Source organism: Callospermophilus lateralis, chromosome 3 (assembly GCF_048772815.1).
Source record: "Callospermophilus lateralis isolate mCalLat2 chromosome 3, mCalLat2.hap1, whole genome shotgun sequence".
Classification (NCBI taxonomy): Eukaryota; Metazoa; Chordata; class Mammalia; order Rodentia; family Sciuridae; genus Callospermophilus; species Callospermophilus lateralis.
In genome coordinates this window covers 28,851,511-28,922,601 of record NC_135307.1, presented here as the reverse complement: position 1 = coordinate 28,922,601, position 71,091 = coordinate 28,851,511, and the positions used below count along the sequence as shown (strand labels likewise).

General features: G+C 43.7%; 2 protein-coding genes across 5 annotated transcripts; one reads left to right on the top strand and one right to left on the bottom strand.

Annotated features, from left to right (window-relative positions):
• The first annotated feature begins 17,100 nt into the window (after positions 1 to 17,100).
• On the top strand, positions 17,101 to 38,694 carry Dlst (dihydrolipoamide S-succinyltransferase). The gene is made up of 15 exons (XM_076849852.2): positions 17,101 to 17,213; positions 17,759 to 17,792; positions 20,824 to 20,872; positions 24,136 to 24,191; positions 24,301 to 24,375; positions 24,760 to 24,815; positions 25,338 to 25,449; positions 27,837 to 27,989; positions 28,353 to 28,429; positions 29,473 to 29,570; positions 33,284 to 33,414; positions 35,154 to 35,227; positions 35,437 to 35,520; positions 35,876 to 36,043; positions 37,137 to 38,694. The coding sequence occupies exons 1-15, from the start codon at positions 17,151 to 17,153 to the stop codon at positions 37,269 to 37,271; spliced, it is 1,365 nt and encodes a 454-aa protein (XP_076705967.2). The 5' UTR covers positions 17,101 to 17,150; the 3' UTR covers positions 37,272 to 38,694.
• Positions 38,695 to 41,596: 2,902 nt separating this feature from the next.
• On the bottom strand, positions 41,597 to 54,551 carry Rps6kl1 (ribosomal protein S6 kinase like 1). Of its 4 annotated transcripts, none has more exons than XM_076848085.2 (10): positions 54,287 to 54,551; positions 52,753 to 52,877; positions 51,805 to 51,897; positions 46,054 to 46,101; positions 45,500 to 45,632; positions 44,130 to 44,738; positions 43,677 to 43,766; positions 43,434 to 43,516; positions 42,017 to 42,112; positions 41,597 to 41,707 (listed from the first exon to the last, which is right to left on the bottom strand). In XM_076848085.2, exons 1-10 carry the CDS (start codon positions 54,549 to 54,551, stop codon positions 41,597 to 41,599), a joined length of 1,653 nt encoding a protein of 550 aa, XP_076704200.2. The 4 variants fall into 4 exon arrangements, with proteins under 4 accessions (XP_076704200.2, XP_076704202.2, XP_076704201.2 ...); XM_076848087.2 differs by having other exon boundaries at positions 54,317 to 54,551; XM_076848086.2 differs by lacking the exon at positions 46,054 to 46,101.
• Positions 54,552 to 71,091: the final 16,540 nt, after the last annotated feature.

Below are 71,091 nucleotides of genomic sequence, written 5' to 3'. Positions count from 1 at the left end.
TTTAACAACTGTTCAATGAACACCTTCTATATGTCAGGCCACATTCTGGGAAGTTGGAGGGACAGAGTGATCAAAACAGCAGAGTCTGCTGTCAGGAAACGGGCAGTCTAGTAGGGGAGGCAGTATATTTTCAGGGCATGATACTTGCCATGAAGAAAAAGCAGAGCAAAAGGTTGAAAACTGGGGTGAAGGGCTGAAGAGGAGGGAGCTACTTTAGGAAAGGCTGCCTGAAACTGTTTGATTCCCACAAAGTCTGGAAGTATACTGTGCCCCACCCAGGAGGCTTCTGACAAAATCCATCACACTTTGATTCAAGTGGGTTATGAACTCCCATTTTTACTCCGTTTACAAATTGCAGAATCACATCAGTTACACTTCCATTGATTTATATATTGCCATACTAGGGTCTGTTGTATTCTGCTGCCTTTCCTATCCGTTACTACCCCCCTCCCCTCCCCTCCCCTCCCCTCTTCTCTCTCTACCCACTCTACTGCAGTTCATATCTCCCCCTTGTATTATTTTTCCCTTTCCCCTCGTTACCTCTTGTATGTAATTTTGTATAACCCTGAGGGTCTCCTATGTAATGTTTTGAACAACCAACAATAAAAAAAAAAAAAACAAAAAAACAGAATACTTCAATGATACAAACACATCAAGGTTTATAGCAGCTGAATTCACAAGAGCTAAATTGTGGAACCAACCTAGATGCCCTTCAATAGATGAATGGATAAAGAAACTGTGGTATATATACACAATGAAATATTACTCAGCATTAAAAGAGAATAAAATTGTGGCATTTGCAGGTAAATGGATGCAGTTAGAGAATATGATGCTAAGTGAAGTAAGCCAATCCCAAAAAACCTAAGGCCAAATGTTTTCTCTGATAAGTGAATGCTGATTCATACTGGAGTTGGAGCATGGGAGGAATATAAGAATTTTGGATAGGGCAAATGGAAGAGAGAAGATGGGAGGAGGCATAGGGGAAGGAAAGATGTAGAATGAGGTGGACATCATTATCCTAGGTAAATGTATCAAGACACGAATGATGTGACCCCACTTTATGTACAACCAGAGAAATCATAGTCCATTTGTACTATGAATCAAAATGCATTCTTCTGTCCTGTATAACTAGTTATGACAAATAAATAAATAATAAAAATAAGGAATAAATATTTTTAATTTCTAAGTGATGAGAGTGAAGAATAAAAATGTGAATTGTTTGCATGAAATAATGCAAAGTGTTTAAACGTAGAAATCATAGTCAAAGTGTTTAAACGTAGAAATCATAGTCACTGTGAGAAATATGACTAATGTTGATAAAATAAATATGACTAAAACTGATTTCACTAAAATAGATAGCAATTTCAATCAAATTTTAATAAATGTGTTTACTTAAAAAAAAAAAAATCCATCACAGCTGGGAGTTTACAGAGTGTCCTTACACATTCACTATGCTGCCTCTCACAGCGACCTTTACAGTTGCATCATATTCCCACTTTACAGATGAATAAACGGAGGCTCCATGAAACCAAGAATGGTTCCCAGTTTCCTGATTCCAAACCTTCTAATTCCAACCATGCCTCAGCCGAATCCCTGAAGATGCAGGGCCTGTGTGAGAGCTTGACTTCTCCGTCCATTAAACAGATTCATCCTTTCCTGGAGGAGGTCAATGAATTTTTTTCCCTTTGTAGATTTCCACTCTCCTTTGCTTTTTTTTTTTTTTTTTTTTGTAGGTGGTGGGGTGGAAGGAGGGAGGTTTACTGGAAATTGAACCCAGAGGTGCTGTACCACTGAGCTATATCCCCAATCCTTTTTTTTTTTTTTTTAAGACACAATTTCACTAAATTGCTTAGGGCCTTGTTGAATTGTTGAGTCTGGCCTTGAATTTTCGATCCTCTTGCCTCAGCTTTTAGAGCGGGTGGGATTACATGCATGTGCCATGGCACCCAGCTCCTTTGCTTCTTTTACACAAGGTTGGCTAAAGAAAACTGGCTTTCTTCTGCCCACCTTTACTTTTATCCTGAAACTCCTTTGGAATCCTCCTGGGCCTTCTGCAACCGGTGGGGTGGAGGCCTGCTGCCAGCACCAGCACACTTGGCCTCAAGCCTCCCCTGGGGCTATCAAGTGACAGGCACCAACACAAAGTCCTGGTTGTCTGCCTAAGGATGGAGCCTGGGAGAGTATGGCAGCTGCATGTCATCGTGAGAAAAATGCCACAGAAAGAAAGCTAGAGTCTTGGGTCAGAATAATTAGAAGGGTCTTACTTTGAGTAAGATCTTTGCAAATTATTAAAATAAAAATGGATGACTTGTCAAACTAATGTAAATTTAAAAATGTGTTACTGTCATGTTTATACCAACAGTTTAGGTGGTTTACTAAGTTTACTACCTATTGGAGAGAGGAACATTTCTTGACTTCCTGTGATAATTTGAATATATAATATTTGTATAATATAAAAAATTATTTTAAAAGCAGATCTTTATCATATGATGAGCTTGGCTGGATCATTAAACATATGTGATCGGGGCTGGGACTCAGTGATAGAGTGCCTGGCTGGTACGTGTGAGGCACTGGATTTGATCCTCAGCACCACATAAAAAAATAAAATAAAGGCATTCTGTCTACCTACAACTACAAAAATTCTTTAAAAAATTAACCAGGAGAAATGGAACAATAATGATATAGTCTATATAATTTATTTTTAGTTAGGTAGCTTCCATAAAGAAGGATATGGAAAATGACAACCTCCCAAGACTGTGTGACCTGGGAGGAGGAAGAGAGGAAGAAGGCAAAACATTGATCCTTCCCCAATAAATCCTTTCCCACTGACAAGACAGTCCCTGGGAAGGAGGTGAACATCAATCCTAAAATGGCAGTTCTTGGGAAAATATTGATCCTTTCCCAGTGTCAGTGAAGCCACACATTAATCCTGTCCCAGTGACAATACAATGACCCCCAGAGGAAAAAGATAACAGAATGCTGAGCTCTGGACCCTCCATCCTTTCCCAGTAAAAAGTTTCAAATTTTTACAGTCTTTTCCCTGAATGCCCAAACTGACACATTCTGTTGAAGTGATTAAGTCATCTCTCAGTGTTACCTATAAAATCCAGACCTCTGGCTGAGTGTGGTGGGGCATGCCTGTAATCCCAGCAGCTCGGGAGGCTAAGGCAGGAGGATCACAAGTTCAAAGCCAGCCTCAGCAACTTAGTGAGGCCCTAAGCAACTCATCAAGACCCTGTCTCTAAGGCTGGGGATATGGCTCAAGCGGTAGCGCGCTCGCCTGGCATGCACCACATACCAACAAAGATGTTGTGTCCGCCGAAAACTAAAATAAATACTAAAAGCCCTGTTTCTAAATAAAATATAAAATAGGGCTGGAGTTGTAGCTCAGTGGTTAAGGACCTCTGGGTTCAATTCCCAGTACTAAAAAAAAAAAAAAAAGAAAAGAAAAGAAAAAAACAAACCCGGACCCCTTCTATAACTAGTGGCCATTTTCTACCCAGGAAGTAAGCTCCTCCAATGCCTGACTCTGTTGCTGAATAAAAGGCATTGCTGTGGGGCTGGGGTTGTGGCTCAGTGGTAGAGCGCTTGCCTAGCACATGTGAGACACTGGGTTTGATCCTCAGCACCACATAAAAATAAAATAAAGCTATTGTGTCCACCTACAACAAAAATATATATTAAAAAAACAACAAAAACATTGCTGATCCATGAAGTCCTGGTTATTTATGTTTTCATTATGTGCCAAAACCATTTTGGTTATTTTTGCTTACACCAACTACTCACTGAACAGTTTGTGCTCATACTCAAAATCTTCAAACCCAAACTCTATAGCTGCCCCTTCATCTTGCTTCACCTTGTACCAGTCTCTTGCTCTACAAGTCAGAAGCCAGGGGTGGCTAACTCCTCATCATTAGCATTGATTGGCTGATAGGTTTATGGTAAAATGGCTCTAAACTCCATCCCACCATACCTTTCCCATCATTACCATCTGATTCAGGATCTCGCCATTTTTCACCAAGATAATTCCAGTACCTAATGACTGCTTCCATTCCTCTAGCCTCTCCTCTCTCTGGCCTTTCTTCATTATTCATTCAACAAATATGGATTGAGTGCTGCCAACAGACAAAATCCTCTGCCTGTATACAGCTAACATTCATGCAGAGGCAACAGAGGAAATAACATGAGAAATAAAAAATGGAGGATCATTGTGTAAGGTCTTGTTGGCCATTGTAAAAAGTTGGTCTTTACTCTGAGATAAATAAGGATCCAGTAGAGGGTTATAAGTGAAATGCTCTTTTGTTTAATTGATGCATTATAATTATACATAATAGTGGGAGTGGGATTCATTATTTTATATTATGGGATTTACTAACAGCTTGAATGGATGCAAGAAAATTAAACAGCACTGACACCACCAAGGTGTTTGTCCTGAGCAAGAAAGGATGGAGTTGCCATGAACTGAGATGGGAGAACTGCAGAACGGCAGGCTTTGTTTGGAGGAATTCTGGGGGCTCTGTTAAGGGCATGTTGCATTTGAGATAATAGATAGCTTGATGAAGATGAAAATGTCAAGAAAGCAATTGATGCGCTGGGGCTGGGGCTCAGTGGTAGCGCACTTACCTGGCATGTATGAGGCACCGGGTTCTCAGCACAACATATAAATAAATAAATAAAAATTAAAGGGGCTAGGGTTGTGGCTCAGTGGTAGAGCGCTCACCTAGCATGTACAAGGTCCTGGGTTTGATCCTCAGCACCACGTAAAAATAAGTAAATAAAATAAAGGTATAAAAAAACCCACATCAATCTTTACTAAAATTTTTAAAAATTAAAAAAAAAAAAGAAGCAGTTGGACAAATGAACCTGGGGTTCAGTGGGAGTGATCTGGGCTAGAAATATAAAGTTGGGGGTTGCCAGTATGTAACTGGATGAGCCCAAGGCGGTGAAGGTAGATAGAAGAGGGTAAAGTCATGGTGATGTGAGGAGGCTGGGGGCAGGAGGAAGAACCAACCAAGGCAACTGCGAAGGAGCAGGCAGTGAGGTAGGAAGAAATCCAGGTCCCTGTGAGTCCTGGGAGCCAAGTGAAGAAGTTGATTGTAGAAGGGAGAGGTGAAGTCCCATAGGGTCTGTGACTATTCAAGTTAGTGATGTAGTTATTAAGGGTCTTGATCAGTGGTTTTGGTGGCACAGAGGGAAGAAAATGTCTGATTGGAGTGGACTGAAGGGAGAAGACAGGAAGGGGGAATTGGTGACACTGAATATGACAACTTTCAAGGGGGTTTGTATAGAGGAGAGGAATGGGACAGTGAGACTGGAAGGGAAAGTAGTGTCAACAGATGGTTTTCAATATAGGAGAAATAACAACAGCTTTCCTGAAGACTGTTAGAAGATAAAATATGTTAATGTAGGCAAGAGTGAGAAAATCCTGTGTCCTTGGGCCCGAAGGAGTGGGTGAGGTCTATGCATACCTGAAGGGACTGGCTTCAGGTTCATCCACGGGGCAGGAGAGAGGGCAGTGTCTGCACACAGGCAGGCAGGCTGGTAAATGTAGCCATGGCAGTTGGTGGAAGCTCCCTTTTGGTTATTTCAGTTTTCTCAGTGACATTGACAGTGGCATCGATTTTCTAAAATGTGATCTACTTATGGCCCTCTGTGGAATCAAAATCTTTCCTGGATTCCCAGCAACTGTGACGTTCTCATGTCTCAGCTTTTCATAAACATGGTCTTATTCTAACTCTGGAGCTGCTGTCCTTAGCACTTGGGAGAGTGAGCTGTCTTTGTGGTCCTGAATGGACCACATTTCTTAAGCCTCCATGTCTTGACACTTATCATTCCCTTGGTTTAGACAGCCCTTCTCCTGCTTCCTCAGGGCCTAGCCCCTACTCATTCAAAATCCAACTGAAATATTACTTTCTCCTCTCTGAAGCCTTCCTCTTTAGACTGTGAGCTCTCTCTTTATCTGGTCTCCTAATAGTGGTTGACTGCCAATTGCTCACTCACTCAGTTGAACAAATTGTTCTATAAACAAGTCATTTATACTAATTTTTGTCTCCTCAATTGTGGTATGATTGGCCATCCATATATGCAATTTCTGCATCCACAGAGTCAACTAACCAGGTTGAAAATATTAAAAGAAAATTCCATAAATATGTCCAGACTTTTCCCCTTGTCATTCTTCTTTAAAAGATACAGTGTAACAGCGATTTATATAACATTTACATTGTACTAAGAATTATAAGCAATCCTGGGGCTTGGGGCTCAGAGATAGAGTGCTCACCTAGCATGTGTGAGGCACTGGGTTTGATCCTCAGCACCACATAAAAATAAAATATTGTGTCTACCTATAACTAAAAAATAAATATTTTTAAAAAAAGAATTATAAGCAATCTAGAGATTTAAAGCTTACAGTGTGGTATGTATAATATGCTATATGATACGAGGAAATGGAGTGTCTGAGGTTTCTGGTATCGGTGGAGGTCCTGGAACCAAGGACATTCCTACCAACATCAAGGGATGACTGTACTAAATTTCAGATCCCTCAAGCACCTAACATACAGCCCTGTGCATTGGAACAAAATCAATACACACAGACAGGTTTGTAGGTGTGTAGACAGAGAGCACAGAACCACTGCTTTCCCGAAAGCTCTTTGCAGGTTAAGCATTGCATTTCCCATGAATAGGGAGACTCAGAAAGATATCAGTTATCCCTAAGCAAATTTATAATTTTAACACATCTTAATAAATATGCTAATATTTATTTCTGAAACTGAACAAGGTTATAGGTACATAGAAAAGTTTATTAAAGTTATTGTTTCTAAGGTTCCACGTGGTCTGTGTGCTCCAGAAGGCAGAACTACCAGAGTAAGAGACAAAGCTAGCATGTTTAATGAAGTAAGAACCAACAGAAATATCTTGAGGCCAGAAATTGGAACTCCAGCCAGCTTCCACTGTGGCCAGGTGTCCAGAGATGTTTACGGCCATCTCTGCAAGACAATCATGGAAACTGCATCTGGGCTGCAGAGGAACAGGAAACCTCTGTGTTGAGACCAGTATGCTACCCAGATCCCCTATCTGGGGGCGAACCTGCACCCAGCAGAGAGGTTTCTGTTTGAAAATTAAATAGCAGAAATTTCATATGCATTGATAGAAGCAGCAATGGTGACAACGCTTTAAAAATAGTATTATTGTTTTTCTTAGAGTCTGAAAATAATGCAGGATTATTTTACTTCCCAACTATAGAAAGGTATTAAGAAGAAAAAAGATTTTTCTCCCAGAGAAAAATCACAGTTATCATTTTGGTGTGCATAATTTTTTTCAAACATTTTTGTCTTTATGAAATTTTCATAATTTCGTATAATTGTAAATTTAAGAGAACAAAAATGGAATTATAGATATATAGTTCTATACTCTCCTTTTCTCTCTCATATCAATGCATATAAATCTACAGTCCATTGTACAGACATATTGTAATTTATTAGTAAGTTCTCTTTGGATTGACAAGTTCCTACCTTTAATTTTCACTGTAAAAATAAACAATATCATATAGAAGTGAAAGCATGAACCCCCAAGCCACTTCACTAGCTTTGTGACCTCTCTGTAGTTCACTTTTCTCAGCAGTAAGTTGGAATAACCACAATACCTAGTGTTATTTTTTTTTTTAAGAATTTTTAATCTTTATTTTTCAGTTTTCGGCGGACACAACATCTTTGTATGTGGTGCTGAGGATCGAACCCAGGCCGCACACATGCCAGGCAAGCACACTACCGCTTGAGCCACAGCCCCAGCCCCAATACCTGGTGTTATTGAGGACTGTTTTAAGGATCTTATGAGTTAATAAATGTTATGTTTTTAAAATAGTTCTTGGTACATAATAACTGTTCATAAGTGTTAACTATTGTTGCTGTGAATAATCTTTTTTTATTTTTAATATTTATTTATTTAGTTAGTTTTTTAGCAGACACAACATCTTTATTTGTATGTGGTGCTGAGGATCGAACCCAGGCCGCATACATGCCAGGTGAGCGCGCAACCACTTGAGCCACATCCCCAGCCCACTGTGAATAATCTTAACACTCCTTCATCTACATGTGGGGACTTAACCTATTTGCTTCTTTGGATACTTTTCTAGAAGCAGAAACACTGGGTCAGACTAAACATATGTTAAACTTTTATGCTTCTTTCCTAACTGCTTTCCAGAAATGTATCAACTAAGGGTGGAGATGAGAAATGGAAGGAAAACCTTCAGTTTTCACTGCTTATATTTCTATAGATGAATTTTATAAGAATATGCATATATATACTTTTTATTTCAATATTTTTTTCATGGTGCTGGGGATTAAATTCAGAGCCTTGTACATGCTAGGCAAGTGCTGTACCACTGAACTACATCCCCAGCACTATATATATATTTTAAATAGCTAATTTGCTCTCCTGTTAATATATCTATTAAAGAGCACATATCCTGGGGCTGGGGTTGTGGCTCAGCGGTAGAGCACTTTCCTCACACGTGCGAGACTGTGGGTTTGATCCTCAGCACCATATAAAAAATAAAAAAATAAATAAGTGAAATAAAGGTGTTGTGTCCAACTACAACTAAAATTTTTTTTTAAAAAAAGAGCACATATCCTTTTATCTTTAACAACACTCTTTGATTTTTGCTAATATTATGGATGAAAATATCATCTCATTATTTGCATTTCTTTGATTCTCAGTGCCTGCTCATTCTTCACATATTTTTAAGAGCATATTTATACAGTATATATGAAGAAACTTAAAAATGTTTATACAATTTGAGTCAATGATGCAATGTCTATGAAATTAAACCAAAAAAATCATGGTTATACTCATGAATTTATGTCAAAAATCATCATCCCCATATTATATGAGTAGAAACTGATTAAATAAATTATAAAGCATGATCCCATCTCCATGATGCTATCCTATGTAACCATTCAAAAAATTATATTAAGCAGAGTTTGTGTAACATTATTTTATAGTAATGGGGGGTTAAGAGAAAGTTAGATATAAAAATACAAAGAAAAAGCATGAGAAAGAAATATATTAAAATATTAGTAATCATTATTATGAATGATGGAGCCATGAGTAATCTTTTTCTCTATTTCTTATTTTTACTTTCCTACATTTTCATATTTTCTATATATATTTATTTATATATATATGTGTGTGTGTGAGTTCCCCATATATATATATATATATATATATATATATATATATATATATATATATAGTGTATAAAAATATATATATATATAATACCAGGGATTTAATTCAGGGGTGCTTAATCACTGAGTCACAACCCCAGCCCTTATTTATTTATTTATTTTTATTTTAAAATATTTTTAGTTGTAGATGGACACAATAGCTTTATATTATTTATTTATCTTTATGTGGTGCTGAAGATCGATCCCAGCCTCATAAGTGCCAGACAAGCACTCTACCACTGAGCTACAACCCCAGCCCGCTCCCCCTTTTTTTTTATTTTGAAACAGGGTCTCACTAAGTTGCTTAGGGCCTTTCTAAATTTCTGAGGCTGGATTTGAACCGATAATCCTCCTGCTTCAGCCTCCAGAGGGACTGGGATGACAGGACCGTTACCATGCCTAGTTTATATTTCATTTTTATAATTAAAAATGACAAATTTTGCCTTTATTAATTAATTTTTTTTACATTTATTACAGAGGCTATGCATTTGGCAGGCAAGGGATGAATGGATAACCTCTGTACTTTGAATTTTACTGTGAGCATAAAACTGCTTTAAGTAAAACAACAAGCCGGGGGCTGGGGTTGTGGCTCAGTGGTAGATGGCTCGCCTTTCGTGTGCGAGACCTGGGTTTGATCCTCAGCACCACAAAAAAATGAATTAGTGAAATAAAGGTATTGGGTCCAACTACAACTAAAAAATAAATTAAAAAATATAAAACAACAACCTGCATTTTCTCTCATCGCCTCCTTCCTAGATATACATTCCTGGGTACCAGACCAAAAAAAAAAAAAACCACCGGAAGAACAAATTTAGCTACAAACCCAAGTGCAGAACACAGATCTCCTGAGATAATGGCAAAGTTAGAATTTTATAGCTACAGAGTGTAAAATGAGAGTGAGGTTAATTTCAAGTAACTGAAAGAGGAAAGAGAGAAGCTGTGCATTATCTCCTTTCAGCTGAAGGGTTGGAACCCAGGGGCAGGCGCTGAAAAGGGACAGCCAGAGTCTGTGACTTTGTCGATTGCACCAGTCTCCTCTGAACATGGCAGCCCTTCTCCTTGCCAGTCTATGCCCTTCTGTGAGCTTTCCCTGGAGATCTCCCAAAGCTCTGTCCAAATGGGACAAAGGGGTAGGGATGTCCCTGGGGCCACCGGCAGCTCACAGGCTGCATCTCCTAGCATGCTCCAGCTAGGGAGCAAGGAGCTGGCTAATAGAGCAAGGTGGATTATGGGGAGGCGGGTGTCCTTAGACAAAAGTCACCTACCCTGTTCTCATCACTGCCACTGAAGCTCAAGACTTTTTCAAGAAAATATATTGTCATTTCCTTGATAAAGTTCTAGTCAAGATTTTGTTGGGAAAACTTCAGGTTTTTCTTTGCAATATTTGCTTATTCATTTCTTAGATTCAGTTACATTCTAAATTGGACCAGCCTAGTGCCTCAGTAGATGCCTCCTACATATGGTTGGAGAAATACAGAAGAAAATGCCTCATCTCATGCAGATGTCACAGGATCTAAGGGACCTTCACCAGCAATTCATAAATGATCACTCAATCACATTTCTAAATGTATAATTTTTTTCCTTTTTCTTCTTCTTCTCCTTCTCCTTCTTCTCTTCTTCTCTAATCACTGACCCACATCCCCAGCCCTTATTGAGACGGGATATCTAAGTTACTGAGGCTGGCTTTGAACTCATGCTTCTCCTTCCTCAGCCTCCCAAATTGCTGGACAGGCGTGTGCCACCACTCCTGGTTAAAAGTATACATTTTTGTATCATCTATATTCTTCTTCTTTTTTTTTTTTTTAGTATTTTTCGATTGTAGTTGGACACAATACCTTTATTTTATTCCTTTATTTTTATGCGGTGCTGAGGATCAAACCCAGGGGCTCTCACGTGCTAGTTGAGCGCTCTACCACTGAGCCACAATCCCAGCCCTCATCTATATTCTTCTTAACAGGGCTCCCATCTACTTACCAGACCCAGATAATTTTTAGTTGCTGATATAAGACTTGTAAAGAATAGCACATCCCAAAGTCCTATAGCAGGTTTATGCTCAGCTAAGGTGTTTTCAAACCCAACCTCATCTGTATTCATTTTCTAAGATCAGAGGCTCTCTACTTTGTCCCCACTGTGCCACCAATCAAAGGCCACCTCATCCTTTTGTAGTCTAGCCCCAAGCAGCACTCTGTTGTACTGGCAGAAACGGGAAGAAATGGAGGTCAGATGGACAGGCTCAGGTCAGACAGCCTTGTCCACAGACAAATGCAGATTCAACTGAACCAGAGCCCGGGTGGTCTGTGGCACTGTCAGCTATGAATTGAGGAATGATCTACCCGTTACTGGATTTTCAGCTGAATGGCTAGCTCTTAAGTGACCCTATGCAAGTTAACTGTCTCTCTTCCCCCTCAGTTTCACTGTGAATCACTTGTGTTAGGATCCCTTGTGGTAACACAAGCCAAGGTTCCTGCATTTTCGAGCATGAATGATAAGTACTCCTCCAAATGCAGCTTCCTCTCCTCCTAGGGCAGTTTGTGTGGCCCCACAACCATAGAACACTAGTGCTAGCCGTGGCTTAGAAAGCATGGGACAGTGGGTGATCTCCAGATTTACAGGCTTCAGCCATTAATAAAATGAAACGGAAAAAAAAAATTGTATCACCTGGAAAGTTGTGACATCTTATTTTGTAGGTAAGAGCATGAAAAAATAAAGATTCAAAAGATTACAATCTTCTAATATTTATATTTGATAAAAGAAAAGAATCTTAACATCCTGTTTTTTTAAAATAAGAAGGAAAGGCACAACATGCAGATAAATTTAGCTTTTGAAAAACTCTTTTCTCATGTTTATGAAAACAGCAAAGACCAGTATCAGGTATCCTCGGCTCTTCATGGCCTGCCCTCACTTTATGGATGAGGAAACAGAAGCCTGGACAGGTACAGTGACTGCCTAGGGCCATACAGTGGCTGTAGTACCTAGGAAACCATTCCCGGACATCAGAAATGCTCACATGTGGCTGTCCAGGTACCTGGATTGGGAGTTAGGGGGTCTGGGTCCTACTCCCAGATATTAGCCCTGGAATTGCACTGTGTTCCTCATTCCACTTTTCTAAGATGGGGGTGGTGATCCCCCTGCCCCATCCCCAGTTTCAAGAGGCCTCCAGAAATGCATCCAGGGTATTAACAGAATAAGGTATTAGGGAGCGAAAATCTCCATGTCTGGGATTTACCTGAAAGTATTTCAGCCAAAAAAATAGATGAAGCAAATATGGCAGGCAACATATTAACAATTTGTTAATACTTGAAAACTTTCATAGTAAACACTCTATAATAATAACAATAATACAGAGCAAGGCAAATGGAAGGGATGGCTTAACTCACAGAGAGGGAGTCCTCAGGAGGTCCAGCCCTAGGAGTGGAGCATGGAGTGGCCCAGTCTTCACCAGTCTTGGGCAGAAAGCCAGGTTCAGGAAGTGATTTTGGTTTCCCTGCTTCCTCCCCAGGCAGGCTTGGTGCTGTGGCTGGCTGAGGGGAGCCTTTGGCCCTTTCTCTGTACAAGACACCATCTGACAGACCCAGCCCTGCTGGGGGACACTGGGGGCTGCTTAGTGCAGCCAACCAGCATGGGGGCTTATGAATATGTAAATAGGGGCCAGAGCTGGTTGGCTGATCTCTGTCATTTCCTCCTGCCCCCCACCCCACCCCTAAAGAAAGCCATCTTAGAGAAGACCTTCCTGAAATGCCATCTCTTCTGTCCTTGCCTAAGGACTCACAGAGCCCTTTGAACATTAGGAGACTGCATTACCCAGCTTCTCCCAATCCTTCAGCCTTCACTGGAAAGCTCCTGGACACTGTTTCCAAATCCCCCCAAGGAAGCTCCAGAGTGATCATCTTTCTCTGTGTCCCTAGAGCATCCTGAGTAAACTGAATTCTGTCCTACACCAAAGCATAGCATTTCAAATGTGCAGGAAGAAGAGAGGCTGTGCATGTGGCCTGTTCCTGCAGCAGAGGTTGGAACACTGTTGGGAAGGCTGGGTGCGAGGCCCCAAAATGCCCATCTCTGACACTACCCCAATCCAACCCCTCAATGTCACTCAAATTTTGTTATCTTCTCCTTCAGCTTGGAAAATGGAGTTGATGTTATAATACTCAGTCAATGATATTGATTGAGCTACAGCTCAACTCTTCAACATGGATAAATCTTCAAAACATAATGTTGAGTGAAAGAAGTCACAGAATGATGCAGAAATTTGATTTAATTCCATTTCAAAACCAGGCAACACCCCCAAAATGTCTTGATTTTCATTGTGTACTCCTCTATCCATTATTTTTAATTACAACTGAATAGAGATAGATAGATGGAATCTAGGTAATACAGAGTGACTACAGGGCATAGTCCTGATTTTATGGAGCCTAGAGATGGAGAGGCAGGGTATAGCCCCACCTACCATCTGATCAGTAATGTTCATAAATACATAAGCAAGCACGTGAGTACATAGGTCAGACCACATATACAAATACTGGGGAATTTGAAGTAAGTAAAATGAATGCTGAGTGTTTTATTCAAGTTGAACTGACCCCTTGATATGTTCTATGAACAGAGCCACTTAATCCTTTCTTTCTTTTTAAAATATTTTTTTAGTTGTAGATGAACACAATAGCTTTATTTATTTAAAGTGGTGCTGAGCATCGAACCCAGTGCCTTACACGTGTGAGGCAAGTGCTCTACCACTGAACCCAACCCCATCCCTTAATCCTTTCTTAAAACACAAAATTATTCTTTATTGTAATTTTAAATAAATAAATAAAATATATATTTTTCTTCTTTTAGCAATTTAAAAAATAGATGAAAACCAGTCAGGGAAAATGGTGCATGCTATAGTCCCAGCTACTCAGGAAGCTGAGGCAGGAGGATCATAAGCTCAATGCCAGCCTCAGCAACTTAGCGAGACTCTCAGCAATTTAGTGAGACCCTGTCTCAAAATTTAAAAAAATAAGAGACTGAGATTGTAGCTCAGTGGTAGAGCATTTGCCTAGCACATGTGAGGCACTGAGTTTGATCCTCAGTACCATGAAAAAATAAATAAAAGTATCGTGTTCATTTACAACTAAAAATATTTAATAAAAAAAAAAGGCTGGGTATGTTGTTCAGTGGTAGAGCACTCCTGCATTCAATCCCCTGTACCACTAAATAGATAAATTAAAATAGGCAAAATACTATGCACATGCATATTGAAGCTATAATGAAAATAAAGGAATGGTTGATATGTAATTCAATATAATCATTGTTATCTGGGGATGATGATCCAGGAGGGTCACACAGGATTTTTCCATTCCTTAAGCTGGGAAGTATGGATATTTCTTCTTCTATTATTATTATTGTTGTTGTTGTTGTTACTATTATTAATAGTAGTAGTAATGGGGATTGAACCCAGGGGTGCTCAACCCACTGAGCCACATTGTCAGCTCTTTTTATTTTGAGACAGGATCTTGATAAGTTTCTTAGGGCCTCACTAAATTGCTGTCTGGCTTTGAGCTTGCAATCCTCCTGCCTCAGTTTCCCAAGTTGGGGTTATAGGCATGTGCTACCACGTCCAGCTCTTTTATTATTTTTCTATAAAGCATACAAATAGACTTTTATCCCCCGTTGAAAATATATATATATATATATATATATATATATTAATGAAAATATTTTTAAAAATATTCTCTTTTGAACCACACTATAACATATTCATGAACTCCTGTCCCAGTAGGGAATGTTGTGCTCTGGGAGGCTCCCAATGCAGAAGAGGGTGCTAGCTTATGGGATGCACCTTGGATCTTGGAAGGTCTTAGAAGAACCTTGGAAGGTCTTAGAAGAACTCAAGGAAATCAATTTCAACCTTTTTTTTTTTATCTGAAAGAAATTTTGCATAGTATTATGCACAGGTGTGTTTGTATATATTTGTGTGAAAGTTGTCTAAGACTATGAAACTAGGGTGATCACTAAAACCAGGAGAAATTTTTGCCACATTGTAACCAGGTATGAACTTCTAAACTTTAGAGAAGAACCTTAAAAATTAATCATTAAAAAGCAAGAAAGAATTAAGCAGTTATTGGTGGGGGGCAACTGGAAAGGTAGCACAGTGGTAGACCATGTACTTAACATGGGTGAGGCCTTGGGTTTAATCACAGCTGAAAAATAAATAATAATTAAGCAGCTATCTAAGAAATAGCAACAGCAACCCCAGCAAGAGACTGCCATAGCTCCTGGTTATTCTTAGACTCTTCAGCTGTGTCCAGCAGTGTTGTGAGCACAAAAGTATTTAGTCATTTCACAAATACTTATTGAGTACCCACAGAGTACCAGGCACCGTGTTGTGTACAACACAACATTCAGGAAAATGACAGATAATAAAAAGGACATTACCATATAATGCAAGGCAAAGATACACACTACTTTGGAAGCATAGAGAAAGTATCTGTCAACTCTGCCAGAAAAGGATTAGGAAGGGATTTGGAAAGAGACTTAAAGGATGATTAGAAGTCCCTAGGCAAATAGGAGGGAAAAGCCCACACAAAGGTGAGAAGGAGTGAAATAGCAGATTGGGGTGACAACAAACAGTGTGGTATGATTAAAGCTCAGGGTCAGTGAGAACGGGAAGTAGAAGCCAGATTATCAGGTGCCTGAACAAGTTGGGGAGTTTGGACTTTATTCTATAGATAGGGAGAAGCAACTAAAAGAATTTAAGCAGAGGAGTTACAGGATTAGGTTTGTATTTCAGAAGGATCTTGGATAGAGGTGTGAAGGATGGGCTAGAGAAAGTGAGAGTGGAGGCTCAGGACTGTTTAGGAAACTTTGAAAATATTTCAGATGAAGGATGCTGAAATCGACTGTGGGCAGCAGCTGGCATGGATGTTTTTTCTATTTCTAGTTAGGGATTCTACTCACTACTCCAGAATTCCAGTGGCAGTGCTTGTAGGGTCTGAGTCAGAGAAGGCTCTGTGAAGGTCTTGAGGATTAGGCAAAATAACTCAAGTAAAAGAACCAACACCAACAAGCACCAGGCGATTGATTGATTCACCCATTCATATGTTCATTCATTATTCATTCAACCAGACGTTTTTGAAACATCTTTTCTTTTAGGAAGATGGGCTACTACTCAGCGTCCTGAGGACTTGACAGAGTTAAAAAAAAAAAAAAAAAAAAAAAAAAAAAGGAAGGAGGGGGGATGCCATGAGCTTTCATTTTAAGGCAGCTGGAAGAAATTCAGCTCACATAACCTAGTCAATCTCTGTCTCAGGTGCAGGGGATACAGCAGTAAACAAGACACAATGTGAATCTCATGAGATTAGGGGTTTATATTCTAGGAGTAGGAAGACAAACCAACAAATTCCAAAAATACACAGGAAACATGGGGAACAATTAGTTTCCCTGGAGAGTTGGTCTACAGACTGGCAAAGATCCGATGATGCAGAAGTAAGATTAGTTGGTGAGGTTCATAAAAGGGCAATGAAAGCCACACAAGCTTAAGATCAGTCAGGCTTGACTGCCAAGTCCAAAACCTGCGCCCTCCTTTTCGTTCTCTTCCCGTGATGCAGAGGCGAAATGGCTTGGTGCCCTAGGTTCCCAGAAAAGAAAGGCGCCAAACTCAAGCCTGTGGGGAAGGCCTGACCTGGGGGCGATGAGGTGGCTGGGTAGTGTAGACACCTTCAGGAGGACCAGCCCTGGGTGTCTGGCAGCGCAGCGAGCTCCTAGTGCGCCCTCCCGCTACCGGCTCCCGAAAGCCAAACCGCGAAGCACTAGGTTGCACTGCTCATACCACCCCCTGCCAATGGTTCGCTCCGAACACCCCTCCCCGCCTGGTGGGTGCAGCGGTCCGCCCCACTTCCGGTTATTGCCGGGCCCTATATCCGGTGTCCGCCCGCCCTCGGCTCCTCCGCTGGCGCGATGCTCTCCCGGTCCCGTTGCGTGTCCCGGGCGTTCAGCCGCTCTCTCGCTGCCTTCCAAAAGGTACGGTCTGCCTGGGCCGGAGCTCCGGCAGGTGGGTAACCTGCTGGCGGGTGGACGGGCTGCCTGAAGGGCAGGAGCGCAGCTCGGTGGCCAGGCCGGACACCAAGGGCACCGGGACGCGGAGGCCGCGGGCTGGGCGGCTAGGGGCCCGGCCGATGTCCTCGGGACGGTCATGCCGGACCTTTGGAGCCCGGCGGCCCCTTTCCTTCCCGAGGCAGCTGGCGCCGACCGTTTCCTGCTGTACCCCACCCTTCACCCGGCTTGGGGAGCCGCGCCCGTCCCAACGTTAGACTGACTCAGTTCGGGAGGAGGCGCGGTGCGGCCCCCCAAGCTGGAGCCGGAGTCCGTCTCCTCCTTTCTTAAAATCAATGGGTGCCATTCCACTGGGAATTTGAGATAGTTTAGCAGACCCAGTGTGTTGCATTTATATTACCTTTGGAGTTGTGAGATCCACCTGTCATCAGCATTGGAAGTGTGCACCTAAAAAGCTGTTTCTTCCCTCTTTTCATCTTGGGTGACGTCGATAATGTCTTCTTTCTCAACAGGGGAACTGCCCTCTAGGGAGACGTTCCCTGCCTGGTAAGTTCTGCCCTTGCCGTCACCTAAAATGCTCTTCTCCTGGGCAGAGCAGCGTGTGAGGAAATCTGGGTGATGTTTCTTCTTAATTTTCAAAGACTGTTCAGTTCATAGGAGTGAAGCAATATGCTACTTAATCATAATAACTCTCATTTAATCATTCAGCCCTTGTTATTGAGGTTTTACTGTGTGTCAGGCACTGTGCAGCTAGACACTCATTAGGGATGTGGCTATTAACAGTTCTTGTCCTCGTGCCCTTCTGGAGCTTACAGGCTGGTGGGGGGGACATGGTGTGACTTGCTAAACAAGTGAACAGTCACAAATTTTAGTAAGTGCTGAGAAGGAAATATGAAAATGGACTGAAGAGATTTATTTAAATTGGTGACATTAAGGCTGAGATCTGGAGGATGGGACAGAGCAAGTATAGAAACAAGCAGAAGAAGGGGAGGAATAACATCTACAAGGTCCCTGAGGAGGGAAAAAGGTTGATGGTATTTTGGAGCTGGAAAAGTGTGATTTGGCTGGACCACTTTTGTTAAGGGAGACATTGTCATGAGATAGAGATGGTGTGGAGACCTTGGAAGGAGTTTAAATTTTATCCGAATAGTGGTTTGTATTTTTTAAGGTGGGCTTATTAATAATGTATCTTACATAGCTTATTATTTTTATATGCCTGGTATAGATATATGTTAAATGAATCAGTCTTATTGTAGGGTTCTTTGTGTCAAGTGTTGTCCTGAGTGCTTTCTGTGCTTTTTAGTTAATCATCATCAAGTAGCAAGAGATGTAGGATCTCTTTTAAAAATGCATAATCCAAAAAAGAGGAGTTAAGTGTCATGGCAAGGTCACTCAGCCAACTATTGGTCAAACCAGGTCCACCTGACTCCTTCCTCAGTCCAAATCTTAACCCACTGTGTTCTCATTTGCTCACAAACTCAACAGATCATTTATTAAGTACTTACTCCAGTGTGTAGCCACTGTGCTAGGTAATGGGATACAGATGGTCTCTACCCTCAGAGATCTTATGGGCTAGCTGGATAGAGAGAGCAAACACGTGTTTATGCACACTTAAGTACATATTTATATGTGGTTACTAGGAAAGATCAGGACATGCTGTGATGAGCATGATGTAGTCCAGCTTGTTGGTAAAGACTTTCTAAAAGTGGTGACATTTAAGCTGAGACTTGAAGAGTACATAGGAATTAGTCAGGAAAATGATATTCCAGGCAAAGGGAATTACTTTTGCAAAGGTTTCCACGCAAGAAGGAATTTGACCAGTTATAAAAATGGAAAGGAAGCCTGTATGGTTGGAAAGAGAAAGAACTGGATGGTTCATGACAGTGTAAAGTGCTTGGACTTTATCCTAAGAGTCAGGAGAACATATGACATCCAGCACAGTGTGCATTGGACTCTCAATAATAGACCTTTTTTTTTTTTTTGGCAGTACTGGTGATTGAACCCAGAGCCTCATGCATGTTAGACAAGCACTCTACTAATGAGCTGTACTCCCAGTCCTGATAATAAATAAACTTTCTTTTCAACTGGAATTCTGAAAGATGTCAAAACATTTCTCCACTTTCTAGATTGACAGGACCAAAAAATAAATAAATAAAAGAGCCTTGCACTTGGGGAGTTTGCATCTTGGCTCAGGGATTTACTTTATTTATTTATTTAAAGAGAGAGAGAATATTTTAATATATATATATTTTTTTAGTTTTCGGTGGACATAACATCTTTATTTTATTTTATTTTTTTTTTTTATGTTGTGCTGAGGATCAAACCCAGCACCCCGCGCATGCCAGGCGAGTGCACTACCTCTTGAGCTACATCCCCAGCCCCAGGGATTTACTTTAGAGTAGTCACTACTTGTAGATGAAATAGGAATGGCAGAAACCCTACTTGTAGATGAAATAGGAATAATGGCAGATGGTCCTTTTGCTTCAGAGAATTGCTGGGAAATTTGAAAATAAAAATGAGGTCATTATGTGAAAACTTTTTATAACCCAAAAGCACTGTACAAATGAAACCTGCTATAGGCTGAGCTCTGAATTGGACTTGGGGTTCCAATAATTGGTATATACTATTGTGTTCTACTTCAAAGACATGCTGCACTCAAAAGAGTTCGCACTGCATAGTCACTGGCTGCTAGGCTAGAGGCATCTTACTTGAGAATTAAAACTTGGGAATGTTTATGAGGAGGTAGGCATAAGCAGGAGCTATCTCATTTGGTGTCTTCTGAGCCTAGGATTTTGGAAAAGTTGTTAATAGATCTGAGAGAGGAAAGACCACAAGACACAGAATATATTCAGGGGAGGTGTCTGTAGTTATTAAACATCAGTTAGGGAGATGCAATTAAAATTTATGATAAAGACAGTTGGTGAGCAGAAAAGGGCTCCCACCTTTTTGAGAGTGACCAAGGTGAAGGGCTTCAGAAAGAGCACAAGAAGACAATAAACTGAAAGGTAGGGAAATGATTTGCTCAATCTTAGGACAATCTGGAGACCTTGGGTCTAAAGTAGCTCAGTCTTTGCTGCTAGGGTTCAGTGAGTAAGGTTTCCAGCCCAATCCAGTCAAACCCAGATCCACTACCCTGAGTCTCCAGTTAGGTTATGTAAAGTCACTAGATCAGCCATCACATTTTTGTTGTTGTTGTTGTTGTTTGTTTGTTTTCCCCAATCTTCAATTGTCTTTGAATACTTGGGAAGTAGAGACCTTTTATTATGAGAACATAGGAATAATGAAAGTTTGTAAACTTTTAAGGCAAATAAGATTGTAAAACTCTTTTGGGCTGTGCCATCAGATATCTCCCCTTTCCCTTCCCAAACACCTATTCTTCATTGCTCTCTGCCATTAAGGCTACTTTGGTGGAAAAGTTTGAGAAGCAGGACTCTTGTGTGATAAAGATTATGTCATTAACTGCAGTTGGTCCTGCTCTGTCTTGGGGTTAGGGGGTGAGCAGATCTCTTTTCCCTTTCCATCTTGTATCCTGTGTAAGATAAGAGTTGTTGGTTAAGAGTTGTTTTGTTTCTTGCAGGGGTCTCCTTATGTCAGGGACCAAGTTACCCTGACAGCAGGAAGATTGTGTAAGTATCACTGGGGAGTACAGATATGTGGCCATGGGGTATTCAGAATCCAATTCTAAATTGACTATCTGATTTCTTCACTGGCCTTGAGACCTAGAAATCAAGGTGGTATCTTGAGTCCTTAGATCTAACTTTGATGATCATTTTTTTATTTATGATGTACCTTGGGCTTCAGCTACATGTCAGGTTTGAACCAAGAGTGTACCTGTCATCAGGTGGTTGGTTATTAACTAAAGTTAACTTGGAACCCACTTTTTATGGGAATAGGTATAGAAGAATGCTCCTAAATATTCTAGTTGGATATAAGCACAGCTGAAGGACTGGAGGGGACATGTATTGTGGAGATTGAGAGCATCCTCTTGGCAGCATAGTTACTCATTTTAGAAACAGAAAAAACAGACTAGTTGAGCTCTGGGACTTTGATTAGATTGGAGGAATATTATTATTGCATAATGTTGCATTTGGAGAAGGGCCACCTCTGTATTTCAGATTAACTTCTTATGAATGTTGCTCTGTATGCCAATTATTTTCATGGTGGTAGTTAAAGGATGCTCTCTAACAACTTGTTCAAGGACTATGAGCTGCTTTCTCTACAAGGAGAATCTTTAAAGTGAAGAGTCAGCAGATTAGCTTTCTTACTGTGCATCACAGTTAAGATTTTTTTTTCTCAATTTAGATAATGTTGCACTCAACAAGAAATATTAATTCCTATGATATTTTTGGAGGGCAATTTGGCAGTTTTAAGTCTTTTAATTGCATGTACCTTTTGATCTAGCAATTTCACCTCTAGGAATCTACACTGAAAAACTGGTGTACCCAGATTTCCCTCAAAATGACAGTAGGGGATTAATTACGCTATAGCATGTTAACACATTTACACTATGATAAGTAGAAAAAAGCATTTTGCAAAGTAATTCCATTTTCTATTGTTTGGTACAATTCCATTATAAACATTCTTTTTGCCATTCCTAATATTCTTCAGTGAATATTTTTCTTTTTCTTTTGTGGTACTGGGGATTGAACCCAGGGGCACTGTTCCACTGAGCTACATCCCCAGCCCTTTTTATTTTGAGACAGGATCTTGCTGAGTTGCCCAGGATGGCCTCAACCTTGCAGTCCTCCTGTCTCAGCCTTCAGAATAGTGGGAATTATAGGTATGCACCACTATGTAAGGCTTATGCAGTGAACATCTAATGCTTTTGTAATTTTAAAAGTTATTTAAATGCCAGGTGCTGTGGTACCTACCTATAATCCCAGTGATTTGGGAGTCTGAGGCAGGAGGCCAGCTTTGGTAACTTAGTGAGATCCTCTCTCAGAAAACAAAAGAATGGATGAGGCTTAGTGATATAGTGCCACTGGGTTCAGTCCCCAATATTGCACACCCCAACTCTCGAAACACCCCTCTGCCTCTGCAAAAAATTTAGACATTCAAAATATATCACCTGTAATTTAAATGAAAATGGGACAGTTATTAATCTCTACATAATAAATACAACAAGTAAGTATTTGAAAGTAATTTATGTCAAGAACTATGTAATGTTTTGAACAACCAACAATAAAAATTAAAAAAAAAAAAGAAACTAAAAAAAAAAATGAAAGTGATTTATGGAAAAAAAAATCTAATCTTTGGGTTGGATAACCCTAATTGGGTCACCTTAATCTAATACCCATTTTTTTGTTATGTGAATGAGTGAATGAGTTATCCACTTTGTTTTATTTTGGTTTTAGTTTTGTCTTTTGAGGTGTTGGCAATCAAACCTAGGACCTCACACAGGCTAAGTAAGCACCACTGAACTACATCCTGAGCTCTCTCTCTTTTTTTTTTTTAATCTTTTATTATGAAACTATTTTCTAAGCTACATATGGTGGTACATGCCTATAATCCCAGCAACTTGGGAGGCTGATCCAGGAAGATCACAGAATTAAAGCCCTTTCTTGCCCACTTAGCGTGACCCTGTCTCAAAATAAAAAAGGCTGGGGACGTAGCTCAATGGTTCAACCCCTAATACCACAAACACACTAAAAGAATTTTTAAAAATTTTTATGTTTTTATTTAATAAATAATTACATGGCTCAGAATTCAAAAGGCAAAAAAGGGGTATTAGTGAGAAGACTTCTTTATTCTTGTCTTCTAGCCCTGTTGAATGCCTTTTCTCAGTAGCAGCTGTTGCTTCAGGTTCCTGGGTAGTATCTGGCAGAGCACTCTCCGTTGCATTTGCATGTTACCTGTTAGTTCTTATCTATGGGCATGTGTTTTCACATGGTTGCAAACTTTACACATACATTTTGTATTCTGTATTTTAAAAAATAACTTTATTTTTCTCTTTGATTTTTAGATAGACCTTAAAAAGTTATTGTGGCATATAAACATCTTAAAAGACAATTTTAAATCTGTTTTGCTTTTCTGTTATAAAGATGTTTATTGTAGAATATCCAGACAGTCCTGAAATGTAAAAGATGAAAATTCCTATCAGTCCAAATCATTTTTTCAAACTGTATAAAGTTACCCTATGTAGCTACATCTCCCTGTCCCCAGAGGTAACTATTCTTGGTTTTGTGCATAAAAGATGATATTGTTCTCAAGTTTATTCTATTTAATGTAAATGCTATATGAGAAAATACCTTTGTCTTTGAGTGAGGTTCTTTGGAAGGAGTCCAGGATGGATCTGTACACTGCCTCTTAGCAAAGAGAACAAAATACAAGATATGTGGGTTTGTGGGTTTTGTTTTGTTTTGTTTTTTTTGGCAGAGTACTTTGTTTTACTTGCAAGTAACTATATTACTTTGCTGCCTTATCTGATCTAAATTTGTAATCTCAAGGACAGAAATACCATTATATCTGACACATCACCATGTATCCCTGAGGGCATCTTACATGGATTTGGTTAGTTAAGAAAGAAACCTATCTGGAAGCTAAGTCATTTTCGTGTGTCTGCAAAGGAAGGACGAAAATGTTAATTTTTTTCTTCTAGAGAACCAAATATAAGTCTCTTGTCTTTTTTGAGAACTGACATTTCATTGCAGCACAGGGCACTTTTTAAGACAGCCAGGTCATCAGGCACTGGGACTCTACCTGATGAGTCAGAATCTCTCTGGTTTTGGCCCAAACATGTGTACTTTGACAAAGTTCCCCTGGATGACATGGATGGGCACTCTGATCAAGAATCACTGATTTAAAGGAAAGGTGACTTATGGTACCTAAACTAGATTAAATGTGAGTAGTTCGCCTGCTAAAGGAGTTAACTTTTATGTTTCTTTTGTAGCATTAACAACAGTAGTGTCTTCAGTGTTCGCTTCTTCAGAACTACAGCTGTGTGCAGTAAGTACCTGCCCTGTGAATGGAGTTTTAATGGAAAGAACAAACTGAGTTTAATTAAAAAGAAAAAAAAATGAACTACTTATGATTTTCCTTTTTGCTTTTTTCCTAGAGGATGATGTGATTACAGTCAACACACCAGCTTTTGCAGAATCTGTCACAGAGGGAGATGTCAGGTGGGAGAAAGGTAGGATTTAGTTTCCTCTCAAGTTGAATCCTGGTTGAACCCAGGGGCATTTTACCACTGAGCCACGTTCCCCCAGCCCTTTTTATGGACTTTCCCAGTCATTTAGGGCTTTGCTAAGTTGCTGAGGCTGGCCTCAAACTGGCAATTGTACTTCAGTCTCCTGAATCATAGGGATTACAGGCATGTGCCACTATGCTAAGCATCAACTTCTTAAGTTTTAATAAAGTTTCCACTTCCCCTATGTTAGTCAGTGGAACCTTTCCCACATATATACCTATTTCCCTTGTCCTTATAGGAGAGGAGTCTTATAACACATTTGCCGAAAGGGGTTTTGTGGCTTCTGGAGGTCCCCCTCTAATAAATAGCTTTTGCTTGTGTTTTCAGCTGTTGGAGACACAGTTGCAGAAGATGAAGTGGTTTGTGAGATTGAAACTGACAAGGTGGGTTTGTCTTTTATTAGTGACAAATTTTCATGATCAACCCTTGGTTTCTCACTCTAAGAAGCAGGATTTAAAGCAGCAGTGTTTTTTAAAGATAATTTTTAACTACCTCTAACCTTAGTTGTAAACGTATTTGAGTAACTCATTAAAAAGAAGCAGTTTATTAAAGTTTTAATTTTAGATTGTTCTGTAGGTATGAACTATGTAGCTTTCTAACTTTTAACCTGGTAGCTTTTTCTTTTTTTCCTTTGTGGTACATGAGCTGTTTCTACTTGTTTGTCCACATGTCTCTTGGAAACACATTAACTGAATTTTACTTTAATGTTTCCAAGAACTGGTGAATCTTCTCTGTAGCAATGACTTGTCTTTGCTCTCACTCTGAAAGTGTGACTTCAGGTGTTTTGCAGGGCCTTGTTTAACCATGTTGCAACTCTTGTAACTCATATTGGAGATTCTGTGTAATTAATTGGCTAATAGTGTGTAAAAATGTCAGCCCTTTCTCCATCTTTCTTCTTTTTCCAGACATCTGTGCAGGTTCCATCACCAGCAAATGGCGTAATTGAAGCTCTTTTGGTACCTGATGGGGGAAAAGTTGAAGGAGGCACTCCTCTTTTCACACTCAGGAAAACTGGTGGTAAAGAAGTTCTCCTGGTGGTCAAGGTCTCCAGTGTTCCCCCTTGGGATTGGGGCTGAGCATACTATACTAATAATTCCCCGAAACCTCAAAGACTCTTGCATCCCAGTTGCCCTTAGTTGAGGGAAAAGAAAGAACAATATTTTTATTTATATAGAGGGAATTTTAAATGTTAGGTTTAAAAGAAAAGGGTAGTTTAGGGCTGGGGTTGTAGCTCAGCGGTAGAGCACTTGCCTAGCATGTATGATGCACTGGGTTCAGATCCTCAGCACCACATAAAAGTAAATAAACAAAATAAAGGTGGTATGTCCATCTACAACTAAAAAGAAATAAAAGAAAAGGGTAGTTTAAAAGGGGGGGTAGATAATTTTTTTTAAAAAGAATAAATAAACCTCATAGTTCTCTGTTCTTTCCATGAATGTTTGTTTATTTTTATTTATTTATTTATTTATTTATTTATTTATTTTGGTGGTGCTAAGGATTGAACCCAGGGCCTTGTGCATGCGAGGCAAGCACTCTACCAACTGAGCTGTATCCCCAGCCCTCCATGGGTGTTTTTTTATACTGGACCTTTTCTTAAAGATATAATAGAAAATGAAGAGGATATCTAAAGATAGTGATTCCCCTTTCTAACCCTGACATCAGAATCACATGCATCAGATGATCTGATAAATCACAATCTATCATAGGTAGATTCTTTATTTTTCCTGTGCTGGGGATTGAACCCTTTCCCATGCTAGGCAAGCACTCTACCACTGAGCTACATCCTCAGCCATAGTTGGGTTATGGTTTTTTTTTTTTTTTTTGATGGACCTTTATTTTTTTCATTTATTTATATGTGGTGCTGAGAATTGAACCCAGTGCCTCACACATATGAGGCAAGTGCTCTACCACTGAGCCATAATCCCAGCCCTGGGTTATGTTTTTAATGCTTCTCAGGTGATATTGATACAAGCTAGGACTGAGAACTAGTACGCTAGAGGACAAAGAATTATTTCATGGGACTATTATGAAGCAAAGTTGTCATCTTTTGTTTGTTTGTTTGGTGGTGCTAGGGATAGAACCCAGGGCCTCATGCCTGCTTAGCAGGCACTCTGCCACTGAGCTACATCCCCAGTCCTTTTTAAAACAATTTTTATTTTGAGACAAAGTCTCACTTATTACTTCGGCTGACCTTGATCTGCCTGCCTCAGCCTCTCCAATATCTGGGATTACAGGCTTCCCCCCCTTCCATTTCATGTAGTTTCTTTTCACATTTATTCTTTCATAACATCTCTAAGAAGGGTTATATTTCTCTTGGGAAGAAATGAGAAAGAAAAGAATCTCTGTTGAACCTCATGATCAGTATTAGAGATTAGAAAATATCTGGAGTTTTTTGACTCTTAAATGCTGTAACTACTAAGGTCTGTTTCTTTTTAATTGTTAAAATAGTCAAGCAGAGAGAAGACCAGACGCTCACACTGGGGAGAAATTCTCAAGTATAGGCTAGGAAGCAAGAATGAATCTTCCAGATTCCAAGATTCAATGAATTTGAAGTTCATCTTCTAATCATTCATTTTTTTACTATCAAAAGAAAGTTGTAATTTAAATATAAAACTGGATATAATATCCAGATGGGTAAAAATTGAAATAAACATCTAATTTAAAGTTGTAGATTTATTATTTTACCACCTCATTGATTTTTGATAGTCATCCTGGAAGAAATACTCTTAAGCTTAAATGAGTCCTTGATTAAACATTTATTTATTTATTTTTTTGGTTAAGAATAGTCTTCTACATGTGAAGTTGAAATAGAAGATGAGTATCCATACTATTATAATTAGAAATATGTCTATGTGTGTGTGTGTGTGTGTTTTTTAAAGAGAGAGAGAGAATTTTTTAATATTTATTTTTCAGTTTTCGGTGGATACAGCATCTTTATTTTATTTTTACGTGGTGCTGAGGATCGAACCCAGCGCCCCGTGCATGCTAGGCGAGCACATTACCGCTTGAGCCACATCCCCAGCCCTATGTGTGTGTTTTAATGTTTTAAATTGCCTAGGTTTTTTTTTGCTTGGAAGTTTTCATTTCCTTGGGTTCGGAGTAGATGCTTTGGAAGTACATGCAGAATTTCATGATCTGTAGATATTTGTGAAATCAGGAAAGCCAGTTATCTGAATTGAAGCAGTTATCTGATATAGGACATTTAGGGACTCTGGAGAATAGAGATTAGTGCCTTATGTCATTGTGCATGTCTGATAGGGTCTTGAATATAGCAAATACCCAGTAGACATTTGTTAATGGATTGGAGATAGGGCTGTTGCCATTGAATTCTGCTTGGTTTCTGTGATTTGGTTGCTTGCCATTCCAGACAGTGTCAATAGCAATTTTTTTTTCTTGTTTTTTAGCTGCTCCTGCTAAGGCCAAGCCAGCTGAAGCTCCTGCCACAGCCCCAAAAGCAGAGCCTGCAACATCAGCTGCTCCTCCTCCCCCTGCAGCACCCATACCCACTGAGATGCCACCAGTGCCCTCACCTTCACAACCTCCTTCTAGCAAACCAGGTAAGCCTCTAACTCCCATGTGTCATTCTGTGAAAGAAGAATACTTTGTTTAATACCATGTCCCCTCATGAACGAGGTATAGTATGAGAACAACTGTGGCTCTGAAAAGGCCAGGTTGGCTGCTTTGTATAAAGGTCTCTAGATTTTATGTATGAAGACTTAAGGTTGCATCCCAGCTTTCTGTTCACTGTAACTTTAGGCCAGTTACTTAATTTTTCTGAGCAGATTGTTCATATGTGGAGTGGGAATTATACTAATACACCTCAGAATATTTCAAGTGAAAATACAGTATGAAAACACTGGCATGTGCTCAGTAAATATTTCTGTCTCTTAATCAGCTGTACCTTTTCTTTTCATTTTCAGTGTCTGCAATAAAACCCACTGCCGCCCCACCACTAGCTGAGCCAGGATCTGGCAAAGGTGTGCGTTCAGAACATCGGGTAAGCATCTGAGAACTACTGCATTTGCATGTTACCTGTTAGTTGATTAATGGAGTTTGGGTATGATGGTGCCCACCTTTGAATGGCTAGCAATTTATTCTTTTGGCCTTGAAAAGACAGAGTATAGGAAATGGCTTATTTGTGGTCACATAACCATTAAATGATAGAACTCTAGAACCTGAGGTTTTCTGCATACTTATCCAATGGTTTTTCACTGTTATGCTATCAGTGAAATGCCTTAGGTGTAAAATATTTGCAAGGAATAGTACCTTCCATAATGATATAGATACTTCACACAGATGATGTACTGAGAGTTCTATTCTTATACTTCCAGGATACTTAACTGTAGCTAAGGGATATACTACATAGTAACAATAGCTGTCCAGGCAGACATAAACCTCAAGGAAGTTTGGTCAAGAGTGTGGGTTCCTCTGCTTGAGAATACTTCCTAAAAATATTATAGCTTCAAAAGTATGTTGCTCATGAGTTTCCGCTCCACAAGTAGCTACTCTCATGCAAGCCTCTATCAACAGAAATCTCCATTCTGTAATGATTCTTAGGCTGTCTAGACCTATACCACATTCTTCCTTTTCATAAATTGGTTTTGGTTTTTAAATCACACCATTTCCTGGACCTCCATTCTTGGTCAACCATCAGTCACATCTGAGGTAGTACTTTTGGCCCAGGTTTTGTTGCTTTTGCTCAGAGGAAGGAGATCACCACAGGAAAGGGGAAGCCTAGAACTCTGGATATATATGTACTTACTTATTTGTTTATTTTTCCTCTTTCCACATTTTTTTATTGGTGCCTTATAGTTGTACATAATGATAGGATTTATTGTTACTATTTGTGCATGTACACGATATGACAATATAATCTGGCCTATATCATTCCCCAGCACATCCCTCCTCCCCTGGTTATATTTAAATACGGTAGTCCTTGTCATCTACTCTTGGCAAGTTCTTGAGTTCTCGCTCTGCCTACTGGGGAATACTTGATCCAGAGAGATCAGATTGTCAATTCTTATTCACTTTTGCTTTCAGGAAAAAATGAACAGGATGCGGCAGCGCATTGCTCAGCGTCTGAAGGAGGCCCAGAATACGTGTGCAATGCTGACTACTTTCAATGAGATTGACATGAGGTGGGATGTCTAGACCCTCTACCTCCCCATGCCTTGATCTTGCCCCAGTGAGAGACTATCTAGTGCTGTTCCCAAAACTAACTTGATGGGCGAGAGGTACTTCTTTGCTTTGCTTGTAGTTGACTTACACAGGGAAATTTACCAGTTTTATCCTCTAAATGACTTTCCTAATATTATGTTTGTTTCCTCTATGACTTAAAAAACTTAGCCTTTTAAACTTTTATACCTGAATCTTGTGAATTCTGGTAAATGAGGCTATTAATAGTCTTAAATTCTGATGACTAGGGTTAAATTGCCAGAGATGAGCAACCAGGCAAACAGGGCTTGTTCCCGGGACTATCCTTTGGATGGAGAGCCTTCATCATCATGCCAGAGCAGGGGCAACACACCTTGCTTCTTTCCCAAAATGACTACTTCTTGTACATATTCTTGAGCAGTTTAGAATCAGACCAGCCAAAAGGCAGAGGCTTGTCATCTCTCTTGCTTTCCCATCTTTGAGAGTGAAATGGAAAGCAGTTTGTTTTAAAATAAAAACCTCAGAAGAGTAAAAGGAACTAATTCATTCTACCCATTTCTATAGTGAGTTAATTCTTGACCCACCTGTTTTCTTCAAGATTTTGATGTGTACAGCCAGGCATGTGGTACATATTTGTAATCCTAGCTACTTGGGATTATAGACTGGGCAACTTAATGAGACCCTGTGTGAAAAAATTAAAAGGATGGGTGGCATAGTGAAGCATGCCTGTAATCCCAGCTACTTAGGAGGCTGAGACAGGATTGTATTTTGAGGCCAGCCTCAGTAGAGACCCTGTCTTGACAAGACCCTGTCTCAAAAAATAAAAAGGGTTAGGATGTAGCTCGTTGGTAGAGGACCCCTGGGTTCAATTCCCAGTACCACAAAATAATAATAATAACAATAATAATGCATACAAGTGTCAGCACAGTAGGGAAGAGAAAGCAGTTAAATTTAACAAACATTTTCAGTGTCTACTATAAACAAGGAACTAAAGTATGGAATTTAGGGGGTATAATATAAAAATGAGTGAAAAAGAAGCCTGACTCCCTGTAGCTTATTGTTTGGTTTGGATAAACACAAAGTAAAATCTAGAAAGAAGTGTCAGAAGGATAAAAATAAGGATGAATAGAGAAAGGAGTAAACTCATTTGTTTTAGAAGTTGGGAGTAGAGGTTGCAAAGGTAGGATCAGGGCAGGTTTCCTGGGGAAGTTTTAACAGGCCTTCAGGAATGACTAATATTTTGACAAGCAGCATTGTCGTTCCAGACAGTGTTAATGAAAGGTATGTATCATGACAATAGTCATGAAATTACAAGAAATAGTTAGATCATTTCTACCATGAGGAATATGTATGGGAAAGAGTGGTAAAGAAGGTTGGTTTTGAAGGCCAAGAAAGAAATTTATATTAAATTAGGAGGTGTATTAGCAGGTCTTCAGGGGATCTCCTTGCCTCCTTTTGTCCTGAGTGTTAAGTTTGCTCATCTGCTTTTTCATTAGGGAAATTTGTTTTCCTTTGGATGAGTTCTGAAAAATAGGAGGGAGTGGTTTATTGACAGTGTTAGGGCTTTGTTAACCAGATAAGGCTCTGTGGCTAATTGTACTAGAAATCTCCATTCTATTGGGAAGCTTCCTAAAGAGACTGGATGCCATTCTAGTCAAAGATTTCTTGTTCATAGTGTGTAGGGAAGGACCTTGCCTAATGAATCACAAAGGTTGTAGCTTATGTTTCAGTGCATTAGGTCCAAATTGTACACAAATTGAATGAAACTTTGAAATTCTATCCACTTTCTTAAGACAAAACATGTAAATATTGTGGTCTTGAAAGATGCAGTTGTTCCAACAGCCTCAATTGGAAAGTAAATATAAGAGTTGGATCTCCTTTCAGTGGCTAATTGAGGTATCCCTTAACAATGGCTTGGGGTCTCACTGCAGCCAGTAATCTTGTTTAGATTGAGTGCCCTTTGGATATTGTGCCCATCAGCTAACCCATAAGGGGCCTTTCTGAGACTCCTCCTTTTCCCTGTTGTCCCAGTTCTGCCTCCAAGGACAGAGTTCTGAAATAGAAACTACTTAATGACCAGACAATGGCATTCCTGCAGGTTTGAGAGCAGAGATTTTTATCACTACTCTTACCCTCTTCTGCAGCCCTTGTGTCTTGGGATCCAATAATGTCTTTAGGGTGGTAATCCTAGCACTAAATAAGGTTAGACTCAGGAAAACAAACATTTTAAACCCAATCAGGCCGCCTAAAAAAATTTCCTTTTACAAAAACAAAAGGTCTGAAGGGGGTATTTTAAAGTTGTTTCACATCTTAGCTTTCATGGTAATGTCAAATTAGGCCATTATAGGGGGAAAGGGAGAGCCAAGCATTTGGACCTGAGATGAAGTTAAATTCAATTTCCATTGTGAATAGCTATTCCGATAAATACAGAAGTTTTTGAGGCAAAATGATGGTAAAGCCATTTCTCACTCTGCACCATGTATGTGAAAAAAACTGGCCCTGTCAGACCAAAGGCTGATCATGTTGCAGAGGTCTCTCAGAAGCAAGGTCCTGCTGCTGAAACTGAAGGTAGCAGGTCTCACTCTACATAGGGCCACTTTTCTAAATATCAAGGAAAACACATTCATTAAACTAATCTTAAGGACAAGCAGTTTGTCTTTTCTTTGTATCCAGCTCTGACTCTCACATATGCTGCATGTTAGTACCTGTTCCAAGGAATAAGTGGAAGGAATTGCTAACTCTGAGAATATGAAGGACTTCCCAGGAGCCTGAAAGAGCACTGGGTTTACCCTTCCTTGATAATCATGACTGCTTTTGTTCACATAAAAACCAAAAGCCCGTGGGTGGTTTTGTCATTTTGATTTTTGTGGTACTAGGGATTGAACCCAGGGCCCTTTACCACTGATCTATATCCCTAGCCCTTTTTATTTTTTATTTTGAGATGGTCTTACTAAGCTGCATGGGCTTTCCCTGAACTTGAGATCCTGCTGCCTCAGCTTCCCAAGTTGCTGGGATTATAGACATGTACCACTGCTCCTGGCTTGTTTTTATTTTTCTCTGATAATCAGATAAGAGAATGTCCCAAAGAAGCTAAAATCTGTTTGGTGGTTGTTGAAAATAATTTTGATAAATGAAAAGAATATTTCTGTTTTATAGACTTTGCTTATACTTTAAAACATCCCCCTGCTCACACACACACACACACACACACACACACACCCAAGGTGGATATCTCACTATTTTAGTTAGAAATACTTTTCTCATTCAGGGCAAGGATGTTGTGCTATGTTATGTCTCATTCATATTCTCTGTTACTGAAATCTGTGACTTCTAGGACATAAAGAAGCCCTGTAAAGACTCAACCCACCTTAAAGACACATTGCCTGGATTCCTTTCTATCCAGTTTTTATGAAAGAACAAGGTGTTGACTTCTAGTAAACTATTTCAAAACTTAAACATGGCGGACTGGGGTTGTGGCTCTGTTGGCGAGTGCTAGCCTAGCATCTTCGAGGTGCTGAGTTTGATCCTTAACAGTACATTAAGAAAAAAAATTTAAAAAACAAAAACAAAAACAACTTAAACATAGGTGGTCCAGAGTAAGGGAAAGGCTTGCCTATTTGTGTACTTGGGTGGAAACATGTTTGAATGTCAAAATCAAGGCTTCATTTGTGTTTTCTTTTGTAATATGTTTTTACAGTAACATCCAGGATATGAGAGCTCGGCATAAAGATGCTTTCTTGAAGAAACATAATCTCAAACTAGGCTTCATGTCAGCATTTGTGAAGGCCTCAGCCTTTGCCTTGCAGGAGCAGCCTGTTGTAAATGCAGGTGAGTTTCTGGTGGCCAGTATTGCAAAGGTCTTAGAAGGTAGGTGTATACACCGACCTGCTCCCACATTTAGTAGACCAAGGCTTTTATTTCATAACTTGACCATCTTCCTCAGAGATTTCTTTTCTTCTTTTTTTTAAGTACTGGGGATTGAATTCAGGGGCATTTGACCACTGAGCCACATCCCCAGCCCTATTTATTTAGAGACAGGATCTCACTGAGTTGCATAGTACCTCGCTGTTGCTGAGGTTGACTTTGAACTCACGATCCTCCTGCCTCAGCCTCCTGAGCTGCTGGAATTATAGGCATGTGCCACGTGTCTGGCTAAGATTTTTTTTTTAATGTACTTTTCTAAAAGGCCATCATGATTATTTCTCTCCGCAAAGTGGGCAGAACAGTTTCTCTTCCTGATGCATAGCTTGGCATTTGCTCTGGTAGCAGGCGGTTGTGGGGCAGCCCAGCTCTCTTTGGTGCCTCCTGTCAGGATAGGAGCTCATGTTCTGGCTGCGTACCCCTAATCCCCGTGGGCCCTGTTTTCTTGGAGCCTGGCCTCCACACTTGACATAGTCCTCCAGGTTGACCTCTGATCTCAGGTTGATGGGCCTCACTGGGAAGCTCACTTTCATGGACTTGGTACTTGTTTTCTTTCAACTTTTTATTCACCCACGTCATTGAAGTGTTGACCTAACAAGCAGTTCTCTTCTTCCTATTAAAACATTTCTCTATCCCCTGGAAGACTGGAGAGCAAGCAGTGATATTTTTGCAATCCTCAGCAAAAGATCTAGAAATTGGAGCCTAGTCACTTCCATAGAGTGCTGTGTTCTAGGTAGATAGGAGGGTGGACTTTGTCCCCAATGTGTTCCTCATTTTGTTTCTTCCATTCTTATGCTTTCCTGACTGGCATTCTCCCTTTCCCTGCCGCCCCCCACCCCTCTTTTATGTCTTCCCATGCTCATAGGCATCTTTCAGAGTTCTTTTGGCTGGGCTGTAGCTGTAGCTCAGTTGTGGTATGCTGGTCTAGCATGTGTGAGGCACTGGGTTCTATCCTCAGCACCACATAAAAATAAATAAAATAAAGGTATTATGTCCATGTACAACTAAAAACTATTTTTTTAAAAAGTTCTCTGACTTTTTTTTACTTTACATGCTTTTCTTCAGTACCTTATATAAAGTACAGCATAGACTTATTATCTGTGGAGAAGGTTCCCAAGTCTTTGTTTTCTTATGAGTGCTAGATGTAAATTCTCAGCTGCTGGTTTGCTATCTCAAGTTGGCATATTTAAAAGCCAGACCACTAGTTCCCCCCTCCATTTCCTAAAGAGAAGCTTCCTTCTTCCCCTTGTTGAAAGCAGAATGGGCAGCGTGCCTATGCCCCTTCTTCTTTGCTGAGTGGCCTTTTTTTGTTAACACTAGCCATCCCGTGCTAAGGGAGGGCTTAAGAGGGGTAGTAACAAGAACTTGATGCTCTCTAATCCCATGTGAGCCTGTGTATTGAGCACTTCTGAGGGCTGCCACAGAATGTATGCTCATTTAGGGAACTTGGGAAATATTATCATTGCTTGGGATAAGAGTAAGTAGTGTGCCAGTTGCCATTTGTAATGTAATTATTTTTATGCTGATTGGTCAGCCCACACTGTATCAAGAACTGCAGATTTTTATTCTGTTAATAGAAATATTAGCTTATTAGCCTTGGCCTGGGGAGTTATATGTAACCTTTTTTTTTTCTCTGTCTCTCATAGTGATTGATGATGCAACCAAAGAGGTGGTGTATAGGGATTATATTGACATCAGTGTTGCGGTGGCCACGCCACGGGTATGTTGGGGCAGGAGGTGGGGAATGGAGGTAATTAGTAAAAGAAACCTTTTGTTTTTTTTTAAACCATACCATGTTCTTTTAATGTCGGACTTAAATGTCTTAGACTTTTAATCATGGTGAGTAATAAAAGTATCCTGGGTAGGGGACTTGTAACTAGAAAGGGTACTGTTAATTTGCAACTGAAAATGTTTTTTCATTCTTTTCAGGGCCTGGTGGTTCCTGTCATCAGGAATGTGGAAACTATGAATTATGCAGATATAGAACGAACCATTAGTGAACTGGGAGAGAAGGTAAGGTAGAAAGAAGTGTGCATGAGAGCTGCTGGGCAGGTGAGGGAAGAGCCAGCTAAGAAATACATAGCCACTGAAGAAAGTAGTGCCCTAGAAGATTAAGCATAGCATGCTTAGTTGACTGAAATCTCATGAAGTGAGACCTAGTGGGGGAAGAAAAGGTCAATTCTATGCAATCATGCCTTTTCTCTGGAGCACTGACATAGTCACCTCAGCTAAGCAATTGTCATGCTGAAGGTGGAACATGTAGTACCGACCTCAGATATGAGCTTACCTCAGATATGGACTTACTTTCTTTAGGTGAAGGAACCTGCATTTGTTTAATGTTTCAATTGTGAACTCTCTCTGTTTTTAGGCCCGAAAGAATGAACTTGCCATTGAAGATATGGATGGTGGTACTTTCACCATTAGTAATGGAGGCGTTTTTGGCTCGCTCTTTGGAACGCCCATTATCAATCCCCCTCAGTCTGCCATCCTGGGCATGCACGCCATCTTTGACAGGCCAGTGGCTGTGGGAGGCAAGGTAGGAACTATTGCTTATAAGGTCCTACCTAATAGCTGGGTGATGATGAGAGTGCAGTCCAATTAAAGGCTTATTATAGAGCATTCACTATAATTTTAGGCCTAAGTTTCATTTCTTAGTATATAATTAACAGCTAAGGCACTCACTATCAAATTGTGGTCTGTGGATCAGCATCATCTGGGAACTTGTTAGAAATGCAGATTCTTAATTCCATCTCAGCATATTTGAGAACCATTGAGGAGACTTGCCCTTCCTCTAGGACCAATTAAAATGTTTCATTGTTTAGGTGCTATAGAGAGTGGGAGATAGAGTTGCAGTCATGGACCTTGTCCCTGGGAAACGGAAGACAAGAATGCACAAGAATTTAGGAGCTTTGAAGTTGTCTGATAAGGCTTGGAAATTTTCTAAGGCCTTAGATGATGAAGGGGCTTCAGCTAGCCCTTAAAAGATATATTGATAGGAAAAAAATTTTCCTCAGACTCCTGGGTTTAGAATCTTTTGGGATCAATCCCAATCTTTTGGGATTACTTCCTTTGTGAATTGAAAAGCCATGGATCTTCTGCCTGGAAAGTGGTCACCCAACTTTGCATAGTGTCAAGAGAATTTGTGCACTCCAGGTTAAATATTTTTTCTTTTAAATTGTAACTATGGGCTGGGGCTGTGGGTCAGTGGTAAAGCACTTGCCTAGCAGGTTTGAAGCCCTGGGTTCAATCCCTAGAACTTCGGAGGGGAGGGGTGGGGTGAGGGATGTGTAATTGCAATGCTTCAGGCAGCCCAAACAGAGGAGGAAGGCTTTCTGTAGACAGCAGATGAGTTGGAGGGTGGACAAGGCAGATTATGTTGTGTTGTTTTATTTTAAGGGCAGTTGTGAGACTATTTTCTCTTTGTTTATTCTTTGTTTCTAAGTAGAGGAGCTTTGCACTAAAAGTAAAGATTGGCCTTTGAAAATATGATAAGTATGCAGTGGCCACATTAATAGGAAAGCCTCTGGAACTAAGAGCTTGCCTGAGGGCAGCACTTTCCCATCTCCCTCCCTCTGCAGAGCTTTCTCTGACCTATTGGTGACAGACCTGTTGACCTTTCCCCTCTACAGGTGGAGGTGCGGCCAATGATGTTTGTGGCCCTGACCTATGACCATCGGCTGATTGATGGCAGAGAGGCTGTGACTTTTCTCCGCAAAATCAAGGCAGCAGTAGAGGATCCCAGAGTTCTCCTCCTGGACCTTTAAGAGAAAGCCCCATACCCTACAAATCGACCATGCAGGAACTTAAAACCAGTCTTCTCCTTGTCCCCTCATGGGTCCCAGGTTAGCCTGTGACAGGCAGGTATTTGCTGTTGGCCTCAAGCAAGGAAGCCAGGGTACTATGTAACCAGCAATTGCAGGTCTTCTCTTGGTGTTATTGCCAGGCTCTCTCCCTCTGAATCTTTCTCTGGCCTTTGAATATCTTATTTCCTTAGGCTTAAGAGAAAGAGAGAGAGTGAGAGAGCCTTAATGGATGCTCATTAATATTCCTGCCTTTCTTCCATTTAGCCTCTGCACAGATGATTTTTGCTTCTCCCCATTGCCAGTATACTATAGGGAAACCACTGGGACCATGTGATTAAATTTTTCTGTTCTCCAGAGATGCCTAGGGGGGTGCTCTGCCTCCCAGGCTCAGAGCAGCCTCTGTCCCAGCTGTGCACATTCTCACTTGATGCCATCTGTGTGGAGGTATTGAACACAGGCGAAGAGGTGCTGTTTTGCTTCTTAAATGGCACCGTCATTCTCAGATGTCAGTGACTTCAAGATGCCTCTTCTACCTCTTCCAGGAAACACAGGCCAGGGGATCTGGATGTGGGGGGAGAGGGCAGAGTACCCCCCTGAGGCAACATGTTGTAAATGTCAGTGAGAGCAGAACTCAGGCCTGCCCTCACACTCACAGTCATAGATTCATGCCAGGAAGACCCACTTTGGCATAATCATACAGTTGTGGTTGTGCCAACCCTTTCCAGGATGCTAGGAACCATCTAGCACATTGTCCTCATTTAGAGCAGATTCTAGCGCATCATGGCAGTGGGACAGAGCCTGGTCACAGTGAAGACTAGAACCTGGGGAGAGGAGGTATCCTCTGACTTGTTCACATTGACTCGAGCTTTTAGATTCAGATTCAAGTTGGACTGAGGAGGCTGTCCTCTTCCTTCCCATGTTGTGGCCCATAGGGAGCCAGGCCTTGGCTCTTGCCCTGTAGGACACAGATCTAGGGGAGGATGGACTGTGGTGGGACCCAGCCTCCAGGTATTAGTACATAGTGATGAAGTGACTGGTATCATCTCTAAGGTACTGCCCTTTGAGTCTGGGCACAATCATTGGAATTCCTTTGGAGCATGGTTAAATGCAAGTATCTTGTGAAAGCTACTGTGCTATATGGTTTTGTATCCAGCTGCATCCATGCCTGAGACTGCTGGCACTTGACACCGGGGCCATTAGTTAGTGCAGAGTGCCCTTTTTTATCTTGAGCCAAGAAGCAAGGCCGGGGGTGGGGGTGGGGGTGGGGGGGCCGGTACTGAGTGCCTGCAACATCTGCTACTCTGTCTTTACCATTCAGAACTTGTAACTAAAGTATTTAAAGAAACTGATTTTGAATGAAAATTAAAGGACACATGTTCTCAAACAGGGTTCCTGCATCTGTGCTCCTTTTGGTTACTGAGGTATTGTAAGTCTTCAGCACTGACAGTTGTACTAATTAATGGTTGTCATTAGCACTGGTCTCATGATGTCCCATGCTTCTGACTTAAGTTAAACTGTACTAATATGACAGAAGGTGGAAGTCCGCCAGCCAGGGAAGCACACTAGTCTCTTAGTGCCCCAGCTTGCTTCTAGGGAACCTTATAAGCCTGGCTAGCTGGACTCTTATTTTTTTTTTTAATTAAAAAAAATTTTTTTTTAGTTGTAAATATATACAGTACTTTTTTTTTTTTTTTAAACTTATTTTTAAGTGGCGCTGAGTATGGAACCCAGTGCTTCATACATGCCAGGCAAGCACTCTGCCGCTGAGCTACAACCCCAGCCCCATGGCTAGCTGGACTCTTGACAAGAAATTACAGTTTTCACCTTTGTGATCCCCCTTCACAGTACCAGGGGACAGCTGCACTTTGGGGGGCTGTATTATTTCTGGGATGGGTTGTGGCAGTATCTCTTACAGTTTTACTTGGACTTGTCACATGTACCAAGATGCATGAGGTCAGTATGAGCAAATGAGGGGAAGTTTCCGCAGAGCAGGGTCCTTGAGGGTCAGTGAAAAGAGCTGATAACTATGCTAGACTGGTGACTGGCATCATTGAGTCCATGCTTAAACAGCTTTATTTTTCCACACAAAGTCCTTGTCTGTTGATCCTGCCTATAGTGAGGCCAGCAGTCTGTGGAGGTCTGTTGCAGGAAGGAAGTAGGTCCTAGAGGGCAGGACTAGAGCTGGTGGGTAAAAATGGTTCAGTGAAAGGGAGAGCTAGAATTATGTGTCAAGTCCAGGGCTTGGTGCCAGAAGCTTTATTAATTTTCTAGTAAACCAAAACACATTTTTTTGGAAAGATCAATCTTAAGCCTTATTAGTACTGGGATCACAGTATTCTAAACTGAGGGCCTAACAGTGCCAAGTGTGTAGTGTGTGCTGGCAGGAAGGGACTCTTCAGAAGTGACCTGCACTTTAGGAAGCAGTGGATGGAAGTAGTTTGGCCTGACTGGGGAGTGCGGCAGAAGGAAAGTAACTCTGAGGTCCTGCTGCTATAGAGTCAATTTTCTTGGAGTCTCAATTTTCTCAGGAGCTACCATCTCCTGAGGGGTCACTGAAGATTAAACTAGTCCCCCTCACCTGCCAGGTACCATGACCCTCTTTCAAGGCTTCTCTTCCTCTCTTATTTCCCACTGAGCCCAGTGCCCCTTATACTGCCACTTCCACTTCTACTGAGACCAGAGGCAGCTTCTCCTAGCAGGACCCAAACTCATTCTTGAGCTTTGCAGTCTGCCCCTTCTAAGCAGGTATTTTGACTACATTAATGATGCAAGGACACAGTAGGAAGAGCAGGCTTTATTAGGGGATGGGCAAATGCCTGGGCATGAGCCATAGATAATCATACACAGGCTTTGCTTTTCCCCATCCTCTTCCCCAGAGTCCTCCTGAGAAGCTGGGGAGCCTTGGACCTCCCCAGGACACCAAGTCTGGCCTGAGAGAGAGTTGGTCCTTCAGAGACGCCACCTGGTGGTAGTGGAGACACTGACAGGAAGGAGCTGAGGGCATAGGTTTAGTGGAAGTGTGTGAGAAGGACCTTCATACCTGGGCTCTTTTGAGGTGCCCACTTACCCAGTTCTTCAGAGACTAGAAACATCTTGCTTCTGGCTAAAAGTGAGTAATAATTTAATGTGTTTTTTTTTAATGGTTTCTTACTCAAACAGAAATGAAGTCACAGTGGGCAGTGAATTGAGTAGAACCTCAACCAAAATGCAGTATGGTAAATAGATCCAGTGCCTGAGAAGGGAATCCTCATAGGCACACCTGTCTTAGCTGTTTCAGCCCCTCTTGGAACCTGGGACAGGTTCCCCTGCTAGGTGGGCCAGCTGGCAGCTGGAGAAGAAAGTTTTTTTGTTTTGTTTGTTGTTCTTGAACTAGGGATTGAACCCAGCGAGTGCTCTACAAAATACTGAGCCACATCTCAAGCCTCTTCAACCTACCCCCACACACTGCTTTTTTTGAGACGGCTGGCCTTGAACTATAATCCTCCTGCCTCAGGTTCCTGAGTCACTCAATGATGGGTACATGCCACTATGCCCAGCTAAAAAAGCTCTTTATTGTTTTCAGATTTGATCTAAGTGGCAAACTGTGTCACCTGTTCCCATCCCATTCTGCCTTATCTTCTTAGTTTCTCCCCTCCCTTTTGCTCTCCCAAGTCTGAAATCACCAGATAAGGGTCCTGGACAGGAGTGAAGAGTGGATCAACCAGTTCTGCACCTTCTCTCCTGCTTCCCACTCTCCCTACCCCTATAGGAACAGCTTCTGATGGGAGCAACTAGTAGCTGCTTGCTGCATGACTAAGAAGACAGCCAGGGAGGGCCCTGGTTTGGTTCTACCGAGCAGCCAGTGGATCTGTATCCTGGGAGGAGTCTCCAGAGATGTTCCAAGTCAGGCACAGCATGGTAGTGAAGGAATATATCACAAAACCTCCTGTGGGCTCAGCAGGTGGTCCATAGTTCAAAGCCAGTACCACAGAAGGTGCCCTTTAAGGTGGTAGGTCCATGTTAGGGTATAGGGTGTACTCAACATGTGTCTGCTGGCTGATGGGTAGAAGGCTGGTCAAGCTGCTTATTAGCAGGGGAAGCCTTGCTGCCTCTCTGCAGCTTCTTCAGGGGCTGGCCCTTTTGGGGCAGTGGTGATAATTGTTCCTGAGGCCCATGTAGGGAGCTGGGCAGGAAAGACAGCTACCCCACATTCTTCACCTGCAGCCCACTGATTAGAGGGGCCAGTTCTGACAGGCAGGCAGGACATCCAGACCTGGCCAGCTGCTTCCACCACCCACTTCACCCCATTACCCCACCAGTCTACTCCACTGGATAGTACTGAAAAAGGGGTGGGACTTGAGTTTGCTGATTCCACCTCCTGCAGCACCCAGGCGCTGTGTGGGATCGAACTGTAGCAGCTGCTGGGAGAGACCAGGGGTCAGTACTCTGACAGGCCTTCCCTGCCCCCACCACTGAGGCAGGGGCCCACCCCTAAGGTCTCACTCACCATGGCCCTAGGTGGCTCACTCCCTGTTAGCCCTGCCTGTAAACCCCAGAGGGTATGGGCGGTCATTGGTGGCAGTTGGTCACCAATGTATAAGATTTCTATGCATTGCCCTTCCGTACCCACACAACACATGTGTCACACATAGTTGTGGGATGCTACGCCACCAGTCTTTAACCGTAGGCCAAGAACCCACCCACCTCTAGGTTGGGCTGCACCTCACCTCAGTCAGCAGGGAGGCTGCTGAGGGACTGAGCCACTCAGGCAGATGGAGCTGGGTATGAGCCTGGAATCCTGAGGGGTGGCTCTGTGACAGTGCCTGGAAGGACAAAAGGAGGACCTCTGAGGAGGCAGTCTCAGGAAAGTCTACACTCCAGTGGCAGCCAGGAACCCACCCCCACCCTCATGTCACATTCCATAGGGATGATGATAATGATGACATTGAGAGTTGCCTTTTGTTCAGGATCTACTAGGTGCCAGACCCTGTTCTGGATCCCTGACATACCTTATCATTAAAGACAAGAAGCAGGCTCAGAGGAAAAGGGACTTGTGCTGAGTTCAGGGTTGAACCCAGGTCCCTCTGGCTGCAAGCTTGCTATAAGTACCCATCTCGGGTGGCAATCGGGACAGGCATACTATTAGGAATGGCTCTGGGACTTGTCTCCTTACAGAGAAAAGCCTCCATGGGCTACTCATCTGACAGCTGACTATGTCTTGTTGCCTCCAGGGCCAAGGTAAGAATTGTATGCTATGCAGGATGTGGTGACATAGACTTCTCCATGCCCAAAGGTGCAGCTTTGGAGAGCAGAGGGGGTCTGTTTGGAGGTAAGGGTTAGCTGCTAGGAGCTCCAGGATGAAGACCAGAAACCCTAGCCTGCAGAGGTGGTGGGAGACTAGGAGAGCTGGATTGGTGGCGGTGGTGGTGGTGAATATTTGCAGCTAGGACTCTCAGAGGCCCCCAGATAGGGGACAAAAACAGGAGGGAGCCAGGAGGTCAGGTCTGGACTTCAGGTCACACTGCATCCACTCTGGCTGTTTCCTGCTCAGATGCAGTTTGGCCTCTCCCTTGCTTTCCAACCTAACCGGCCCCAGATGTGGTGCTGAGCTCATCCCAGGGGAGGACAAAGGGCAGTCATCATCCTGAGCAAGAGTGTTGTAGGGGAACCCTGAGCTCCTGGCTAACCCAAACAAGACAGGGCAGCTACTGCCCTAGATGAAAGGCCTGCCCCCTCCCTTCCTTATCCTCCCATTTAGATCTGGGGCAGAAGTCCCTAAGGGCATAGGTAGGAGGAGCCAGCAGTGGGCAGAGGAAGCTCCGGATGATCCAGGGAAGGAGGGTTGTCAAATTCCACTCTCTCTTCAAACCTTAGCCTGGTTTCTCTTCCAGAAGCCTTCCCTAACTGTCCCAACTTAACACTCATAGAAGCTGACCATCTCATTTGCTATAGCTGCTAGCGCAGTGGGGTGCTGTGTGCCCATGGCCTGGTGGAAGTGTCCTCCTATATCCCTGGTGGCCTGCAGGGGTGGCAGGACTTTCAGCCCCATGACCAGATCTTAGAGAACCATGCAGCCTCTGCCCAGTCACTGAATGACTGGACGCAGCAGTACCCACAGGGCTCCACACCCTGCTAGCTACTCACCTTTCCCGTCAGCAGTTCATACAGCAGTGACCCAAAGCTCCACCAGTCACAGGCTTCCGTCAGCTCAGAAATCCCACCCACCTCTGCGGGAACAGGAACACACACATCCCTGCCTCACTCAAAAGGGCTCTCTCCATTCTTCTCATCCTACCACATACTGTCCATCCCCTCTGTCATCCTTAGCCCCTAGAATCAGTCCACACAGAAGTACTAAAGGCCAAGCCCCACCCCCTGCCTTCTTGCCTGGGGCACTGTACAGGAGCTCCGCAGCCTCCTGGCAGCACTGGGGCTCCACTTCTGACCACTGGCCAAAATATGTGAGCCGGATGTGACCTTCATGTCCAGTGTGAATAGGAAGGAATGACAGGGGACAATGGTTGAGGGTACCGTCACCAAGCAGCTGGCATGGGGGAGGTGGTTCCAGGGCTTCCCCCAACACAGTCACATGGTGGGAGCCAAAGGTTGCCATGCTGGACAGTCTCCCCAAGAACATAGCCCCTGAGACCCAGAGGCTCACAGGATGTTCCTGGGAGCTGCTACCCCAGTCTCATGGGGACAAAGGCCAGCCAGACTCCATCAGAGTCCAATGAAAGGCTGGATGCAGGTAGGGGAAAGTGGCACATAACCTAAGAGGTCACCTTGACCCTGGGGGTATCCACTTGAGAAGGGCAGGGGTAGTGAGACTGGGCCTCCTACCTGCCTGGTCCAGGAGCAGGTTCCTGGGGTTGAGGTCCTGGCACAGCACCCCCTGCTCGTGTAGTGCTTCCAGTGCCACCAACATCTCAGCTGCCCACTGCTTCACCTTCTCCTCCTTCACGCTCCAGACAGCCCCACTGCCCCCTAGGCTGGCCCTGCCCTCTGATGGGTGGCTCTGACCTCTGCCTAGGCCACAGCCCCCCAGCACCCGGCCAGCCCCCTTGCGAACCCAAGGGATCCCCCAAGGGGGCCCAGGGTCTGACCTCTGGCCAGCCCGCCTGGCTTGCAGGTTCAAGCCACTGGGGGCTTTTGTTAGGTCCAAGGAGCAGGAAGTGTTGGTCTTGCCTGTGGATTCACTTTCTGCTTCTCTCTGGGGTCTGAGGGAGGGGGCCTCCTTGGTGGCGGGAAGGCTCTGAGAAGTCCAAGGAGGTTCCGCAGGGATGCTGGCCTGCCTGAGGGTGTGGCCTGGGGGGAGCTGTGCTGGGTTCAGGAGACTGAGGCTGTGGCTGGTGTTGAGCTGGGCCTTCACCTTCTCCTGGGTGGAGCCAGACCTGAGCCCAGAATGTTGGGGGCACGTCTGGGAGAGCAGGTGGGACCAGAGAGTGCCTCCTGGGCCAGGCAGAGGGAGCAGTGAGCGTGGGAAGGGAGAAGAAGGGCATGGACACCAGGTCTGGTCTCACTCCCGCCTCCCCTCCATGCTGGGTGTGGACCTCCACCTGCCTGGGCTCCTTCCCTGTTCAACCTCTTCACCTCTGCCCCTGCCTGCCACTCAGCCTCGAAGGCCCAGCCTCCCAGCCTGCATAGGTGCTGAACCCCAAGACTGCTGTATTTATTGTTGATGGCCTTGTTCTGTATGGTGGGTTCACCAATGTTCAACATATTCTAATTTTTTTTTCCTTTTTCATAGGAAGACTTATGTAACGACATTCAAAGACCAGGCAGGAATCCATGACAGCTCTATGTCATGACTCAAGGATGTACCTCATTTTTAAAAAATCACTATAATCATCAATAAATATAGTTACATGGCTCAGTTCCTGTCCTTAAGGCTTCAGTCACCACCATCCTGTGTGGCCATTCTGAGAGACGGGCACCAACCAGAAAAATGAGAAGAGCCAAGACAAGAGGAAATGGTGACCAAGGAGACAGTGTATAAATGCTGTCTCATCTGCTTACATGCAGACATCCTCCCAGCCCCTCTGGCACCAGATGTGCCTGGTGCCAGGTCCTGCCACCAATCTCCAGAAAGGCTGGATCCCTGATCTCTACTGTGCATCTAGTGAAAGCCACAACCCTCCCCAGGGCTCAGTATTTTAAGGGGGTAGGTGTCAACAATACCAAAGGCCCAAGCTGCTGAGGGGCCCCCTCACCTTGCACATGTTCCAAGTGCAAGAAGATGGAGTCCTCACTCACGGAATACCGTAGCAGCTTTGTCATGTAGGGCACTCCATGCGGGATTATGGTCAGCCGCTCCCGGTTCACCACGTGGCACCTGGGCAGGCTCTGGGGAGGGAGTAGGGTGGGCAGGTCAGCTGGGACTGATCAGAGGCTGCCACTTTTAGGGATCATCTTAGTCCTTGCTTCAGGGGAACCCAGATGAGAAGTGGGAGCCACTCTGAGGAGCAAATGCCTCCCCAGTTTCTGACCTGGCTTCCCCTTCTTTCCCCAGGAATCAGGTCCTCCACCCTCCTGGCCAAGGTGAGGGTGTGTGTGTGTGTGTGTGTGTGTGTGTGTGCACGCACGCGTGTGTCTGGTTAGGAGGCAGGGGCCATGTTCAGGGGCAAAACAAGCAGCTTTTAGATTTGGAGGGAGCATGGGCTCCTGATACACATTCTGAGGACGGGGTTCCCCAGAAGGAAGGAAGGAAGAACTCTGAGGAAGTCCCAAGGGGAATGCAGCATGGCGGGAGCTGGGCGGCACCTGCCTTCACCACGAAGGTCCCTCCAGTTGCTGGGTCCTGGACCAGCTGCACCTGCCAAAGTCCAGGAGGCACTGGTCAAGGTACATGACAATTCCTGGGGCTCTTTGCACCCCTCCCCCCACCAGGCTTCTCCACCAAGCTGATCCTCCAGGGAAGGGCAGGGAGGGCAGGCTTTGGTGGCTCAGAGATGTCCTCCACCTCTAAACTGACATCTACTTTGTTCTGTTCTACCCTGCTAGATCTGCAGGTCTCAGCTCTGGGGCTACTTCCTCCAGCATCTGGGGCTCCTGGTCCATCCACAGTGCATTCTGTGCTCACCCTCGGGGAAGCCTTGTCATACCGTGTCTCATTACATATTTGCTCCCTGGACTCTGAGCTCCCTGAGGGCAGGGACCACACTATCTAGTTTCATATTCCCAGAGCCAAGCACAGCACAGGAATGGAGCAGGTACTTCACACATGGCTAGTGAGTGGCCCCAGTACCAGTTGCTGGGGCTGGGAGGACTTTGATGTGAGAAGAACTTCTCTCCCCCTTCTTGCCCATGGTTGGCCAGGGCTCACATAAGGAGATCAACCCTTCACTTAGACTTCACCCAGAGCCCACCATTCTGCAGGGTCTGAAGGTGTCACAGCCAGAAGGGACCTCACTCACTTCCTCTGATCCTTGTTTTACAAGTGAGGAAGCTGAGGCTCTGAGTGTACAGCTCCAGGTCATGTGGGCTGAACCATTCCTGGGCTTGGCAATCTTCTTGGGGTCTCTCCCCCTGACCTGCTGCACCTCCTTTTATAAAAAAATAAAGCTCTCTAGCCAGGAGTAGGTCCTGGACCAGCTGCACCTGCCAAAGTCCAGGAGGCACTGGTCAAGGTACATGACAATTCATGTACCTCGAGGGTGTGTTTGTGTGTGTGTGTGTGGCGAGGCGCTAAGCAAAAGTGAGGCAGTAAGCAAAAGCGAGGCACGCAGCAGCTCAGTGAGATCCTGTCTTTAAATACAAAAAAAAGGGGGCTAGGGATGTGGCTCAGTGGTTGAGCATCCCCAAGTTCAATCCCTGGTACCAAAAAAAGAAGGAAAAAAAGTTCTTTAGCCAGGTGTGGTTGTGCCTTACAGCTACACAGGAGGCTGCAGCAGGAAAGTTGGTTAAGCCCAGAAGTTCAAGGCCAGCCTGAATGAATAAATCTCTCTCTGGAGGCTGTCTTCAGAAAGCAGCCCCTCCTGGTGTTAGTTTTGGTTACAGGTAGCATTCAGCCCATCGCTGGTCCACACCTTGTTTGGAGTTGGGTCATTGACTCAACTGGGTGGGCCCAGCTGTAGGAGGGGGCACATGGATGTGTCAGGACAAGAAGGCAGAGGGCTCAGCCTAGATAAGGGGCATGTGGATGCAAGACAGCACCCTGGTGTTGTGACTCCTTGGCCATGATGATGAGTGGGAATCAGACCCTAAGGCCAGACACTGGTGACAATGCAGCCAGGATTAGGGTAGGGGAAAGTGCATTGCACATCTACATATTGGACAAGTGAGGCAATGTTTTCTACCACCAAATGGAATTACAAATGTCCGCCTTCTCTGCATCATGGGCTTGATGAAGCCTCACATGGGCAAGCCTCTGGGATTGCACAGACTGTGAGAATGGCGTTTATCGCGGTTGCCAATCATGTAGTCTCTCTGAACCTTGCTCTTCTTAACTGCAAAGTGGGTTCATAGCCGTTCCTCCTCCAGAGGGTCATTAGGGGGTTTGATTAAAGCAGTCAATCGAAGTACAAACCCTCATAATCCATAGCAATTATCAAAAGGCATTGTAGAAGAAATCTATATTGGCTATGAAGAGTTCACTCTGTGCTAGGTACTTGTCACAGGTTACTTTATTCCCACAACCTACCAGGTGACAGTTACTAGTGGCCCATTTTATTGATGAAGAAATTGAGGTTCAGAAAGGTGATATAGCCCACCTATGGTCCCACTGCTAAAAAGGAGCAGTCAGGATTTGACTTAGGGCAGGCTGATCCCAGAGTCCTGAAGACCTCACTGCAGCGGGGGGGCATGACTAGGTGACCATGGCAAGTTCCTTCCCTTTGGGACTCATTTTCCCCACTATTAGTAAACAGAAAGGAGCAGACTAGATGAGTGCCAGCCCTTTGCCTGGGAGGTGTCCCTTTGACCACCAGAGGTCTCCCCTTCAGCAGCCAGAGACAGATCCCTGGTTTTGGCTCCTTGACCAAACTTGTGCAATGTTTGAAAAAGAAAGGCAGAAAATTCTGGGATAATTTCAGAGAACAGAGTTTCCCACAAGTACCGACACCCCGGATAATTCCCCACCATCCCATGCCAAGTGGGATTCCCCACCACCTTGTCCTGGGCAAGGCCCTCTTGATTTACTATCCAAAAAACCATCAGTGAAGGCAAAGCCAGAATGGCCACTTTACATACACATTGAAAGATTTTGTGTTTAAAAAAAAAAAAAATCAAAGCCTAACTATTTATCTAGAAAGAATTAGGCCAAAACATTAACAGCAATTATCTTGGAATTAGATAGCAGTAAGTTTTGACTTGTTTTTTTTTTCCAGTTTTAAACTCCTTTCTCTTTCATTATATTCTAAAGGGCAGAAAAGAGGGCATTTTCCCATTAATGCAACCAAACAAAAAAATCCCCTTCTTCTTTTGCTTAGTGGCCTGAGGGACCGAGTACTATCTAGTTAGTACTCGACTTCCATGAACCTCAGTTTCATTCTCTGTCAGACAATTATTATGATGCAACAAGTTCAGTAGGACTTCCTGCCAAGGTAGAAATATTGTATATCTGCAATGTCCAGTGTCGAAGCCATTAGCTTTATGTGACCAGTTAGCCCTTGAAATATGGCTAGTGCCATTAAGACAGAATACTTGATTTTTTTTTTTTTTTTTTGAGAGAGAATTTCAATATTTATTTTTTAGTTCTCGGCGGACACAACATCTTTGTATGTGGTGCTGAGGATCGAACCCGGGCCGCACGCATGCCAGGCGAGCGCGCTACCGCTTGAGCCACATCCCCAGCCCTGATTTTAATTACTATTAACGTAAATTGTGTTATGTGGCTAATGGCTTCTATACTGAACAGCAACTGTGAGGACCTCTTGCCACAGCACTGGAAATGGCAACATGCCTCATAAATGTCAGGTGAGTCTGATAACTGGAAAGATGGAAGGCAGTTTGGGGTGCCTCTTCTTACTTTTCTTAAAAGGTGACTTTTTTTATTTTTAGAAAAAAACCCTACTGAGATTTTTGGGACACAGAGATGATTAAAACTTTGGTGAAACACAATAAACCCTCTCTTTAAAGATGCCCAAATCTAAGTCCCAGGAGGAATCTTGAATGGAGCAAATAATCCAAAAGATTCAAATAGGTTCTCCAACTCAAAGGCCCACTGAGTATGTGAAAGTGTGTGGGTGCGGGCGCGGAAGGGGACAAGACAAATAGGAGGGCCCGCACTCGCTTGAAGTGCTCAGCTTCTCCAACCAGGTGGGAATGCAAACCCTGAATTTCCAAGTATTTTGATTTTTTTCAGGAGAAGCCAGAAATCTGGATTTCTTATTTGAAATCTGCATGTTTTAAAATATTGGTGACAATCAAAACCAAAAACACCCCTGTGTTTGAGCCAAATAAAGCAAGAAGTGACTTGAATAACCTTTTTCTTCTTCGTGCCTGACTCAGAGGCTGGCTTCTGGAAGAAGCTCAACAAAAACTGAGTGACATCTCCCTGGTCCCCAGGTTCCTTGAAGATGAATCCTTGGGTGTCCTGGCTGTCTACATAAACCCTGGCCCACGCACCTCCCTGCTCCCTGCTCCCCCTACCCCTGCCAACTTCTCTTCAGCCCCTAGGGACCCCCCCAAAAAAACAAAACAAAACAAAAAAAAAAACCTGGACACCTTAGGGCATCTTTGCTGCCTTCCTAAGCCTGCAGCTGCCTTGGGCTGGCACTGTGTTGCCACCCAGATCTGCTTAGGCAGTGCTATGGAATGGGCCCAGTGGCCCTAACACCTTTCCTAATTTGGGGAAAGTGCTGTTCCTGTCTTGGGTATGACACAGGAAAAGTAAGCAGGGTCTCAGGAGGGAGCTGAATCCATAAACTGAGTGTGCACGAAAGGGTCACAAAGAAAGAGGGCAACCTGGAGATAGCATGGTTAAGTCTGGCCTTAATTTGTGCTTTCAATCTGCACAGCCCTCAGAGTTGTGCTGGAGTTAAACAAATTTGAGGGATGCTGTGTCACACGCCTCCCTCCTGGAGTCTCCAAGACTCCAAGTATACATTTGCATCCTAAAAGCTCAGAGAACTCCTATCATCCCCACCCCCCAAAAAAAGTAATGGAACCCTAACTCACTGTTTCTCAAACTTATTTAACTTGGAACACCCTTCATCATAACACCTATGGTTTAATGGGAAATGGTCGCCTCCCCAGCCTATCCATGGGAGTGGCTGTGCTTGGTCAAGGTCAGGCTGGGGCTGCATCCACTGAGATAGCGCAGGCGGAGGGGGACTGGCAGATGGAAGCTGGCTGGGCCTTTGGTGACAGTCTGGGGTCTGTTCCAGGGACCTAGGAGAAGCAGCTGTAGCAAAGCCTGGGGCTGGGAGCCTGTGCCTCTTCACTTGCTCATGTCACTTGCACTGGGAGCCATCAAACATGCATGGAATATATTTGCATGTGCCAGGCCTTTCCCCAAAATGATTTCATTTTCCTTCCCAGATCATCCTTTGTGGAGAGAATTCCCACCCCACTTTACAGATGAGTAATCCAAAGCTCAGAGCACTGAGGGACTTGCCTGTGGTCACCTTGTGCACTGCCAGGCAGGGGTCTGCTCCCCACAACCCCTCCTCCCACCAGCAGCCATGCCAACCTGTTGCATAGGGGGAAACCCACACTGGTCTGTTCTCTATAAACCCAGAATCACCAAAATCATCCAACAACTGTTTTAAGTTTCAGAGTCTTGGGTTCAGCTCTGGGTTCAACCTCTAACACCACAGATGTGGGGTGGGGTCCAGGCATCTATATTTTCCAAGTGATTCTGATAAATGGCCAGTCTGAGAAAAAATTGCTTTAGGGATACTCAGGGAGCCCTGGATGGAGGACAGAGGGGAATCTGACTGGCTCAGCTCTCATTTGACATGTTTGTCCCTCTGATTCCCCACTTTAATAATGAATGCCCTGAATGAGGGTTGAGATGTCATCTCCTGTCTTCCTGTCTGCCCTGAATTAAGGAAATTCAGATGATGGTGGGGGTGCCAGAAGAAAAGGAGAGAGTTCCCAGGCCCTGGACAAGGCAGGCCCACTTGGTCCTCTGCTGAAGAGCTTTGCATGAGCACATTCCAGTCACAGGGAGTGTTCAGCTGTGTGTGGTGGGCTGCACCCCTGGGGTGCAGAGTGAGAGTAGGTGGGGGTCTGTGAGGAGTGGGAGTGGGCAGGGCACATTGCCTGTCTTGTGCCCTGAGCAGCTTCTCCCTGGCCTCTGCTGGCTTTCTGTGTCTGGTCAGAGCACTGTGGAGAGGGTGCTGGCTGCCTCTCCTCCTTCCCCGCTACCCTCTCAGGACCTGACTGGAGCGTGAGAGTGGGGAAGGAGGGGCCCCTGGACTCAGCTGTGCTCTCCTCTGACCCTGTCCACCTGCCCCTGGAGGAGTGCAGGCGGCACTTCAGTCCCATGGCCATCCTACCCACCTCTCCCCTCTGCCACCCTGGATGGCACCTACACCCGTGTCTCCCTCCCACTCCTTGGGCATCCACTCACCTTGTCGATGACCCCAACCACCCTGCAGCCCCTCAGCTGCTCCAGGGCAGTGCTCAGTGTGCGGATAGGCCGGAGCCTCAAGCTGCTGAATCCCTGTGGAGGAGGGAGACAGGCACATGTGGGCTCAGGGTTGACTTGCCTCAGGGGTTCCTGGCAGCTGGGAGAGCAGTGAGTACCACAGTGAGTAGGACCAGAGTCCAGGCAGACCCCACCTCACAGGGACAGGCTGAGTTAACAAGCTGGCCTTGACTCGTGGGGGCCCACATTGGTCCAGGGTGGCCAGGCTGACCATTTGGCTCAGCTTCTGCCTTGCCCTCCAAGCCTTCCAAAGTTCTCAGGGTTTCAGAAGTCTCTCAAAAGCCCCATCCACAGATGCTTCAGGGTAAGGGATGGGAAATAACCTGGGCACATGAGGGTTAAGGGAACATGGTTTGAAGAGCAAGCCATCTGCCTTGGGTTAAGGCAGCCTGCAAGATCCAGTGAGCCTAGTTGGTGCACACGTTTGCCTGTGCACACAAGTAGGCATGGGAACTGTGCATGCATTTCAAACCCTGACCAAGTACCCACGGGGTTAGCAAAAGCCACATGGGGAGAGCCCTGGGCAGACATGTGTACGTTTGCATTCATGTGTTTATGTGTGCTCCAGAGACCAGGAGCCTGCTCATTCATAAGAGAAACAGGCCAGAGGCTCCATACATGTGAGCACGTGAATGCAGCCCTATGCAAGCTGGGGTGGCTGTGTCTGTAAAGTCCTCTGTGACAGCGCGAGACTGGACTAGGGATGAATCAGTGAGTGCCTGAGAATGAATGAGCTGTGAGGGTGTGGGGGATGGAGGAAGCCAGAGAACAGGAGGGGCAGCTCTGGCACCACAGGCTGGCCAACTCTGGGCCTCAGCTCTCTCCCTCAGGGCCCTCCCCTGATAAGGGGCCTGGGGAGGGTCTCCTCACCGTGTTGGGACTGGTTCCACTGCCCAGTGTCCGCTGCAGGTGGCAGTTGAAGATCTCCTCAGCCCGCCGCAGGTACTTGGTGACTTTTAGTTTTACTGCCTCGCGTCGCTCCTTGTTGGGATCCACTGTAGGGAAATGAGGGTCACCAGGGACTGGCCCTATCTCCCACCCCTGGCCCTCCCCCAGCTTCAGCTGCCCACCCTTCACCCTCCATAGCAGATGGCTCCTATTTCCAAGACTGCTTCAGCAGCTTCTGTCCCCAGATCTGCTGACCCCCGAGTGAGGAGGAGGAGGACGAGGAAGATGGCACAGTTAGCCAGCTATACTTTACAGTTGGCACCCACCACCTCTCTGGCCACCATCACTCCATGGAAAGGGTCAGGGTGGGGATCCCATGTCCATTTATTCAGAGTGGAGATGAAGTTCCTGGAGAGCATTGCGCCCTCCATCTCTGAGGTCCAATGTGAAAGGGCATCAGGGTTGAGACCAGACCAGAATTCCATAGACAGGCCCAAAGCCCAGGCTTGGAAGGGCCTCTTTAGCAAGAGCATAGGAAGCTGAGTGGGGGCAACTCCTGCCTGTGGCCTGTTCACAGGCCCTCAGGGGTCTCAAACTGGCCACAGCACTAGCCTTTCTCCCATTACTCTGCCCTGAGCAGGCCTCTCTCTCCTCTCCAGGCCCTCCCTCTGGAACACCTTGGGCTTCCACTGGATAACGCACGTGCTGTTCTTCAGCATTCAAGTTAGAGTTTTCATTTCTAGAAAATGCCCCCCATTAGCCCCATCTGGCCTGTTTCCCGATCCTCTCACACTTCCTCCTTATTGTTCTTCCTCTCACACTTCCTCCTTATTGTTCTTCCCACTAATTGGCCATTATCAACTCTTAGCCACACATGACCCTGGAGTGCAAGCTCCAGGGGGCAGCAACCCACTCAGACCCAGGGGTGGCCAAGTATGCTAAGTCAAGCACACAGCCTTGGCAGCCAAAACTGCTTCCACCCCAGCTGTGCCCCCTGGGAGTGGTGGAATCTTGAGCAAGCTATTTAATTGCCCATGACTCAGTTTTCTCATCTGGAAAATGAGTCTAAAAAAAAAGTTCCTGTGGTGCCTGGCTGCAAATGCCTATAGTTCAAGCTACTCTGGCAGCTGAGGTGGAAGGAAGGCTCTTGAGCCCAGGAATTCAAGATCAGCCTGGGCAAGACCCCCATCTCAACGAGACCCCATCTCAAAAAAAAAAAAAAATAAGAAGAAAGGAAAATGTTCCTACATATTCATAATTATATGCAACAACCAATATGATCATTTCTATTACTGTGAGGTTAAATACAGGTAGAGCCCTTAGAAGGGAGCCTGGTACAGAGGAACAGCTTAATAGATGCTAGCTATCATTATTGTCCATCATAGATACCCTGCAGGGCTAGCATAGTGCCCTGCCAAACAGCAGAGGAACAAAGAACAGGACAGATGCATGATAGGGCAAGCCCTGTTCTGGCCCTTCCCCTCCCACGCCCTGTTGCTGCCCAGACCCCCCTCACCATGCACACCGCGGAGCAGCACGTCCACACCGTTCTGGTAGTGGTTGAAGGCTGCCTCGTAGTCCTCACTAACATCACGCTCCAGGGCCAGCCGGATCTGCGTGGCCGCATCCACCAGGTAGTCACGCTTGGTCATGTCAGGTGCTCCCACAGCCACCCTGTTGCGAATCTGCTCTAGGTATACACAGGCCTGGGATCGTGCTCTCGAACAGGGCTCAGGCTCCAGACCTGGGCCAGGCAGGCATTCAAAGGCCACCAGACTCATGGCTGCCTTGCAGCTGGGATCTGGAATTAGCAAATGCATTGGGGAGGACCTAGCTGGGAGTGACACTACTCTCTGTACCCTGAATGTTGAAGAGACTATTCACCTCCAAAAGCCAGAAGGATGAGAGCTAATGTGCATAAGTTCCCCCGCAATGAGCCAGATCCTCCCCAAGTGGTGGTAATGATAGAACAACACAGCTTTTTCTCTTCTCCATTCAAATTCAGTTCAAAAGGCTGGGCACATGGCATCTGTCTGTAACCCCAGCAGCTTGTGAGGCTGAGGTGGGAGAATCACAGGTTCAAAGTCAGCCTCAACAACTTAGCAAGACCCTGATTCAAAAAAATAAAAAGGGCTAGGGATGTGACTCAGTGGTTAAACACCCCTGGGTTCAATCCCTGGAATAAAAAAATATACATATTTTAAAAATTCATCTCAACAAATATTTCTTAAGCATATATTATATGTTGAGCACCGGAGAAGGTTGAGGCTATCTGTGACCCAGAGCTGCCTTCATGGGACCTCCACAGAGCAAATCTGGTATGTCGCACATGTTAAACAAGTGGAGTCCACACATTCTGAGCTCAAAGGCAGTTCCTCACACTGCTCCCCGCTAGCTATCATTATTGTCTGTCACAGACACTCCCTGTGCCCCTATGGAAATCTCATTTGCCCTTTGGTTCAGCTCAGTGACACCTCTCCCAGGACAAGATGGACTGTGTGTTCTTTGTTTTGTTTCTCTTGGTCCTGAGGTCAGTGTGGCCAGTGAGTGAGGACCCTCCAGGAACCAGCAGAGAGCTGGGTATAGAGCCCAGCCTTGAAGTCCACGGGTAGATAAGATAACTGAGTGGCAGATTTGGTGCCACTATAGATGGAGTTTGCTGATAAAGGGCAGGAAGGGGCAGGGTGACCCGCCTATGGAGGGGATGGCTTTGACCTCCTGGCCCTGTCTGGGAAAGCCACTAAGCCATATGGCTTCCAAGGGCCTGACAGCAGCTCCTCCCTCAGCAATGTGTGTCACAGATGGGCAAAGGATAAGAGCAGAGGCTGCGGCAGAGGCAGAGAGTCTCAGAGAGAGGCCAGCCATGCTGCCTATGCCCCTTCCTGTAGCCTCTCTGCCACCTTTGTCCTCAGGTGTCACTGGGAAAGGGCCAACAGGGAACTTCCAAGCCCAGGTCTGTTTGGCCTCTGTTCAGAGAGAGACACGAAAACAGGATGCACGGAGGGGTGGGTAGGAAACCCACACCCCCGCCCTGCCCCCGACAGCGAGGAGCTGGTCCCTGGCCAGGATGCAGCCGGGAGGATGAGGGAGGCCACCCGTCCCCGCCCCGCCTAGCTCAGGGGACATTCTGCTATGAGGCCTCTGCTCTGGAGGCACCAAGGCCGATGGGGCTGTGCTGCCCGGTCAGGCCCTGCCGGGCCGGGTCCCGCCTTCCGAGCCGCATGTCCACGCTTGGGCACCGCAACCGGCACGTGCAGCCCGCGAGTCCCCGGCACGAGGGTGCACGGTCCCCCAGGGATGGCCGAGGAAGGCTGGGCTGAGGAGGTGGGAGGAAGGGGCCTCGTCGCCTGGGAGGATGGAGGAGCGGGAAAACACCGTACCTGCCCGAGCCAGGCGCCCGGTCCGCGGGGCCGGATCTCCCCGATGGCCACCGCCCCTTCAGCCCAGCCGGCGAGTGCGCTCGGCCGCCCGCTGCCTGCGGCCCTCGGGTCAGGTGCTGGGGGTCTATCCCGGTGCGGCCCGGCCATTGGCTGCCGATGAGCTCATCCTCCACCCGTTAGAATAAACCACCAATCACCGCCCGGCTCGGGTCTGCCGGCCCTTAAAGTCGCAGGGTCGGCGCTCCTGGGTGCTGCGCTTGGGAGTGGGGCTGCGAGTTAGAAGAGGGAGGTGGTGGGGTCGGGAGAGGAGGTCTATTGTCCCCCAGGGAGGAGAGCGGGGCTGCTTCAGAAATCTGGGTCGACTCAAAAACACTCGTGGCACTTCTAAGGTTTTTCTCATTCATTACTTCATTCGCTCGTTCAACTATTTAATCAGGTGTCCAGAGTGTACCCTGCCCTAGAGGCTAGCTGTTGAGGGGCTAGATGCAATGAGGGTCTAAACAGCTCTGTGCAGGTCTTCCTGGGGTTGAGTCTCCAGAGGGACACCGGGATTTAAGAGCTAAAAAATAGCCCCTCCCCAGCGCACACCTGTAATCCCAGAGACTCCGCAGGCTGTGGCAGGAGGAATGCAAGTTCTGAGGCCAGTGTTAGCAATTTAGGAGATCTCCAGCAGCTCAGAGGGACCCTGTCTCAAAATAAGAAATAAAAATGGCCGGGGACTCGGGGCCAGTGGTACACTCCTGTAATCCCAACGGCACAGGAGGCTGAGACAGGAGGATCTCCTGTCTCCAGCTTCATCAACTTAGTGAGGCCCTAAGCAACTCAGCAAGACCCTGCCTCTAAATGAAATATTTAAAAGGGCTGGAAATGTGGGTCAGTGGTTAAGTGCACACTGAATAATAGAGTTCAGATTCGGTTTTATTATGAGGGAGAAGGGGCACAAGGGTCTATGACCTAGTCTGGGGGTCAGAAAGTTTTCGGGAGAGAGTGATACATGAACTGAGTCTTGAGTTTGAGAACACAAGCCTCACCTGAGCCCTTAATGGGGAGGGGGGTACCTGCACTGTCCTTCTCTACTGCTCTGGCTGTCCCCTGGATACAGTTCCATACAGTTCCCCTCTCCTCACTCCCACTTTTCCATCCTCACTCTCAGCCAGAGTTGTTGCTTTCCCCTTCCCTTGAAGACAGTGGGCCACAGATTCCTACCCAGCCCCCTGCCAGGTTTGCGTGCACACAACTTCCTCACCTCTTCCATAGAAGGTCTGGCCTGCACCCCATCGAAGCTCGTGTTCCATGAGTCCCATGCCATCACCACTCCAGGAGACCACTCTAGCAATTCTTCCCTTTCCTATGTTATTAATGTTTGGTTCCCATTGGCTCATTCCCATCTGATATAAACAATACCATCTCTCCCTTCTTAAAAGCAAAGCTGCAAAATTTAGAAGGCTGAAGCAGAAGAATGGATTGAGCCCAGGAATTTGGGGCCATCTTGGAGTGAGACCCATCTCTTAAAAAAAGGGGGGGGATAAAGAAAACAAAATAAAAGTTACTCTGGGCCTTACTTCTGAGATAGGTGGGTTCTCAGGGAAATTAGAGACCTACCAGTATGACCCGCCACACTTGCCTTTTTAGTTAAATAAACAAAAGTTCCATGGATATGGAACTTATCTATGGGAATAGATAATAGGTTTCCTTTTTGGAGTCATAAACTATTCTAGATTAGATAGTACTTATGGTTGTACAACCTTGTGAATACACTAAGAACCAGTGAATTATACATTTTGTAAGGGTAATTGTCCTGATGTCTCAGTTATCTCTGTGTATGCTTGAACCAGATCAACCAGGACAACAACAGAATCAACTTAAATGTCACCAGATTCAAAGACCCACACAATGTGCCCACAACTGATTTGTGGCTCGACTGCTTAACCAGAACTTTCTGAATCCTAAATATCAAATGATTGACATGGAATTTGATGTTTACCAAAGCTTGCCTGGGAAACTGCACTTGTCATATATGTAGCCAGAGAGCTCTGCCTTGGGTGTGTCCCTCATGTCCTCTTCTCTGAGAAGCAGGGGTGTCCACACCCTGCCTTTAGGGTGTGTGGACCTTTGCAATCCTTCAATGAATAGTTGCTTGTGCTTTGCTTCCCACAAGTCCTGGAATTCTTTTCAGTGGTGTGAGTCAAGAACCCCAGACACTCTCCTCGTGGAGCCTAGTTGCCATTCTACTACCTCCTTGGAGGGACTTCTTTCCCCTTCTGGTGACATTCCCAATTATCTACCACTATAGGTTTGCAGCAAAATTCCCTAAAAGAGATCTAGATAATTGTTACCAGTTTCTCATTGTCCACTTTTTTTTTTTTTTGTACCAGCAATTGAACCCAGGGTGCTTTACCACTAAGACACATCCCCAGCTATTTTTATTTTTTTTTTGTTTTGAGACAGGGTCTTGATAAGTTGCCCAGGCTGGCCTCAGACTTGCCATCCTCTGGCCTCAGTCTCCAGAGTAGCTGGGATGATAGGTACACTTCCACTTTTTCTTGAACCCTCTTCCGTGGGGCTGTTCTGTCCCACACTCCTCCACAACTGCCCTTGGTCAAGTTACTGATCACCCTCCTGGATGCTAAACCAGTGGTGGTTTCTCATTCGCCAGCGTTCTTGACCTAGTGGGAGTATCTGAACAGGTGGTTGTGTCTTCCTCCTCTTGCCCCAAGCTCTCCAGGCCCACCCTCTCTGGTTTCCTCCTTTCTCCCTGGCCATCGATTCTCAGTTTCTTTTGGTGGCTTTCCTTTTCCTTGTCAGCTGCTGAATGTTAGTGTCTCAGGGCTCAGTTTTCTTTCCCTCTATTCTTGTGTTCTTAATGAGAGATCGTACCTTGTCTCGTGATTTTAAATATTATACTTTCCTGTACCGCTGATTCTGTATTTATATCTCTCAGCTCTCACCTCTTTGCCTCTTTAATTATTTTAGTAGTCCTAATAAAACATTTCAAATTCAAAATGTCCAGAACTAAACTCTCAAAACACCCTATGGAATGGGAGAGAAAATATGGAAATCATTAATCAGATAAAGGTCTTGTATCCAGAATATACAAAGAGTCTTTACAACTTAACAATAAAAAGATAAGCCAATTTAAAAGAGAGAAAAAGAATGGAATAGGCATTTCTCCAAAGAAGATATGCAAATGGCCAATAAGGTATTCAACCTTCTTAGTCATTAGGGGAATGCAAATCAAACCCACAGTGCAAGGCCACTGCATGCCCGCTGGATAGCCATAACAAACAACAAAACAAAACAAAACACAATAATGAAGGTTGGCAAGGACCTGGAGAAACTGGAACCTTCATCCATTACTGATGAGGTGCAGCTGCTTTGGAAAGCAATTTGGCAGTGCCTCAAAAAGTTAAATGTAGAGTTACTATATGACCCAGAAATCCACTCCTGGGTGGGTACTCAAGAGAATTGAACACATGTTGACTTGAAAACTAGCACTTTAATGTTGATAGCTGCATTATTTATAATGTATTATTTATAAAGAGGAAACAACTCAAATATCTATCAACTGATGAATAGATAAATAAAATGTGATATATACATATACTGGAATATTATTCAGCCATTTAAAAAATGACATACTAGCTGGGTGCAGTGGCACACACCTGTATTCCTAGTGGCTGAGGAGGCTGAGGCAGGAGAATTGCAAGTTCAAAGCCAGCCTCATTGGGCTGGGGATGTGGCTCAAGCGGTAGCGCGCTCGCCTGGCAGGCGTGCGGCCTGGGTTTGATCCTCAGCACCACATACAAACAAAGATGTTGTGTCTGCTGAGAACTAAAATAAATAAATATTAAAAAAAAAAAAAAGCCAGCCTCATCAATTAGTGAAGCCCAAGTAACTCAGTGAGACCCTGTCTCTAAATGAAATACAAAAAAGTGCTGTGGGTGGGTGGGGGAGCTGGGGATGTGGCTCAGTGGCTAAGTATCTCTGAGTTCAACCTCTGCCACCAAACAATAAAAATAAAAAATAAAAGAATGAAATATTGATGTATGCTACAACATGGATGGACCTTAAAAACAGTGGGCTAAATAAAAGAAGCCTGGTACAAAAGGCCATGTACTGTATGGTGCCATTTATACGAAGTTTCCAGAATAGGCAAATCCATTCATATCAGGAATGGGGGAATGGATAATAGGTTTCCTTTTTGGAGTTATAAACCAAAAAGGAAACCTATTATCCATAGATTAGAAGTACTTATGGTTGTACAACCTTATAAATATACTAAGAACCAGTGAATTATACATTTTAAAAGGGTAAATATTCTGATATCTCAATTATCTCAGTTTAAAAATCAAATATATGGGCTGGGGTGTGGTTCATTTGCCCAGCATTCTTGAGACCCTGGGTTAAATTCCCAGCACCAGAAAAAAAAAAATCAACATAATAAAAAAAAATTAAAAAAAAAAAAAAAGAACTTTGGAGCCTCCCCTGAAACTCTATCCATCTGAAGTCTGCTCTTTTCATCCTAATGATTCCTCTGTCTGGATGATCCATTCTGTAATCCCAGAGACTCCTGAGGCTGAGGGAGGAGGATCACAAGTTCAAAGACAGCTCAGCAATTTAGCAAGGCCCTAAGCAACTGAGAGAGACCCTGTTTCAAAACAAAACATAAAAAGGCCTGAGGATGTAGCTCAGTGGTAAAGTGCTCATGAATTCAATTCCAAGTGGTATGTGTGTGTGTGTGTGTGTGTGTGTAAATTTCATTATTATACATTACGTATAGTCACATATATAATACATGACATCATTAAGTGGTTATCCATTAACATTTATCCATAATCCCAGCACTTCCCACCTTCTCCACCGCTAAGACTTTGGTGAAAACTTCTATATCTTGTGACTCCTTTACTGTAGGGAGGGTTTAAAATTAATTAATTTTTAACTGATACATTAAAAACATAAAATTTGTACATATCAGGGTGGTACCATGTAATATTTGGATACATGTATAAACTACATAATGTTAAAATCAGGTTAATCATATTTATCTTAGTGTAGGAAATTCCAACTGTCTTCTCTTTCTACCTTTGCCATCCTAAAGGTGACTGACCTTGCATCAGTGAGAACCTCTCAAAGCACAAATCAGTTGCTGTCCCTCATCTGCTCAAAACCCTGAAAGGGCTCCCATTTTATTCTAAGAACTCACCCCTAATATGACCTCCAAAGAACTTGGTCACCTTCCCCCCCCCCAAGTTCCTTTTTTTTTTTTCTTTTTCTTTGGTACTGGGGTTGAACCCATAGGTCCTCAACCACATGCCCAGTCATATATGTATTTTATTTTGAGACAGGGTTTCATTAAGTTGCCTAGGCTGGTCTTGAACTTGTGAGCCTCCTGCTTTAGCCTCCCTAGTCACTGGTATTACAGGTGTGGGCCACCCACACCTGGCTCTACTTCTTTTCCATTGGCCTTAACACTGTAGCATACTCTATAATTTATTTATTTATTTATTTTTGTATATTTATTTTCTTACTTTTTCTATCCCAGGCATAAGATCCACATGGACAAGAGCTTTGTCTGCTTAGCTCACTGTTGTAACCCAAGTGCCAAGAACAGCATCTGGTCTATAATATTGCTCAAGAAATATTGGCTGAATGAGTGAGGAAGCTCTAAAGAATAAGAAGGAATTAACCAGAAAAAGTGTTCAGAGAGGGCAGTGGAGGAAGAATGTTCTTGGCAGGGACAAGATATATATAAATACTTTGACGAATTAAGGGAGAAAGATAACATTTGCAGGCTCAAAGGGACAGTATAAAGTCATTTGATAAAAGTTAAACCAGCTATCCCTCTCCTAAGTCTATACCCAAAGGACTTAAAAACAGCACACTACAGGGACACAGCCACATCAATGTTTATAGCAGCACAATTCACAATAGCTAAACTGTGGAACCAACCTAGATGCCCTTCAGTAGATAAATAAATAATGAAAATGTGGCATATATACACAATGGAATATTACTCAGTAATAAAAGAGAATAAAATCGTGGAATTTGCAGGTAAATGGATGGAGTTAGAAAAGATAATGCTAAGTGAAGTTAGCTAATCCCCAAAAAACAAATGCCAAATGTTTTCTCTGATATAAGGAGGCTGATTCATAGTGGGGTAGGAAGGGGAAGCATGGGAGGAATAGGCGAACTCTAGATAGGGCAGAGGGGTGGGAGGGAACGGAGGGGGCAGAGGGTTAGAAATGACAGTGGAGGGCTGGGGCTGTAGCTCAGTGGCAGAGTGCTTGCCTTGCACGTGGGACGCACTGGGTTTAATCCTCAGCACCACATAAAAAAATACACAAATAAAATAAAGGCATGCTGTCCATCTACAGCTATGGGAAAAAAAAAGGAAGAAATGACGGTACAATGTGATGGACATTATTATCCAAAGTACATGTATGAAGACACAAGTTGATGTGAATATACTTTGTATACAACCAGAGATATGAAAAATGTGTGCACTATACATGTAATATGAATTGTAATGCATTCTGCTGTCATATATAAATTAAACAATTAATAAAAAAAGTTAATGCCCTAGGGTTGGGTTTGTGGCTCAGCAGTAGAGTGCTTGCCTAGCACATGTGGGGTCCTGGGTTCAATCCTCAGCACCACATATAAACAAAATAAAGGTATTGTGTCCACCTACAACTAAAAAAAATATTTTAAAAAGTCAATGCCCATTCATAATAAAGACTAACACCTGCTTAACAAACTCTAAACAAGCTCATGAATTTGCTTCTTAACCTGATAAGTGGTTCTCTACCAGAAACAGAGCAACCACCAAATATGCTTTTTTGTGTGTGGTGCTGGGGATTGAACCTAAGGCCTTGTGCCTACAAGGAAAGGAGTCTTCCGACTAAGCTATATGGCCGGCCAGCAACCACTGCATGCAATGGAGTTTTAGAAGCATTCCTACAGTCCAGTTGTCCTGCTGGCATATGACAGCATCACACTTCTCTGACTCCTTTGAAAGTTAAGCTTAGTCACAGGACTTGCTTTGGAATACTCGTGGACAAAACATCTGTCGTTTGGGATGGAAACTTCAAAGACCAGTACCTCATTCACCTCATCCCTTCCTCCTGCCATAGTCACCATGGAAACACCTGTGTGTGGAGACAGACAGCCTCCATCAGCCTGGACCTCTGGCAATACGAGAACTCCCTGTTCTACATTATGACTTGTATTGGACATGACTTGTGAATGAGAAGTAATTTTTGTTGTGTTAAGTCACTATTAGATTTTGGGATTATTTGTTACTGCACTGTACTTTGACCCATCCTGAATGATATGCCCCTTGAAGCCAAAATGAACCCATCGTCGCCTCTTCTCTTCAACCATGTATTAGAAGTTGCTGCAAATGCAAAAAGAAACTGAAAACAAACAAGAGGCTTAAGGACTGGAAAGGAAGAAGCCAAATTGCCATTGTTTACGAGGTGATTATCCATCTGGAATAGTCCGTAGGTTCAGCAAAGTGGCTGGACACAGATTAATATTAACAAATCAATAGCTTTCCTCTATACAGCAATAACAACTTGAAAATACAACAATAATTTTACATTCCATTCATCATAGTAACAAAACTATTAAATCCTTAGGAATAAACAACTTAGAAATATATGACCCTCGTGGTGAAATTAAAACTGGACAGAATGAACCAAATAAATGAAACGTGTTATGTTCAAGAACAGGATCACAGCCATTGTAAAGATACCAATTTTCCCTGAGTTAATTTAAAATTTCAATGCAACCCAACTCAATATACCAAAAGAACTCTTCATAAAGCTTGGATGATGCTTCTAAAATTCATATGTCCATTCATTCATTCAACAAAAACATATGACCAGATGTGGTGGGGCATACCCATAATCCCAGCAAGTCATGAGATGGAGGCAGGAAGATTGCAAATTCCAGGCCAGCCTTGGAAACCTAGCAAGAATGTCTCAAAACAAAAAAAGATAAAGGGCTGGGGATGTAGCTCAGTGATAGAGCATCCCAGGTTCAATGCCCAAACCTGCAAAAACAAACAAAAACGGAGATCCTACTATGGGTCTGAACCTGCCTTAAGTATCAGAAAAACAGTGAACAGAACAGAATTTCTGCCTCCATGAAACTCGAATTCTTCGTGAAGAGAAGCAAAAATAAACGTAGGAACACATAATATCTCATGGCAATTTTACAGTATATAAATGGGAAACAATTACCCCTCGATAAAGAATAGAACGTGAGGCTGGGAGTTTGCCATATCAGATGTAAAGCATATTATTAAGCATCGGTTTTTAAAATAGATGGCAAATACATGAAAGACTAGAATAGAGTCCAAAAATACATTCATGCTTCTTTGGGGATTTCACATAGGATAAAGGAAGCATTTCAAGCCAGGGGAGGGATGAATTCTTCATAGGACAGTTCACTCAATTTATGGAAAAAATCAATCCCTACTACATGCCAGATTCAAAAATAAATCCATGTTTAAAAACTCTAAATTGTTTTTTAAAAAAGAGAACAGCCTTAAATTTTTAGAGGAAGGTGTCAAAGAATACTATATGGTTGCAGATAAATGTACCTCTTAAATATTACTGGTGGGAAAGCGAATATAAATTGGTCCATTTGGGAGGCTGATTTACAGAACCATTTAAAGTGGAAATACACCAAATATCAATTTCACTTCTGGATATTTAATCTAGAAAAACAATTGCCCAGTGTCATGGTCTGGATATGAAGCATCCCCCCAAAGATTCCTGCGTTGAAGGCTGGGTTCTCAATGCAGCAATGTTCAGAAGGGAGGATTTTGGGTTGTGATTTTCTCAGGTACTTTGTCCCAGCAATGGAAGTCTGACTAAACACCTGGGTACATAAGGACATTTATGGGTATTCACTTAACATTGCTTGCAATATCAAGAAATGAAACAAATCCTAAGTTCAATATCATATATAATATCAATATGGAAAAAGGAAGCATTTCAAGTTAATTAAATGTGGTATATTCATCTATTGAATTATTATTATAGGTTGAGCATCCCTAACCCAAAAATTCAAAATCCCAAATGCTCCAAGATCTGAAACCTTTTGAGAGCTGACATCATACCACAAGTAGAAAATTCTACATTAAATTTGTTTCATGCACAGAATTATTTAAAATATTATATAAAATTACTTTCACTCTATAAAGATAAGATATATACAAAACATAAAATTATATCACACTTGGGTCCCATCTCTAAACATCTAATTATGTATACTCCAAAATCTGAAATCTGAAACACTTCTGGTCCTAAGCTTCTCAGATAAGGGCTATTCAGTGGATTCAGCAGAACTAAATTTATGTGTGTGAACAGCACATCTCAAAAGTATATTTTTGAGTGAGATTCTTTCCAAATGCCACCTACAATATAATGCCATTTATATTTATATATTTAAAAATACATATACAAAACAACACTATGTATTATCTATATATTATGGTTATTTGTCAGGATTCTACAGAGAAACAATTAATAGGAGATTATATATACACATACACGTGTATGTATATGTGTGTATATATGTGTGTATGTTATATACAAAATCTGTAGATTATATATATATAATGTCAATTTTGTGGATGTGTATACATGTATATGTATATATAGCTTGTATATATGTATACATATATACATGTATTTATACACATAGATCCATATTCATATATAATATATAGATAATATATAGGCTGGGGCTGAAGTTCAGTGGTAGAGTGCTTGCCTAGCACATGGGAGGCACTGGGTTCTATCCTCAGAACCACATATAAAAATCAATAAAGGTATTGTGTCCACCTATAACTTAAAAAATATTTAAAAAAATATGCATAGATAATATGTAGATTTTGCATATATACACATATATAATATATAATTAGTATTAATCTATGTATAATGTAAAGATTATATGTGCATATACACATATATCTCATTTACATATAAATAGACTGATGTGTTATTTCCTTATAAATAATTGGCTCATGTAATTTTATAGAGGCTAAAAGTGCCATCTGCAAGATGGAGATTCAGGAAAGCTGGTGGTAGAGTTCAAGTTCAAGTCCAAAGACCTGAGAACCAAAGGCTCAGTCCCAAAGTTAGAAGAAGCTGGATGTCGCAGTCAGCAGGCAGGGAGAGAGTGCATTCTCCTTCCTTCTACCTTCTCTTTCCTCTTTGACCTTCTGCAGGTTGCATGATGCCCACACACACAGGAGATGGCGTTCGGTTTTACTCCTTATTCACATTCTGAAATCTCAGATACCCCCAGAAATTATGTTTAATCAAATATCTGGATACCCTGTGCCCCAGTCAAGTTGATGCATAAGATTAACCATCACCTGTAGTGAAGCTAACATCTACTCAGCACTTCCTATCAGCCTGGTACTCTCCCAGGCACTTGACATAGAACATCTCATTTAAATCTTAACACTACTCTTAACTATTATTCATCTTTACATTACAGATGACAATGCAGAGCTTCAGAAAGATTGAGAATTGCTTACCCAGCTAGGAGCTGGGAGCAGTAGGAGTGAAATCTTAGCAGTTTGGCTCTAGAACCCAGATTTTGGAGTACCAGGCTGATCACACTGAACCCTTAACAGGGTGCTCTCCAGGGAGGAGGGATGGAGATCCAATAGATCTTTACGGTATCAGTAGTGACATGACATATGTTTTTAAAAAATAAAATCGACACATTATTTGTGATATTAAAAATAACTTAAAGGCTGGGTGGTGTGGCCTCTGCTTGTAATTCCAGTGGCTCAGGAGGCTGAGGCAGGAGGATCACTAGTTCAAAGTCAGCCTCAGCAACTTTGTGAGGCCCTCAGCAACTCAGTGAGACCCTGTCTCTAAATAAAATACAAAAAAGGGCTGGGGGATGTGGCTCAGTGATTAAGCACCCCTGGGTTCAATCTCTGGCACCAAAACAAGACAAAATAAAACAAAACATCTTAAAACTATTTACAGAATCAGCAATGAGAGCCACATGAGAGCAGAGAGTGCTCCGCCAGACTCTAATGAGGGATCAGATGGAATTTGAAGGAGTGCAGTGTTGGGAGGCTTTCCTGTGTGTGTGTGTGTGTGTGTCTGTGTGTCAACAAAACTGAGGGGTTGGGTGCAGGATTTCCTGGCAGAGGAGACAGCCTGAGCAAAGGCCCTGGAGAGATGTGGGCACTAAATATTTCAGGCACCGAGAGAAATCAAGTGAGAAGAAATTAAAAGAGAGGGGATGGCCTGGGAGGAGCTGGAGAGCAGGCAGGGGTCAGACTTCATGGAGTCTTCAGGCGGAGGCAAGGACGGAGAGTTTAATGCTAAGAGTATCGTGAACAGCTGAGCAAGATGAAAACTGAAAATGCTGCTGGCGCCATCAAAATCCCTGAAATTACTAGCAAGGGTTGGGTTACGATGGTGCAAGGAAAATCCGAGGCAGAGACTGAAAGTTTGATATGTCTTTCAAAATGGGCCCATCTGAAGCCCAGGACCAGAATAAGAAAAGGAGACACTCGGAGGGAGAATGTGCATGTGAGCGATGGTTTTGATTTTGCCACTGTTGCTATTTTTATGAAGGGAGAGATTTCTGCAAAGACATCTCCACAAGGATGCTCATCACAGCGCTGTAGTTATGACAACAGAAAGAAGAAACAGATATCCAATAACAGATCAATTAATCAAACTATGGGATATCCAAAAGATGCGATACAATTCAGTACTTAAAATTCATATTGTAAGCCAGGCACCGTGGCACATGCTTGTGATCCCAGCGGCAAAAGAGGCTGAGGCAGGAGGATTGCAAGTTCAAAGCCAGCCTCAGCAACTTAGGCCCTGAGCAACTTAGGGAGACCCCTGTCTCAAAATAAGAATATAACAAGGGTTGGGGATGTGGTTCAGTAGTTATGTGCCCCTGAGTTCAATCTCTGGTACCAAAATAATGATGATAATATAATATTGTAGTCTATCTAATGTCATGGAAAACTGTCTATACACTACATTAAATTTAAAAAGAAAATTACAGTCCAGTGTAGTGGTGCACGCCTGTAATCCAGCAATTTAAGAGGCTGAGACAGGAGGATCTCAAGTTAGAGACCAGCCTCAGCAATTTAGTAAGACCCTCAGCAACTTAATAAGATCCTATCTCAAAATGAATTTTTAAAAAAGGACTGAGGGTGTAGCTCAATAGTAAGGCAACCCTGAGTTCAATCCCCAGCACCAAAAGAAAAAGAAAAAAAATTATAAAATTATAAAATAAAAAAATTTTAAAATAAAATTATAAAATAATAAAAGAATTAAAAAAAAAAAGGACTGAGGGTGTAGCTCAATAGTAAGGCAACCCTGAGTTCAATCCCCAGCACCAAAAGAAAAAGAAAAAAAAAATTATAAAATAAAAGGTATATTATAATCTCACTTAGGTATCAAAAATTAAGTGTATGTGGCAAGATATTTCCCTGCCCCTTTCTTTTCCCCCTGTATTTATCCTGATAAGTCTTTTGACATAATGCTGCATAGTAAAATTTATGCCAAGGAACATGATTCTCTTTATCAAAAGAGAGACTTATTTGTCTTATAGATGCACCATGTGGGAACACAGGAGGATTCACCACAGTCATTCCCCCAGGATAGAGTTGGGAGCTGGGGGAAGAGGAGAGGGATAAGAGAGGGGGGGGGGGGGAAGGCTTCTTGCTCCCATCTAGGCCAATTTTGTAGCAATGCTGGAAAAAAAAAAGTACATTGCTTTTACTCTGGATTTTTGGAGAATTTGTAATAAAGATTATAAGAAAGATTTTGGGAAAAAAAATTGATAGAAAAAAAAGAAAGATTTGGGGTGGAAATATTGAAGGAATACATGTCCACTCATTATCTGAAACAAGAGGCTGCATTTACTGCTTGCTAAAGCACGGAAGAGCTGCACTTGCAAGGCATAGCATCTCTGAGCAAAGCTGAGAATCAGTCATATAGCAGTTCTCCCTTATCCGTAGGGAATAGGTTCCAATGTCCCTAGTGGATGCCTGAAACTGTGGATAGTACCAAACCCCTTAAACCAGCACTGTGATACCACTACAGCACATCTGATAACCAATTCAGCGACTAAGTAACTAACAGGTGGATAGCACATACAACGTGGATACACTGGAAGGGGTAATTCACATCCTGGGTGGGACAAAGCTGGGTGGTGCAAATTTCATCACTTTTCTCAGAACAGCTTGCAATTTAAAACTTAGGAATTATTTATTTCTGGAATTTTTCAATTTAGTATTTACTGTTTGTATGACTACAAGTAACTGAAAACTTGGCAAGCAAAACTGCAGATAAGGGGGATTACTGTGGAGGTTTTGGGGAAGTGTGGAGTTCAGGGACTGGTCAACTTTTTTGCTTGATCTTTGGCCCTGGGAGCACAGTCACTGGAGTTAGGCTACTGCCAATTGGTTGTTTTCAGAAGCATGGGGCGATGACTGATTGTGTGGTTTTGGGAGCCTGGTTACTTAACCAAGTGGCCATGTAAACCGGTTTTATATTCGGTACTAAGATTTACTTGTTATCATAGCCTCATAACAATTAATCTTTCCTAAGAGGATGGGAATGTTTTATTCTCAGGGGGAAGGGAGGTGGGTGGCAGACAAATCTACATACACATAAAAACACGAAAGCCTGGTGAAGGCCATGTGTAGCCCTGGCTCCTGGAGCTCATCCGGACTGGTCAGGGCTAATCTCTAAGAAAAGATCCTATAGGCATCGGGGCCTCTAGGATTTGGATTTGGATGTGACTGGAGTCCCAGCCACTCCTCAGCTCCCTGATGAGAAGTTGTGTTTCCAGTTGCTCTGGGGTCAGGAGTAGGAGGTGGGGGAGCAGCTCCAGGGTCTGCCCTGGCTGGACCCCCTTCCTGCATCACCACCTCTCCTGCATCATGAGCTCCATGACCCCACAGGCCCGGCACTGGTGCACGGTGACCACATGTGAACCACATGTGAACCTGAGCCCGCTGTGCCTCCCTCCCTCGGCGCTGGGCTTCTGTGTGTGCACACACAGTGGGCAGCCAGCCGAGGCCAGCTGTCAGCCCCTGACCCTCCAGGAGGCTGGGGCGGGAATTCCTCTGGCGGATTTCTCACCCCCTCAGGACTTCCTTCCAGCTTGTCTGGCAAGTGAGAAGGCTCCAGGGGTTCAGGGAAGGACGGCTTCACCACTCCGGGCTGGGGCCACTAGGCATCACCATGTCTGTAAACACCAGCACCATCACTGTGGGCTGGGTGGTTGGGAGCAGCTGGGGCTCCTGTTACCATGGTGCCTGTGTGGTAACTTGGGTGGCCTGGGCTGGCTGGCTGGGGGCTGGGCCTTAGAGTGCAGAGGAGAGGGAAGGGGGAGCAGCGGGGGGCACTAACCAGGGACAGTGTGGAGTGATCTTGCAGTGGGAAAAGGAAGTCCATGTGGAGGGAGCGCCCTGTCCCCGCCACCCAACTCTGTGACAGCCTCCACCTCCTCTCCTCCTGCCTGGCCTGACCCGTGATTTCCTCGGGGACTAGAAACACACCATCTTTCTGGCCTAGAGCCCCTGAGGTGTGGCCTCACTTGCCTCAGTCACAGCCAATGTCAGGGGGCGGGGCGTGCTCAGGCTCCCCTCAGGAAAGAGAAGGGTCACGCTCCTCCAGGAAAACAGCTGCTGGGCTCCGGTGCTGACAGACAGCCATCTTTCCACACCAAGCCTCCGTCCTGTCGCCACCCAGTCTGGAGCCTTGATGTCCCCCCAGAGAGTGTGGAGGGGCCTTTTCTGCTGATCCACCCGGACCCACCTCGCAGATGGTCTGGCCCTCGGAGCCGGAGCTGGTTCTTGTGGACACATTTGAAAATTCTGGCTCACTTCTCCTGTTGGAGGACCTGGGCCTCGGCTTCTTCG

Coding starts and splice junctions, on each gene's coding strand:
- Dlst (XM_076849852.2), top strand. CDS start 17,151: ATGCTCTCCCGGTCCCGTTGCGTGTCCCGGGCGTTCAGCCGCTCTCTC. Junction 24,376..24,759: donor AGATGTCAGGTGGGAGAAAG/GTAGGATTTAGT, acceptor TTGTGTTTTCAG/CTGTTGGAGACACAGTTGCA. Junction 36,044..37,136: donor CAGTGGCTGTGGGAGGCAAG/GTAGGAACTATT, acceptor TCCCCTCTACAG/GTGGAGGTGCGGCCAATGAT.
- Rps6kl1 (XM_076848085.2), bottom strand. CDS start 54,551: ATGAGTCTGGTGGCCTTTGAATGCCTGCCTGGCCCAGGTCTGGAGCCT. Junction 43,517..43,676: donor GCTCCTGTACAGTGCCCCAG/GCAAGAAGGCAG, acceptor CTGTTCCCGCAG/AGGTGGGTGGGATTTCTGAG. Junction 42,113..43,433: donor ATGAACTGCTGACGGGAAAG/GTGAGTAGCTAG, acceptor TTGTCCTTCCAG/GCACTGTCACAGAGCCACCC.